Source organism: Symphalangus syndactylus, chromosome 9 (assembly GCF_028878055.3).
Source record: "Symphalangus syndactylus isolate Jambi chromosome 9, NHGRI_mSymSyn1-v2.1_pri, whole genome shotgun sequence".
Lineage (NCBI taxonomy): Eukaryota > Metazoa > Chordata > Mammalia > Primates > Hylobatidae > Symphalangus > Symphalangus syndactylus.
This window is the reverse complement of record NC_072431.2, coordinates 72,414,392-72,486,480: the sequence shown is the minus strand read 5'-3', so window position 1 is coordinate 72,486,480 and position 72,089 is coordinate 72,414,392. Positions and strand designations below refer to the sequence as shown.

Sequence of the window (72,089 nt, the reverse complement as noted above, 5' to 3'; positions counted from 1 at the left end):
AATAAAAAATAAATCAACAAAAAAAATTTAAAAGCTTTTTATTGGAACTTGTTCTCTTAGAACCAGCAATGGCTATGGGGAATGCAGATACCCTTCAGAGGAGTTTGCTCAGATGACACAGTCGCGCATGTGTTATCCTTGGGGCGACTTGCAGGGGTGCCCTAATGCCATGCACAAGAATCCAGGCCCAGCAGTTCTCGAAGTTGCCTTTTCCCACAGGGTTATACATTTTCTTCATCTTCCCTCCTCCTTCCTCTTTGTTTGGTAAAGAACAAAGTGTCAATTTTTCTGTTCCTTGTCCTTGCCTTGAAAGGGTGTCCTGGCACCTGCGTGTTCACATGTGCTCTGTCTGGCCTGCCTATTAAGAGGCTGGTGGGGGGCCAGACACAGTGGCTCATGCCTGTAATCCCAGCACTTTGGGAGGCCAAGGTGGGTGGATCGCCTGAGGTCAGGAGGTCGAGACCAGCCTGGCCAACGTGGTGAAACCCTGTCTCTACTAAAAATACAAAAATTCAGGCCAGGCGTGGTGGCTCATGCCTGTAATCCCAGCACTTTGGGAGGCCAAGGCAGGCAGATCACAAGGTCAGGAGATCGAGACCATCCTGGCCAACATGGTGAAACCCTGTCTCTACTAAAAATACAAAAATTAGCTAGGCGTGGTGGCGTGTGCCTGTAATCCCAGCTACTCGGGAGGCTGAGGCAGGAGAATCGCTTGAACCAGGGAGTTGGAGGTTGCAGTGAGCCGGGATCACACCACTGCACTCCAGGCTGGTGACAGAGTGAGACGCCATCTCAAAATAAATAAATAAATAAATAATAAAAATTTAAAAAGCCGGGCATGGTGGTTGGTGCCTGTAATCCCAGCTACTTGGGAGGCTGAGGCAGCAGAATCACTTGAATCCAGGAGGCAGAGGTGGAGATTGCAGTGAGCTGAGATCACACCACTGCACTCTGGCCCGGGTGACAGAGTGATACTCTGTCTCAAAAAAAAAAAAGGAGGCTGGTGGCTACTGGGGAACACACGCCAGGGGATACTGTGGTGGCTGCTTCATTCATTCCTTCATTCTTTTCATATCTTTGGAGCATCTATTCTGTGTCTGGCACTACTCCTTGTGGGGGGATAGAGAAGACGGTAACCTTGCGGAGAACAGAGGTGGGTCAGGGAAGTAGCAGCTGCTACTTGAGATTACAGGAGTGTGTGTGTCCCAAGGTTCCAGAGGGGAGGGAGCTTAGGCGGGGACACTGGGAAAGAGGGAGGAAGACCCTGATCTAATGACTGCCTACTACGTGTCAGTCTGGCAAGTGCTGTCTCACAGCATCCCTGCAAGTTTGGTCCTGTTTTCCTCACTTTGCAAACGGAGAAAATAAGGTACATGGCTGGGCGTGGTGGCTCACGACTGTACTCCCAGCACTTTGGGAGGCCGAGGTGGCTGGATCATGAGGTCAGGAGATTGAGACCATCCTGGCTAACATGGTGAAACCCCGTCTCTACTAAAAATACAAAAAATTAGCCAGGCGTGGTAGCAGGCGCCTATAGTCCCAGCTACTCGGGAGGCTGAGGCAGGAGAATGGCGTGAACCTGGGAGGTGGAGCTTGCAGTGAGCTGAGGTCACGCCGCTGCACTCTAGCCTGGGTGACAGAGCAAGGCTCCGTTTAAAAAAAAAAATGAATTAAAAAAAAGGTACGTGCACAGCTGGTAAGTGGTAGAGCCAGTTCTGAGGCTGGGTCAGCCTCATTCCAAATCCCATTTCTTTTATTTTTTTAATTTTAATTTTTATTTTTGAGATGGAGTCTTGCTCTGTCACCCAGGCTGGAGTGCAGCGGCACCATCTCGGCTCACTGTAACCTCCGCCTCCTGGGTTCACGCAATTCTCCTGCCTCAGCCTCCCAAGTAGCTGGGATTACAGGTGCGTGCCACCGCGCCCAGCTAATTTTTGTATTTTTAGTAGAGATGAGGTTTCACCATGTTGGCCAGGCTGGTCTCAAACTCCTGACCTCAGGTGATCCACCCGCCTCAGCCTCCTAAAGTGCTGGAATTACAGGTGTGAGCCACCGTACCTGGCCTTTTTTTTTTTTTCTAGAGACAGGGTCTCACTCTGTCACCCAGGCTGTAGTGCACTGGCATGATCATGGCTCACTGCAGCCTCAACCTTCTGGGCTGAAGCTATCCTCCTGCCTCAGCCTCCTGAGCAGCTGGGATTACAGGCATGCACCACCACACCTGGCTAATCTTTTTTTTTTTTGAGATGGAATCTCGCTCTGTCGCCCCGGCTGGAGTGCAGTGGCCCGATCTCAGTTCACTGCAAGCTCTGCCTCCCGGGTTCACACCATTCTCCTGCCTCAGCATCCCGAATAGCTGGAACAACAGGCGCCCGCCACCATGCCTGGCTCTTTTTTTTTTTTTTTTTGTATTTTTAGTACAGATGGGATTTCACCATGTTAGCCAGGATGGTTTCGATCTCCTGAGCTTGTGATCCGCCTGCTTTGGCCTCCCAAAGTGCTGGGATTACAGGCGTGAGCCATTGTGCCTGGCCTTGTTTTTTGTAGAGATGGGGGTCTTACTATGTTGCCCAGGCTGGACTCAAACTCCTGGCCTCAAACAATCCTCCCACCTCAGCCTCCCAAAGTGCTGGGATTACAGGCATGAGCCACCACACCCGGCCCGAATCCCATTTCTTTCCACCATCACAAGGAACAGAACTAGTCCTTCAGCAGCATCGTTCCTTGGGATGTGTCTGCAGAAGCTTGGGAGACAATGAGAGGCACCCGGTGAACAGGGAGGGAAGGGGATGGAAGTGTGTGCACTGGCTTTGCAGACTCCTCTCGGGGAACAGGGAAGAACACACTCATTCATTCCTTCATCCACACATTTAGTCAACCTTTTTTAGAGACAGGATTTCGTTCTGCCAGCCTGGCTGGAGTGCAGTGGCATAATCATAGTTCACTGCACCCTTGAGCTCCTGGGTTCAAGCGACTATCTCACCTTGGCCTCCTGAGTAGCTGGTAGCTGGGACTACAGGTACACGCCACTACACCTGGCTAAGTGTTTAATATACTGAAGAGACAGGGTCTCACTGTGTTGCCCAGGCTGGTATCAAACTTCTGGCTTCAAGCGATCCTCCCACCTTGGCCACCCAAAGTGCTGAGATTACAGGTGCAAGCCACTGTAGCCGGCCATATTTATTAAAATCCTTGCTGAGCCCTATGGGGTGCCAAGCACGGAGTCGAGGTGCTGGGGATATGCGTGTGTGAGGCTGACGTGCTCACCCTCATGGAGCTTCCATCTGAGAAGGCAGGCAGACACTCCCGCGTGCTAAGTGGTGTGACGGGGGCTCATTGTGACCCACAGAAGCTCAGAGAATTATGCAACACAGAACTGCAGGGTGGAGGGAGACTTCTGGGAAGAGGTAACTGCTTATGAAATACTGGGAAGGCCGGGAGCGGTGGCTGACACTGTAATCCCAACACTTTGGGAGGCCGAGGTGGGCAGATCATGAGGTCAAGAGATCGAAACCATCCCGGCCAATATGGCTAAACCCCGTCTCTACTAAAAATAGAGAAATTAGCTGCGTGTGGTGGTACGTGCCTGTAATCCCAGCTACTTGGGAGGCTGAGGCAGGAGAATCATTTGAACCTGGGAGGTAGAGGTTGCAGTGGGCCACAGAATGAGACTGTCTCAAAAAAAAAAAAAAAGAAAAAAAAGAAATGCTGGGAAGAGACTTCTGGAAAGTTACATACAGGAGGGTCTGCTGGTGGCAGAGCTGAGTGATCGCAATCACAGCTGACATGAGCCCAGTGCTGTCCAGTAACAATATGTGGGGTGGTGGGCAGCAGGGAAAAAGGCTGGAAGTGGGGCCAGGGCATTGGGGCCTGACAGGCCTTATAAGAAGTTCAGACTGGGTCCAGGGCAATGAGGGGAAACCAGTGAAGTGTGTGAAGTTGGGGGTGATGACCTGCGAAGCCCGAGGCTGCAACACAGGGGAGAGCTGTCCAAAGGTTTGCCCAGTTCAGGCTGGGCACGGTGGCTCACGCCTGTAATCCCAGCACTTTGGGAAGCCGAGATGGGTGGATCACCTGAGTTCAGGAGTTTGAGACCAGCCTGACCCACATGGTGAAACCTCGTCTCTACTAAAAACACAAAAAATTAGCTAGGCATGGTGGTGGGTGCCTGTAGTCCCAGCTACTTGGGAGGCTGAGGCACGAGAATCGCTTGAACTCGGGAGGCATAGGTTTCAGGGAGTCAAGATCACACCATTGCACTCCAGCATGGGCAACAGGACAAGACTCTGTCTCAAAAAAAAAAAAAAAAAAAAAATCAGCATGCCAGAAGGTCTGCTGGTGGCAGAGGTGAGTGATCGCAATTGCAGCTGACCTAAGCCCACTGCTGTTTGAAAACAGAGTGTGTGGGGTGGCAGGCGACAAGGAAGGAGGCCGGAAGCTAGACCAGGGCATCCGGGCCAGACAGGCCTTATGGGTCCTGGGCAGTGATGGGAAATTGTTGAAGGGTGTGAGGCTGGGGGTGATGACCTGTGAAGCCCCAGGCTGCAACACGAGGAGAGAGCTGTCCAAAGATTTGCCAAATTCGGGCAGAACGGTGCAAGAGTGAGCATGTGAGTTCTGTCTTTTTTTCCTCATGACTCAAGGTTTCCAAGAAGCGCACTGAGCAGTGAGCAATAAAGCTAGGAGTGACTAAGGGTGATCCAAGTGGGAGCTACCAGCGCCAGGTGCCAGGGCTAGGGTTTCCAGCCTTGGAGCCGACATACCTGAGCATACATCCCCCTCTTGTGGCCAAGAGCGGTATTGCCTCTGAAGAGAGAGGGACGGGGACCCCCTCCAGGCTCTCATTCTGAAAACCCCAAGATATAGGCCAGGGGCAGAATCCACCTTGTGGACCCCAGGAGATTTCCCACTTCGCTTTTAGAAAAATCTGATTAAGGCCGGGCGCAGTGGCTCAGGCCTGTAATCCCAGCACTATGGGAGGCCAAAGCGGGAGGATCATTTGATGTCAGGAGTTTGAGACCAGCCTGGCCAACATGGTGAAATCCTGCCTCTACTAAAAGTACAAAAATTAGCTGGGCGTAGTGGCGAGCACCTGTAATCCCAGCTACTTGGGAGGCTGAGGCAGGATAATTGCTCAAACCTGGGAGGCAGGGGTTGCAGTGATCTGAGATCGTGCCACTGCACTCCAGCCTGGAAAACAGAGCGAGACTCCCTCTCAAAAAAAAAAAAAAAAATCTGATTAATGGGGAAAATCTATGTGTGTACTTAGAAAAAAGTGCTAGAAGGACACTGAAATGTTACCAGTAATTCTTTCTTTTTTCTTGAGATGGAGTCTGTCTCTGTCGCCGAGGCTGGAGTGCAGTGGCGCAATCTCGGCTCACTGCAACTTCTGCCTCCTGGGTTCACGCCATTCTCCTGCCTCATCCTCCCGCGTAGCTGGGACTACAGGTGCCCCCCACCACGCCCGGCTAATTTTTTTTTATTTTTAATAGAGATGGGGCTCCACCATGTTAGCCAGGATGGTCTCGATCTCCTGACCTCGTGATCCGCCTGCCTCGGCCTCCCAAAGTGCTGGGATTAAAGGTGTGGGCCACCGCGCCCGGCCTTTTTATATGTATTTCAAAATGTTCTATTTCATGCCTGACTTTCGTTGATAAGACAAAAAATGTATTATGATTGGAAAAAAAAAGAAAAGAGGCCAGGCGCGGGGGCTCACACCTGTAATCTCAGCACTTTGGGAGGCTGAGGTGGGTGGATGACAAGGTCAGGAGTTCGAGACCGGCCTGGCCAGCATGGTGAAACCGTCTCTACTAAACATACAAAAGTTAGCCAGGCTTGTTGGCGCGTGCCTGTATTTCCAGCTACTTGAGAGCTGAGGCAGGAGAATCGCCTGAACCTGGGAGGCAGAGGTTGCAATAACCCGAGATCCCTCCACTGCTGACTCCGTATCAAAAAAAAAAAAAAAAAAAAAAAAAAAGGCCGGCATGGTGGCTCACGCCTGCAATCCCAGCATTTTGGGAGGCCGAGGTGGGCAGATCACCTGAGGTTGGGAGTTCGAGACCAGCCTGACCAACATGGAGAAACCCCGTCTCTACTAAAAATACAAAAATTAGCCAGGTGTGGTGGCACACGCCTGTAATCAACAGCTACTCAGGAGCCTGAGGCAGGAGAATCGCTTGAACCCTGGAGGCGGAGGTTGCAGTGAGCCAAGATCGTGCCACTGCACTCCAGCCTGGGCGACAGAGTAACACTATGTCTCAAAAACAAAAACTAACAAACAAAAAACCCTGTTCCTTGAGTGGTGGGAGAGACTGATTTGAGTAATAATGTAACTCAGGTCTCCAGCACAGCCGACTCCATGTGAATTATTCTCGATGGCAATTCCCCTGTCTTGGTAAATCGGCTCTGCCTAGGCAGCAGGCAAGGTGAACCTGTTGGGTGGTTCCACTCTTCCTTGGGCCCCTCAGCTTCCTTGGACTTTGGGGGTAGGTTTGCATACCTGCCCACCTCCGAACATCCTTCCTCCTATTCTAACTGCCTAAGGGGTTGAGCTTGCCTGCAGCCTAGACAGAGTTAGTTTGTCAAGACGGGGAAATGCAATAAAGAGCAATTCACAGGGCCAGGTGTGGCGGCTCACGCCTGTAATCCCAGCACTTTGGGAGGCCGAGGCAGGAGGATCACCTGAGGTCGGGAGTTCGAGACCAGCTTGACCAACATGGAGAAAACCCCGTCTCTACTAAAAATACAAAATTAGCCAGGTGTGGTGGCCGGCGCCTATAATCCCAGCTACTCGGGAGGCTGAGGCAGGAGAATCGCTTGAACCCGGGAGGCGGAGGTTGCAGTGAGCCGAGATCATGCCATGGCACTCCAGCCGGGGCAATAAGAGTGAAACTTCGTCTCAAAAACAAAAAGTGAAAAATGAACCCTTTTGTGGAAAAGTGTGAATAGTCTGCTCCCATTTCTATTAGCAAACACACCTGTGTGCACACGGAGCTTTTGGTCCAGTCTGGAGGGGGAGGGCGGGGCCTTCCCGGGAGTGAAGGGGGCGGGGCCGATCGGGATTCTCCAGTGAAAGCCGTTGCCTAACTCGCGCACCTGGGACCGGTTCCCACCTGGGACCACAGGCTCAAGATGGCCAGGTAGATGCAGCTGGCGCGCGCCTCGCCGACGGGAACCGAAGGAGCCGGTAGGTTTTCACAATTGCAGCAGATAGACTAAAAGAAGGCGGGATTGAGCCCAGAAGCCACGGCGAGCCCGAGCAGAGGAGAAGAGGCAGCCGGGCAGCCTGAGCGGAGCAATCAGATCGGCGGGGACGGCCTGCAGCTCCCGCGCGCAGGGAAAGGGTGAGTGAGAGACTCCGGGCCTCCGCAGTCCCCCCACAGACTTCCACAGCCCCCCGACCCTCGCGGGCCTCCAGACTAGCGGGCAGCGGCCGAGAGATTCCCCAGCGGCGTTGCAGGTTGCAGGAGCCCATGTGGAGTCCATGGGCTTCCCTGCCCTGTGCAGCGGCAGCTGCAGCCGCCGCCGCCAGCTGAGGGCCAGGGAGGAAGCAGGGAGGCCGGACGCTTTCGTAAGTCCGAAAGGACAAACAACCCCACCGCCACCGCGGGACCCAGACGTGAGCCAACTGCGCGCCCGCCCTGCCCTGACTGAGCTTTCCTGTGGACCAGCCCTTCCCTATCCGTCCTAGCCAGCGCCTGAATCCCGGGGCACTTAGGACAGTCCGCTGGCGATTCTGACTCCTAAGGACTGGAGCACGTGGGCCAGGAGCCTGGGGATTGGTGGCTGTTCTGCCCCTTTCGCCACCGTTGGCGCCTGAACACTCCTCCTTGGTCAGGGGTCCAGCCTGCGGATACCACCTCAGGCCACCTGCAGGCCAGGGGACTCTCCTGCCCGCCCAACCTGGGCAGCCAACTCCAACACCAGCAGGGACCGCCTGGGTTCCAGAGGGTTGCCCCCACAACTGCAACTACCCTGCCCACATCATTCCACTGCTGTGGCACCTGAGATCAACCACACCCCCAGCCAGTGGCTGCGACTACCAGCATTCGAGTAGGACACCTAGAGGCCCACAAATCACTCCCCACAACCCGCTAATAACAGAGCCAGCATATACTGCTCTGGGGCTAAAGAATAGGTAAGCTCAGGCCACCACTGGGTCCCAAAGACTGGCCCACCTGGCCTCCTAGTCCCCAGCAACCACAGCCTCCACTAATAACCACACCCTAAGCCACCCAAGAAATCATACAGAGCCTACAGTACTACCCCAAATCAAAGCAAAAGTGCCCACCTAACCAACACCATGTCTACGTTTTCAGGAAGAAGTCCCCCCACTATGAAGTGAATTCACAAACTTGGAAGAAGCCACTTTCACAAGATGCACAGATCTCAACGGGAGGACACAGAAAACATGAAAAAGCAAGAAAATGAGACGCCTCCAAAGGAACCCAGTAATTCTCCAGCAGCAGATCCCAATCCAAAAGAAACAGATACTTTGGATAGAGAATTGAACATATGGATTATACGGTCCATGGGCAAGATGCAAGCATCATTTGAAAAAGAACAGAGAAAAAAGATGGAAGCAGTTGCAGGTCTGCAGGAACAAATTATCAACTCCAGTGATATTCTTAAAAGCAACCTAACAACACTTCTGAAACTGAAGAAATCACTGGATGAAATACAAAGTAAACTCAAAAGCTTCAATGACAGACCAGAACAAGTAGAAGAAAAACTCAAAACTTGAAATCTGAAGCATGTTTCTTAAAGATTTAAAGGGTTATACTCTGGCCATTAATATGAAGGAAATCTGCTAGGTTAATTTTTATACTGGGGTCTTGGATAATCATTAAAGTGTAATGAGAATAATTTTTTGAGATGATCAATTTTGCGAGATTGATTTTTGTTTTTGTTTTGGAGATGGAGTCTTGCTCTGTCGCCCAGGCTGAAGTGCAGTAGAACGATTTTGGCTCACTGCAACCTCAGTGAGAATCAAGAGATTCTCCTGCCTCAGCCTCCCAAATATCTGGGACTATAGGCGTGCACCACCACACCTGGCTAATTTTTGTATTTTTAGTAGAGATGAGGTTTCACCCTGTTAGCCAGGCTGGTCTCAAACTCCTGACCTCAGGCAATCCGCCTGCTTTGGCCTCCCAAAGTGCTGGGATTACAGGTGTGAGCCACCGAGCCCCTGAGAGATGGATTCATGTTAGGCAGCCATCAAGGAAAGATGATTTGATTCAGTTGACATTAACAGTACACACAGTAATCCTAAAAGGTGAATGTAGTTCAAGCTAAATTGCCAGGGAATTGTCATGGTCTAGAAAAGCCACTCTCGGCCAGGCGAGGTGGCTCATGCCTGTAATCCCAGCACTTTGGGAGGCTGAGGGTGGATCACCAGAGGTCAGGAGTTCAAGACCAGCCTGACCAACGTAGTGAAACCCTGTCTCTACTAAAAATACAAAAAAATTAGACAGATGTAGTGGTGCATGCCTGTAGTCCCAGCCACTCAGGAGGCTGAGGCAGGAGAATCACTTGAACCCAGGAGGCAGAGGTTGCAGTGAGCTGAGATCACGCCACTGCACTCCAGGCTGGGCAACAGAGCAAGACTCTGTCTCAATTTAAAAAAAAAGCCACTCTCTCCAACAGATGCTCACACAGCTACGTGTCAGTCCTCCTCACTGTGAAGGTGACACTCTAGCACTTTTATTCCTCTCCCTTAGGTGTCTTAACTTTTTCTCCCACTCTCAGCTGAAAAGAGATACATCTTCCATTTGATATACTTAGTGTATTTTCCCGTTTGCTATGTTGAAAAATTACAGATATAAAAATTGTAGGCCTGGTGCAGTGGTTCACCCCTGTAATCCCAGCACTTTGGGAGGCCAAGGCGGGTGGATCACAAGGTCAGGAGTTTGAGACCAGCCTGGCCAACATGGTGAAACCCCATCTCTACTACAAATACATAGCCGTGTATGGTGGCATGCACCTGTAGTCCCAGCTATTTGGGAGGCTGAGGCGGAGAAAGCAGTGAGCCGAGATCATGCCATTGCACTCCAGCGTGGGTGACAGAGCAAGACTCTCAAAAAAAATTGTGCAGGCACAGCAGCTGATGCCTATAATCCCAACACTTTGGGGGTTGAGGTGGGAGGGTTGCTTAAGGCCAGGAGTTCAAGACCAGCCTCGGCAACAAAGTGAGAGACTCCAACTCTACCAAAAAGAGGATAAAAATTAGGTAGGTATGGTGGGCGTGAGCCTCTAGTCCCAGCTACTCAGACACAGATGGGAAGATCGCTTGAGCCTGGGAGGTTGGGGCTGTAGTGAGCCATGATCCTGCTACTGCACTGAGCTTGAATGACAGATAACTCCTAAGATGATTAAAACAAACAAATGTACAATAAACCATAAACTCACCATGTCTGGTTATTAAGTCTTGAACATTTTTACCAGTTTGATGTGTATGAAATATTTTAGGCTAGGCACGGTGGCTCCTGCCTTTAATCCCAGCACTTTGGGAGGCTGAGGCGGGCAGATCACTTGACATCAGGAGTTTGAGACCAGCCTGGCCAACATGGTGAAACCCTGTCTCTACTGAAAATACAGAAATGAGCCGGGCATGGTGGCACACACCTGTAATCTCAGCTACTTGAGAGGCTGAGGCAGGAGAATCGCTTGAACCTGGGAGGTGAAGGCTGCAGTGAGCTGAGATCAAGCCACTGCACTCCAGCCTGGGCAATGACACTTTGTCTTAAAAAAAAAACCTTTTTTTCTTGGCTGGATGCGGTGGCTCACGCCTATAATCCCAGCACTTTGGGAGGCCAAGGCGGGCAGATCACGAAGTCAGGAGATCGAGACCATCCTGGCTAACATGGTGAAACCCCATCTCTACTAAAAAATACAAAAAAATTAGCTGGGCATGGTGGCGGGCGCCTGTAGTCCCAGCTACTCAGGAGGTTGAGGCAGGAGAATGGAATGAACCTGGGAGGCAGAGCTTGCAGTGAGCCGAGATTGAGCCGCTGCACTCCAGCCTGAGCGACAGAGCAAGACTCCATCTCAAAAATAAAAAAAAAAAAGAGAAAAAGGAAAAAAATTTTTTAGAAGCTGTGTATGTACTCTACCTTCCAACTGAATATGTTGTCCATATCAAGATCATCTAAATAAATATAAACTTTTGGATATGATTAATGCTAACAATCTTCCAAAATATCCTGGGTGAGCTGTACACCCATGCTGCTAACAGTATACTCACAAAAGCCAAAAGTTGGAAGCACCCAAATATCCAACAGATGAATGGATAAACAAAATGTGGTCTGGCCATATGATGGAATATTATTCTACCTTCTTAAGGAAGAAAAAAAATTTTTTTTTTTTTTTTGAGACAGAGCCTTGCCCTGTCACCCAAGCTGGACTGCAGTGGTGAGATCTTGGCTCACTGCAACCTCCACCTCTCAGGTTCAACTGATTCTTGTGCCTCAGCTTCCTGAGTAGCTGGGATTACAGGTGTGCCCCACCATGCCTGGCTAATTTTTGTATTTTTATTATTTTTTATTTATTTTTTTGAGACGGAGTTTCATTCTTTTTGCCCAGGCTGGAATGCAATGGCATGATCTCAGCTCACCTCTGCCTCCTGGGTTCAAGCGATTCTCCTGCCTCAGCCTCCTGAGTAGCTGGGAATACAGACATGTGCCACCATGCCTGGCTAATTTGGTATTTTTAGTAGAGATGGGGTTTTCCCATGTTGGCCAGGCTGATCTCGAATTCCTGACCTCAGGTGATCCATCCGCCTCAGCCTCCCAAAGTGCTGGGATTACAGGCATGAGCCACCATGCCCAGGTGTATTCCATCTTAAAAAGGAAGGAAATTCTGACGAGTGCTGCAACACAGGTGAACCTTGAGATCATTAAGTTATGGGAAATAAGGCAGTAACAAAAAGACAAATACTATATGTTTCCCCTTGTATAAGGGACTTAGAGGAGGCAAAATCAGAGACAAAAAATAGAATGGTGGTTGCCAGGGGCTGGGGGGAAGGAGGAAAGGGGAGTTGTTCAGTGGTTACAGAGTTTAAGTTAGGGATCATAGAAAGTTCTGGAGAGGGATGATGGTGATGGTTGCACAACAATGTGAGTGTATTTAATGCTACTGAACCATATACTTCCAAATGGTTAGAATGGGCTGGTTCCAGTGGCTCATGTCTGTAATCCCAGTACTTTGGAAGGCAGAGGTGGGTGGACAGATTCAGCTCGCAAGTTTGAGACCAGGCTGGGGAGCATGGTGAAACCCTGTCTCTACAATAAAACTATGACCAGCCATGGTGGTGCGATCCTGTAGTCTCAGCCACTTGGGAGGCTAAGGTGGGAGGATGGCTTGAGCCAAGGAGGTGGAAAGTGAGCCCAGATGGCACCACTCCAGCCTGGGCAAAAGAGGCAGACCTTGTCTCAAATAAAAAAAGTTAGATTGGTAAATTTTGTTATGGATAGTTTATCACAAGACAGCAGTATTGTTAAATTTGAAAAAATCCTGAGTGACTAAAACTTTTAGGTTCATAATATAAAAACAACACACCTTTCTTTCTTTCCTTTCCTTCTTTTTTTTTTTTTTCTTTTTTAATGGAGTTTCACTCTTGTTGCCCAGGCTGGAGTGGAATGGAGATCTTGGCTCACCGCAACTTCCGCCTCCCAGGTTAAAGTGATTCTCCTGCCTCAGCCTGCTGAGTAGCTGGGATTATAGGCATGTGCCGCCACACCCAGCTAATCTTTTGTATTTTTAGTAGAGATGGGGGTTTCTCCATGTTAGTTGTCAGATTGGTCTCAAACTCCCGGCCTGAGGTGATCCACCCACCTCGACCTCCCAAAGTGCTGGGATTACAGGTGTGAGCCACCAAGCCCCTCCCTCCCTTCTTTCTTTCCTCCCTCCCTCCCTTCCTTCCTTCCTTCCTTCCTCTCACTCTATGGCCCCTCCCTCCCTCTCTTCCTTCCTTCCTTCCTTTCCTTCCTCTCACTCTATTGCCCCCCCTCCCTCCCTTCCTTCCTCTCATTCTATTGCCCCTCTGTCCCTCCCTTCCTTCCTTCCTCCCTCCCTCCCTTCTTTCCTCTCAGTCTACTGCCCTCCCTCCCTCCCTTCCTTCTTTCCTCTCTCTCACTCTAACGCCCAGTCTAGACAGCAGTGGAAAGAACATGGGTACCCTACAGCCTCTACATCCTGGGCTCAAGCAGTTGTCCCACGTGAGCCTCCAGAGTGGCTGGGATAACAGGTGGGTGCCACCATCCCCAGATAGTTAAATTTTTTTTTTTTTTTTTTTTTTTTTTTTTTTTTTTTTAGCGTTAAGGTCTCACTATGTTGCCCAGCCTGGTCTCAAAGTCCTAGGCGCAAGCAACCCTTCTGCCTCAGACTCCCAAAGTGCTGGGATTACTGGCATGAGCCGCTGCACCTGGACCACACAATCTCAAGAAAGTAGCTTCATCTTAACCGCATGCTAGTACAGGCATGGCACACATTGGTCTGTTCAGTATGGAATACAAAATGGTTGTGTACAGTGACAACTAGAACGACATGACCAGTCATCTCATTCCATTCTTTTTTTTTTTTTTTTTTTTTTTTGAGATGGAGTCTCGCTGTTGTTGCCCAGGCTGGAGTGCAACATGCGATCTCAGCTCACCTCCACCTCCCGGGTTCAAGCGAATCTCCTGTCTCAGCCTCCCGACTAGCTGGGATTACAGGCATGCACCACCATGCCTGGCTAATTATGTGTTTTTAGTACAGATGGAGTTTCACCATGTTGGTCAGGCTGGTCTCGAACTCCCAGCCTCAGGTGATCTGCCTGCCTCAGCCTCCCAAAGTGCTGGGATTATAGACGTGAGCCCCTGCACCTGGCCAAGGAGTTCTTTTAGGTCACACAGAAGATCAAAGTCAGCCTGGGGACTCATGGCTAGCTGTCTCACAATGTCACATGGAGCTGTTTCTCCATTCAATTACATGAGTAACACACACTGCTTTTTTTTTTTTTTTTTTTTTTTTGAGATAGGGTCTTATTTGTTGCCCAGGCTAGAGTGCAGCAATGCTATCATAGCTCACTGTAGCCTCGATCTGTAGGGCTCAAGTGATCCTCCCACCTCAGCCTCCTGAGTAGCTGGGACTACAGGTGTGCGCCACCACATCCCGCTAATTTTTGTATTGTACAGATGGGATTTTCCTATGTTGCCCAGGCTGGTCTTGAATGCCTGAGCTCAAGTGATCTCCCTACCTCGGCCTCCCAAAATGCTGGCAGGCGTTAGCCACTGTGCCTGGCCTAAGACTTCTACAGGTTTTTGCAGGGTTTTTTGTTCGTTTTGAGATGGAGTCTCTCACTCTGTCGCCCAGGCTGGAGTGCAGTGGTGCGATCTCAGCTCACTGCAAGCTCTGCCTCCAAGGTTCACACCATTCTCCTGCCTCAGCCTCCTGAGTAGCTGGGACTACAGGTGCCCACCACCATGCCCGGCTAATTTATTTTTATTTTTAGTAGAGACGGGGTTTCACCATGTTAGCCAGGATGGTCTCGATCTCCTGACCTTGTGATCCACCCGCCTCGGCCTCCCAAAGTTCTGGGATTACAGGTGTGAGCCACCACACCCGGCTTTTTTTTTTTTTTTTTTTTTTTTTTTAAGACAGAGTTTCACTCTTGTTGTCCAGGCTGGAGTGCAATGGTGCAATCTTGGCTCACTGCAACCTCTGCCTCGCGGATTCAAGTGATTCTCCTGCCTCAGCCTTCCGAGTAGCTGAAATTACAGGCATGCGCCGCCATGCCCAGCTTATTTTTGTATTTTTAGTAGAGATGGGGTTTCACCATGTTAGTCCAGCTGGTCTCAAACTCCTGACCTCAGGTGATCCAGCAGCCTCGGTCTCCAAAGTGCTGGGATTGCAGACATGAGCCGCTGCACCTGGGCTTTTTTTTTTTTTAAACGCATTTAGCTTTAGGCCATCTGAGCTTTATTTCTGTGGATGATGTGAAGTATACATGTAGATGTGGTCGCCACTACCATTCCCCTAACATACACATTAATAGCCAATGGTTCCAGGACCATATAGTAAAAAGCCCAGGCCTTGAGCAATGGCTTACGCCTGTAATCCCAGAAGTCTGGGAGGCTGAGGCGGGAGGACTGTCTGATCCAAGGAGTTGGAGACCAGCCTTGGTACTAGGCAATATACCGAGATCCTGTCTCTAATTGACAAATTTAGGCCAGGCGCGGTGGCTTATCTGTGTAATCCCAGCAATTTGGGAGGCTGAGGCGGGCGGATCACTTGAGGTCAGGAGTTAAGAGACCAGCCTAGCCAATATGGTGAAAACCCATCTCTACAAAAAATACAAAAAGTAGCCAGGGCTGGTGGTGTGGGCCTGTAATCCCAGCTACTCAGGAGGCTGAGGCAGGAGAATCGCTTGAACCCGGGAGGTGGAGGCTGCAGTGGGCCAAGATCATGCCACTGCACTCTAGCCTGGGTGACAGAGCGAGACTGTCTCAAAAAAAAAAACAAAAACAAAAACAACAAATTTAGTCGGGCATGGTGGTGCACGCCTGTAGTACCAGGTACTCAGGAGGCTGAGGCAGGAGGACTGCTTGAGCCCAGGGAAGTCGAGCCTACAGTCAGCTATGCCCACTGCACTCCAGCCTGGACGACAGGGCGAGACCCTGCCTCAAACAAACAAAAGTCCAGACCCACAGACGCATTCATTAGGGGGATCCCGGGGGGCAAAGGAAAGACTCACGAGACCTAGGCTGTGGTTCCAACGATGCCACTCAGTACCTTGGGCCTTCGGGGCTCATTAACACCTGGCTCGCCTCCACTACCTCCTCCGGGCAGTGGTTGGAATCAAGGTCTGAAAGTACGGAGTTCACGGAAAGGCCAGGGGCGCTAGCCGGGATGGGCGCGGTGGGCCCGGCTTCCCGCCTCCAGGAGCAAGGCACAGACCAGAGGGGTAGGGACCTGCGCTCGCCCAGGCCTCGAGGCCCGCTACCCGCTCCCTCTGCCGCTCCTGGCCGGGCCTCACCTTGGAAGGCCCCATGAAGAGGATCTTGGCCTTCAGCATCGTTGTCCGCTGCGCGTGTCTGACCAGAGCCCACTGGAGCCGGCGCGTCAGGACGCAGCGCTACTTAGCCGCTTTTGTTTCCATGGCGACGGCGGGCGGCCCGCAGGGGCCGATTGGACTCGGCCACTTCCGGCGCGCGGGGCGGAAAGTGGGCGAGTCTGCGATTGGGAGGGAGTCGGAGAGAAGCCACAAAGCCCGGGCTGCAGACGCGGTTCTGCAGGGTTGGCCTCCATTTCTTTTAGAGACAAGGTCTCACTCTGTCGTCCAGGCTGGAGTGCAGTGGCGCGATCTCGGCTCACTACAGCCCCAACTTCTGGGCTCAAACGATCCTTCTGCCTCAGCCTCCCTAGTAGCTGGCACTACAGGCACGTGCCATTACGCCCGACTAATTTTTTTTTTTTTTTTTTTTTTTTTGAGACAGAGTCTCGCTCTGTTGCCCGGGCTGGAGTGCAGTGGCGCAATCTCGGCTCACTGCAAGCTCCGCCTCCCGGGTTCACGCCATTCTCCTGCCTCAGCCTCCGAGTAGCTGGGACTACAGGCGCCCGCCACCGCGCCCGGCTAATTTTTTGTATTTTTTTAGTAGAGACGGGGTTTCACCGTGGTCTCGATCTCCTGACCTCGTGATCCGCCCGCCTCGGCCTCCCAAAGTGCTGGGATTACAAGCGTGAGCCACCGCGCCCGGCCCCGACTAATTTTTTAAATTTTTTTATTTGTAAGACTGGGTTTTGCTATGTTGCCCAGGCAGTTTTCAAACTCCTGGGATGAAACGATCTTCTCACCTCCACCTCCCAAAATTCTGGGACTGCAGGCGTGCTCCACCAGTCTAGGTAGAGACCCGGAAAGCAAGACTCCAGGAGGGAGCAAAATAGCCGTTTCCAAATCTTTGTTCCTCCCAATAATCCCGAGAGTTCAGACAGGCCATACAGGTGGCAAGCTGGACTTGGAACCAGGCCTTGACTCCTTTATCACTGTGACATGATATCACTGTGGCTGTCCACTTGGGAGCCGATTTATCACAGCCGTGGCCCAGCTTAGAAAAAGTCGGGTAAAAGTCTGGTTTCTGTAAAAGGATTCACCACTCACTATCATTCCTATGATCTAGGAGAAACCAAACAGCTGATGACTGGAATCGTTTAGTCAGTGCAGTTGTGTAGAAACATTGCTGCTAAATTCAATCAGTTAGGTCAGTCTGAAAATACAGAGTCAAGTCAGAATTTTGAATAAGTCCATGATATTAAATGCCGAGAGTGCTGGTACAGAATATGCTAGCCCACAAAAGGGCTGGCATGAAAAAAATTCCTCTTTAACCCCCTGTCAAATCTTTAGTAATGTAGTTACATAGTCTTTGTATTGAAAAGAACTGCTTGGCCTGCTGCAGTGGCCCACACCTGTAATCCCAATACTTTGGGAGGCTGAGGCGGATGGATCACTTGAGGTCAGGATTTCAAGGCCAGCCTGGTCAACATGGTGAAACCCCATTGCTACTAAAAATACAAAAATTAGTCAGGTGCGGTGGTGCGCACCTGTAATCCCAGCTACTCAGGAGGCTGAGGCAGGAGAATCGCTTGAACCTGGGAGGCAGAGATTGCAGTGAGCTGAGATGGCATCAGTGCACTCCAGCTTGGGTGACAGAGCAAGACTCCATCTCTAAATAAATAAAAAATAAATAAATAAAAATAACTTCTGAGTGAACAGTAAGGAGAAGTTCTCAATTTCAAGATGTCATTGTTGACTGATTAAATTAATATCTTTTGTTTTTGTTTGTTTAGAGAGAGTCTCACTGTCGCCCAGGTTGGAGTGCAGTGAAGCAAATCTTGACTCACTGCAACCTCTGCCTCCCGGGTTCAAGTGATTCTCATGCTTCAGCTTCCCCAGTAGCTGGGATCAGTCTCCTGAGTAGCTGGGATCACAGCTGTGCCTGGCTAATTTTTGTATTATTATTTTTTTTTTGTAGAGATGGGGTTTCACCATGTTTACCAGGCTGGTCTCTAACTCCTGGTCTTAAATGATCTGCCTGCCTTGACCTCCCAAAGTACTGGGATTACAGGCATGAGCAACTGCACCTGGGCTAAATGGAGTAATTTTTTTATTTTTATTTATTTATTTATTTATTTATTTATTTAGACTGGGTTTCACTCTGTCACCTAGGCTGGAGTCAGTTCACTGCAGCCTTGACCTTCTGGGCTCAAGCGATCCTTCCACCTCAGCCCCCCCAAGTAATGGGAGCACAGGCACACACCATCATCCCTGGATAATTTTTGTATTTTTAGTAGAGATGGGGTTTTGCCATGTTGGCAGGGCTGGTCTTGAACTCCTGGGCTCAGGTGATCTGCCCACCTCTGCCTCCCAAAGTGCTGGAATTACAGGAGTGGGCCGCCTCACCCGGACTTTTAAATTTTTTCCTCCAAGACAGTCTCGCTCCTGTTGCCCAGGCTGAGTGCAGCAGCGCAATCTCGGCTCACTGCAACCTCTGCCTCCCAGATTCAAGCAATTCTCCCGAGTAGCTGGGATTATAGGCACGCACCACCATACCCGGCTAATTTTTGCCTCTTTTTAGTAAAGATGGGGTTTCCCCATGTTGGCCAGGCTGGTCTCCAACTCCTGGCTTCAGGTGATCTGCCCACCTCAGCTTCCCAAAGTTTTGGCATTATAGGCATGAGTCACTGCACCCGGCCTGTTAATGTTATTTTCAAGCAAACTTTCAAAAGTTTATTCCAAGGCCTTGCTCTCATAGCAGCAAAGCCTGTCTGTTGCACAGTGGGGCTCTTGGTAGCATCTTCCTTTTGGTGGATGTTGTGTAGACCTGAAGCAGTAAGGCAGGTTAACCTTGAGGGCAGCAGACCTGGCTGGCCTGACTGTTGGGTCTCCTTCCTAGGACATGGTGAGCATGTCCTAGGATGGGGCAATGCCTTTCAAAGCTGCTCTCACGGATCACTTAGCCCTCATCCAGCCCTCCAGGGAGCAGGTGCAGAGACTCATAACAGAGCAACCTCCACACCTGACCCCCGGCATAAGGTAAGAGGAGCCCATGCTTCAGGTTTATTTCAGCACCAGTGTTGGGGGGCACATCTTCCTGACAGCATCTAACTATTGCTTTAGAGCACCCTCTGGGTGGTTTATTTATTTTCATTTTTATTTTTTAATTTTGTTATTTTTAATTGTATTTATTTATTTGAGGCAGAGTTTCACTCTGTTTCCCAGGCTTTAGTGCAATGGTACAATCTCGGCTCACTGCAACTTCCACCTCCCGGGTTCAAGTGAGTCTCCTGCCTCAGCCTCCCAAGTAGTTGGGATTTCAGGTGCCCACCACTGTACCAGGGTAGTTTTTGTATTTTTAGTAGAGATGGGGTTTCGCCATGTTGGTCAGGCTAGTCTCAAACTCCTGACCTCAGGTGATCTGCCTGCCTAGGCCTCCCAAAGTGCTGGGATCACAGGTGTGAGCCACTGCACCTGGCAAAATTTTATTTATTTATTTTTTTGAGATGAAGTCTCGCTCTGTCGCCCAGGCTGGAGTGTAGTGGCATGATCTCAGCTCACTGCAACTTCTGCCTCCCAGGTTCATTCAATTCTCCTTCCTCAGCGTCCGGAGTAGCTGGGATTACAGGCGCCCCCCACCACACCTGGCTAATTTTTGTATTTTTAGTAGAGACAGGTTTCGCCATGTTGGCCAGGCTGGTCTCAAACTCTTGACCTCATGTGATCCACCTGCCTCAGCCTCCCAAAGTGCTGGTGGGATTACAGGCATGAGCCACTGCACCCAGACTATTATTATTTTTTAGAGTTAGAGTCTCATTCTGTTGCCCAGGTTGGAGTACAGTGGTATAATCATGGCTCACTGCAGCCTCAAACTCCTGGGGTCAAGTGGCCCTCTCACCTTAGCCTTCTTAGTAGTGGGGACTACAGGTGCATGCCACCATGCCGAGCTAATTAAAAAAATTTTATTTTAAGAGACAGACACGGTCTTGCTTTGTCACCCAGGCTGGAGTGCAGTGGCATGGAGTCACTGCAGCATCAACCTTCTGAGCTCAAGGGATCCCCTTGCCTCAGCTTCCTAAGTAGTTGGGGCTACAGAAGTAGGCCACCATGCCTAATAAAAAAAAAAAAAATATATATATATATATATACACACACACACATAGGGTCTCACTATGTTGCCCAGACTGGTCTTGAACGTGTGGGCTCAATTGATCAATTTTCCCACCTCTGCCTCCCAAACTGTTGGAATCATAGGTTTGAGCTACTATACCCAGGCTTTAAAATTTTTTTTGTAGAGATGGGGTCTTGCTATGTTGCCCAGGCTGTTCTCAAGCTCTGGGCCTGAAGTGATTTTCCACCTCGGCCTCCCAAAGTGCTGGAATTAAAAGCGTGGCCTGTGTGGTTCTTTTGGCCCTTACACATGGTCTTGTCTGGCTGGTTGTCTGGTCCTGTTTCTGCCTTTCTCTTTCTCCAGGGAAAACCTAAGCTTTCCTTGTTTGTCCTCATCTTGTGTTTTTCTGGGTCCATGGGCAGAGTAGAGTTCTGGAATTTTTTCCTAAAGAAGCCAAGCCCTACCCACTGATTTCTAAGTGCATTTAGAAAAACACATATAAGGCTGGGTGTGGTGGCTTGCACTTGTAATCCCAGCACTTTGGGAGGCTGAGGTGGGTGGATCACGAGGTCAGGAGTTCAAGACCAGCCTGACCAACATGGTGACACCATGTCTCTACTAAAAATACAAAAATTAGGCTAGGCACAGTGGCTCATGCCTGTAATCCCACCACTTTGGGAGGCCGAGGTGGGCAGATCACCTGAGGTCAGGAGTTTGAGACCAGTATTATTAAGTATTCTGGTAATGTCTGTTGGAAGGCAACTGAAAGTCACGTCAGAGTTAAATATTGACATGAATTGATGTCTTTTGCCCTTTGATACCCTTTGCTCAGCAAAATAGATTTAGGTCATCATCTGTTCTAGCTTTAGTATCTATAACATCACCTGTCTGTACATAAATGTCTGCATTTATTGAAACATTAATTCCTACGTAGCCCCTGTGACATACTTTGCTATATGTTATATTTCAACTTTATGGGAGCTTCTATGCATTTGAAGCAATTTAGACTCAAGGAGGAGACTTTTGGCTGGACATGGTGCTCATGCCTGTAATCCCAGCACTTTGGGAGTGTGAAGTGGAAGGATCACTTGAGGTCAGGAGTTCGAGACCAGCTTGGCCAACATGGGGAAACCCCAACTCTGCTAAAAAAAAAAAAAAATACAAAAATTAGCTGGATGTGGTGGCGCATGCCTATAGTCCCAGCTACTTGGGAGGCTAAGGCAGGAGAATCACTTGAAGCTGGGCGGTGGAGGCTGCAGTTGAGTAGACATCACGCCACTGCACTTCCAGCCTTGGTGACAGAGTGAGACTCAGTCTTAAAAAAAAAAAAAAAGGCGGAGACTTTAGAAGGGAGACTTTTGTTAATGGATTACTGAACTACAGCTGCCCTTAGGGAAGCCTCCTGTCCCTTCTCTGGTCCATAGCGGTGCCACAGCTGTTATATTATCTCAGATTTCCAGTTATATCAAGGAGTGACTGGTAGTGATTTCTTTTTGAGACAAAAATTGAAGAATTTTAAAGAATGAACCATGGGTTGGGTGCAGTGGCTCATGCCTGTAACCCTAGCACTTTGGGAGGTCGAGGACAGATCACGAAGTCAAGAGATTGAGACCATCCTGGCCAACATGGTGAAACCCTGTCTCTATTAAAAACACAAAAATGAGCCGAACATGATGGCAGGCATCTGTAATCCCAGCTACTCGGGAAGCTGAGGCAGGAGAATCGCTTGAACCTGGGAGGCAGAGGTTGCAGTGAGCAGAGATCGTGCCACTGCACTTTAGCCTGGCAACAGAGCGAGACTCTATTCCCCTCCTCCCCTGCCAAAAAAAAGAATGAACAATAAGAATAACTGGAATTCAAAGTTGAAGCATTTTCTTCCTGTGTTCACCAAGGCATACTCATGGTTTTTGGGAATCAGCTCATCAAGGTGACAGATGACAAACGTCAAACTCCAATGATTGCAATATAATAAGGACTGAGCCAGGATAAACAAAGATGATGAAAGATGAAGTCAATTTTCTTTTTTCTTTCTTTTATTTTTTGAGACAGAGTCTTGCTCTGTCCCCAAGGCTGGAGTGCAGTGGCGTGACTGCGGCTCATTGAAGCCTCCACCTCTCGGGTGCCAGTAATTCTCCCGCCTCAGCCTCCCGCGTAGCTGGGACTACAGGAAGGCGCCACCACACCTGGCTAATTTTTGTATTTTTAGTAGAGATGGGGTTTCACCATACACATTTGGTAGTAATGGGGTTTCACCATGTTGGCCAGGCTGGTCTCAAATTCCTGACCTCAAGCGATCTGCCTGTCTTGGCTTCCCAAAGTGCTGGGATTACAGGCATGAGCCACTGTGCCCAGCCCCAGCCAGAATAATTTTCAACTTAACATTTGCTTATCTATATTTAAAACAAGAGGTTTCCCTGAAATACAACCTTTCAATCTATTTTTCCAGTTCTCCTCAAAATTGTGAGTGTACAAACACAATCAGAAATTCTGCACATCCCCAAATAACCAGACTGTTAGACTTATTTTATTTTTTTAAATTATTTTTTATTTTTTTATTTTTTTGAGATGGGGTTTTGCTTGTTGCCCAGGCTGGAGTGCAGTGGCACGATCTCAGCTCACCACAACCCCCGCCTCCTGGTTTCAAGTGATTCTGCTGCCTCGGTCTCCCTAGTAGCTGGGACTACAGGCATGTGCCACCATGCCCGGCTAATTTTTTATATTTTTAGAAGAGGTGGGGTTTCACTGTGTTAGCCAGGATGGTCTCGAATTCCTGACCTCAGGTGATGTGCCCGCCTTGGCCTCTCAAAGTGCTGGGATTACAGGCAGGAGCCACCACACCAGGATTGACTGTTAGACTTTTTAAGCCTAATGCCAGATTTACATCAGGATCATCCTTACCTATCTTGGTGAGGCTGGCTCATGCTTAAAATGACACCTGGCACTTGAAGAGGGATTTTGCTTCCAAAGCACTTTCATTGACCTTGACTCACCATTGTCTTATAGCAAAGACTGGAGGCAGGAAAGTTTAAAATGATGTCTCTCTTTTGTAGATGGGTCTTATTAATAATGACAAAAAATAGTCCAGCTTTTTGGAAATGAAAAGTAGAAGGGCGGTTGCCAGGGGTAGAGAGCAGGAGTGAAAAAAAGAGTTGTTCAATGGGTTTAGAGTTTCAGTTTTGCAGGATAAAAAATGTCCAGGAATTTTTGCGTAATACCATGCTTATAGTTAATGCTACTATACACTTAAAAATGGGGAAGATAAGTTTTGTTACGTGTTTTTTTTTATTATTTTACTTTAAGTTCTGGGATACATGTGCAGAACGTGCGGGTTTGTTAGATAGATATACATGTGGCATGCTGGTTTCCTACACCTATCAACCCATCGTCTAGGTTTTAAGCCCCCCATGCATTAGGTGTTGTCCTAATGCTCTTGCCCCCCAATCCCCTGACAGGCTCCACTGTGTGATGTTCCCCTCCCAGTGTCCATGTGTTCTCATTGTTCAACTCCCACTTATGAGTGAGAACATGTGGTGTTGGTTTTCCGTTCCTGTGTTAGTTTGCTGAGGATGATGGCTTCCAGCTTCATCCACGTCCCCGCAAAGGACAGGAACTCATTCGTTTTTATGGCTGCATTGTACTCTGTGGTGTATATGTGCCACATTTTCTTTATCCAGTTTATTATTGATGGGCATTTGGGTTGGTCCCAAGTCTTTGCTATTGTAAATAGTGCCGCATTAAACATACATGTGCATGTGTCTTTATAGTAGAATGATTTATAATCCTCTGGATATATACCCAGTAATGGGATTGCTGGGTCAAATGGTATTTCTGGTTCTAGATCCTTGAGGAATCACAAAGCCATATGTGTTTTTTAGTATAATAAAAAAAAAAAACCAAATTGGGGTTTGGGGAGGTTAAACAAATTGATCAAGGTCACACCATCGACCAGTAGATAGATACACGGTAGGATTAATGTCTTTGGGAGGCCAGTTCATGTTCTTTCTGTTATATAGTCTGTGCAATGTATAAAAAGAAATTTTCCTTCCCTTCCTGTCTGTAGCATATAAATTTGGAGGAGTCTAGACTGTCTTCACGATAACAGATACTTAGGTAGATTCCAAATATTTCTTTTTTAAATCTTTAATGTACGATATTGACTTTTCTAATCAATCGTTAAAATAACTCTCAAGGATTTGCTGGATTATTTGTGAAATGCAGCAGGGAGCACTGCAACTTATCAGTCAATACACAGGTGCATAAAATGAAAGGTAGAAGAGGGGCGAGCCATTCCCAACTCCTGGCCACCATCCAGGTCTGTGATTTAACTTTCAAATGACAAATCAATGACATGTGAGCATTCTGTAGCTCCCAAATCACTCCATCACAGCAGAAGACACAAACGCTCCAACCCACCGGCACGAAGAACACTCACCCAGCAGATCCAGACACGCAGGTGAGATCTGTGGGTTAGAAGACCCCAGGGAGCTGTGCAGCTACAAGGGAGGCAAGAGTTTAGAGGAGCATGCTTCTGAGCTGTTCAGCTGGTCCTGATCATTCTTGGAGATATGCCTCTTAGTTGGTTCCCCTGATTGATTGATTGATTGATTGAGACAGAGACTTGTTCTGTTGCCCAGACTGGAGTGCAATGGCATGCCACCACAACTCACTGCCTCCTGGGTTCAAGCAATCCTCCCACATCAGCCTCCTGAGTAGCTGAGACTACAAGCACTCACCACCACACCTGGCTAATTTGATTATATTTTTGTAGAGATGGGGTCTCGCTATGTTGTCCAGTCTGGTCCCAAACTCCCAGCTGGGCTCAAGGAATCCTCCTGCCTCAGCCTTCCAAAGCACTGGGTTTATAGATGTGAACCACCACAAGGCCCTATTTTTTTTTTTTTTTTAACTATTTCAGTGAACTTCTCTCAGTTAAGATGTGTATTGAACACATACTACCACAGAGTGAGATTACAAATCTTAAAATACTCATTGTATTACTCTGCTAGGACAGCCATAACGAAATACCACCGACTGGGTGGTTTACACAACAGAAATGTATTTCTCCCAGCTCTGAAGGCTGGAAGTCTGATAACAAGGTGCAAGTAGGGTTGCTTTTTCCCAAGGCCTATTTCTTCAGCTTGCAGACTGTCCTCAGATGGACTTTGCTCTGTGTGCATGTCCCTGGTGTCTCTTCCTTTTTTGTTTTTGAGACGGAGTTTCACTCTCATTGCCCAGGCTGGAGTGCAATCTTGGCTCACCTCAACCATCACCTCCTGGGTTCAAGTGATTCTCATGCCTCAGACTCCCGAGTAGCTGGGATTACAGGCATGTACCACCATGCCTGGCTACTTTTGTATTTTTAGTATAGACAGGGTTTCTCCATGTTGGTCAGGCTGCTCTCGAATTCCCGACCTCAGGTGATCCACCCACCTCAGCCTCCCAAAATGCTGGAATTACTGGCGTGAGCCACTGCACCCAGCCTCTTCTTCTTATGAGGACACCACACCCTTATAAGATTAGAGCTCCACCCTTATGACCTCTTGTAAACTTACTTACCTCCTTGAAAAGCTTATGTTGGCGGGGAGCCAGTGTCTCATGCCTGTAATCCCAGCATTTTGGGAGGCTGAGTGGGCAGATCACTTCAGGTCAGGAGTTCAACACCAGCCTAGCCAACATGGCAAACCCCATCTCTACAAAAAAACACAAAAATTAGCCCGGCACAGCGGTGTGTGCCTGTAGTCCCAGCTACTTGGGAGGGTGAGGCAGGAGGATGGCATGAGCCTGGGAGATGGAGACTGAAGTCAGCTGAGATGGTGTCACTGCACCCCAGCCTGAGTGACTGGTGTGAAATATTGTCTCAAAAAAAGAAAAAAGAAAAAAAACCCTTATCTCCAAATACAATCACCTTGCAGGTTAAGCTCCAACATCTGAATCTTGGGGTGGGGGACACAAATCACTCCATAACACTTACTTGTGTGCTTTCTCCCAAGGCCTCTTTTCTTGGCTTTCAGGTTGTGTTCTCAGATGGCCTTTTCTGTCTGTCCACGTCCCTGGTACCTGGTGTCTCTTCTTCTTCTTCTTCTTTTTTTTTTTTTTGAGATGGACTCTCACTTTGTCACCCAGGCTGGAGTGCAGTGGTGGAATCTCAGTTCACTGAAACCTCTGCCTCCTGGGATCAAGTGATTCTTGTGCCTCAGCCTCCTGAGTAGCTGGGATTACAGGTATGTGCCACTATGCCCAGCCAATTTTTGTATGTTTAGTGGAGACAGGGTTTCACCATGTTTGCCAGGCTGGTCTCGAACTCCTGCCCTCAGGTGATCTGCCCGCCTCCGCCTCCCAAAGTGCTGGGATTACAGGCGTGAGCCACCAGGCCCAGCCTTCTTTTTCTTCTTATAAGGACACTAGGCCTATTGGATTAGAGCTCTACCCTCATGACCTCATGTAAATGTAATTACCTCCTTGAAGACCTTATCTTCAAATACAGTTGCATTGCAGGTTAAGGCTTCAACATCTGAGTTTTGGTGCAGGGGTACACAATTCACTCTATAACACTAATTTTTCTGCTGTATTTCCCATACCTTTAGTGGTATACACCTTACAATAGTCAAAGTCATGTACATTGCCTTGAGGCAAATAAGATTGTTTCAAGAAAAATGTAAATAGCCTCCAAGATCAAACCTGTCATTTTGGCTGGGTGTGGTGGCTCATACCTGTAATCCCAGCACTTTGGGAGGCCAAGGTGGGCTGATCATGAGGTCAGGAGATTGAGACCATCCTGGCTAACATGGTGAAACCCCATCTCTACTAAAAATACAAAAAATTAGCTGGGTGTGGTAGCATGCACCTATAATCCCAACTACTCAGGAGGCTGAGGCAGGAAAATCGCTTGAACCTGGGAGGCAGAGGTTGCAGTGAGCTGAGATCACACAATTGCACTCCAGCCTGGGTGACAGAGTAAGACTCCGTCACAAAAAAAAAAAAAAAGAAAAAAAAAAAAAAAAAACTGTCATTTTGTAAAAAAAAACTCTTTTGGGGAGGAGGGCATATTTTTTATTTATTTTTTTTGGAGACAGAGTCTCGCTTTGTCGCCCAGGCTAGAGTGCAATGGCACAACCTCAGCTCACTGCAACCTCTGCCTCCTGGGTTCAAGCAGTTTTCCTGCCTCAGCCTCCCAAGTAGCTGGGATTACTGTTGGGAGCCACTGTGCTCGGCTAATTTTTATATTTTTAGTAGAGACGGGGGTTCACCATGTTGGTCAGGCTGGTCTTGAACTCCTGACCTCAAGTGATCTGCCCGCCTCGGCCTCCCAAAGTGCTGGGACTGCAGGCATGAGCCACCTCACCTGGCCTATATATATATTTTTTAATTGAAAAATAGTAATTGTACATATTCATAGGGCACCTAGTAATTTTAAAAAATGTTTATATGTTTAAGGGATATAAGTGCAGGTTTCTTACATGTGTATATTACATAGTGATGAAGTCTGGACTTTTAATGCAGCCACTGGCAAAATAGTAATTTGGGTACTGTTAGTAATAGTACCTAGGCCAAGCTCAGTGGCTCACGCCTGTAATCTCAGCACTTTGGGAGGCTGAGGTGGGCGGATCACGAGGTCAGGAGATGGAGTCCATCCTGGCCAACATGGTGAAACCCCGTCTCTACTAAAAATACAAAAATTAGCTGGGCACGGTGGCACGTGCCTGTAATCCCAGCTACTCAGGAGGCTGAGGCAAGAGAATCACTTGAACCAGGGAGTCGGAGGTTGCAGTGAGTCGAGATCTGCACTCCAGCCTGGTGACAGAGCAAGATTCCGTCTCAAAAAAAAAAAAAAAAGGTACCCAAATAATACTAATAAGTTATTTTTTCATTTTGCTTACTCCCCTCCACGCACCCTCCCACCATTTTAAGTCTCCAGTGTCTATTATTCCACATTTATAAAACAAACCTCTTAATTTGTGTGTTGGGAAGGGAGAGGGTGAAGACCTCTTGTGTCCGTGTGTATAAGGACACAAATCTGTCTTATTGAGAACAAAAAAGACACCTAAACATAAAACGAACAGACTTTTCACACTTTCAAGCACGTTTCTCAGGACTTCCCTATATGATCAAGGTGGGCAGATTGCTTGAATCCAGGAGTTCGAAACCAGCCTGGGCCACACAGCAAGATCTCATCTCTTAAAAAAAAAAAAAAAAAAAAAAAAGAAGAAGAAGAAGAGAGAGAATTCCCCTATATGATGTTGTTTTGTCCAAATGAGGGAGTGCAGTAAGAAAGTGGAAGGTCTGGGATTCCCAAAACAAAGAATCTAACATCAGAGAGAGATGAACACTTTCACCAGGGTGATGGTGAAAGAGGAGCTCAGAAGACAGCTAGCTGTGTCACAAGCCCGGCGATCGGCTGATGCCGATGGGAGCAGCTCAGGAGGGAGACTGTGTGCCTCAGGCACACAGATGTATGAAGGAGGAAAGTACCAAGGAGTGACATCACTTGTGCAGACATCCTGAGCTATCACATTAAATATATGGAAAAGCATAGAGGCTCATGTTGAGAAATATTTCACCAGAATGCTTTGGCAGAAAACAAAGAACCCCATAGAGCTTCATAGCTGCACCTGAGACAGAGGTTCCCAAATGGTCCCAAAATGGGGGAAGAAAACTACAAAGCCAAACATTAATGCATATCCAATTAAATGTTTACAGATTTCTTTCTTTTCTTTTCTTTTTTTTTTGAGACTGAGTCTCGCTCTGTCACCCAGGCTGGAGTGCAGTGGCGCAATCTCGGCTCACTGCAAGCTCTGCCTCCCGGGTTCACGCCATTCTCCTGCCTCAGCCTCTCCAAGTAGCTGGGACTACAGGTGCCCGCCACCACGCCCGGCTAATTTTTTGTATTTTTAGTAGAGACAGGGTTTCACCGTGGTCTCGATCTCCTAACCTCCTGATCCGCCCGCCTCGGCCTCCCAAAGTGCTGGGATTACAAGCATGAGCCACCGCACCCGGCCTCTTTTTTTTTTTTGAGACGGAGTTTTGCTCTTGCTATTGCCCAGGGTGGAGTGCAGTGGTGCAATCTTTGCTCACCGCAACCTCCACCTCCCGGGTTGAAGCGATTCTCCTGCCTCAGCCTGCTGAGTAGCTGGGATTACAGGCATGTGCCACCATGCCCGGCTAATTTTGTATTTTTAGTACAGATGGGGTTTCTCCATGTTGGTCAGGCTGGTCTCAAATTCTCGACCTCAGGTGATCTGCCCGCCTTAGCCACACAAAGTGCTGGGATTACAGCTGTGAGCAACCGTGCCCGGTTCTTATTTACAGATCTTAAGGTGACAAACTAACCAACTATAACCCACTGACATACATACATAACACATGTGTGTGTGCGTGCGTGTGTGTGTGTGTGTGTCTGTTTATTGCAGGATATGGATACATTTTTATATATTGTAGGATGAAGCTTCCAAAAATAAGTTTGGCTGGGTGCAAGAGGAAATAGTTAATGGTTACCAAAAAAAAAAAAAAAAAAATAGAAAGAATGAATAAGGCCTAGTATTTGATAGCACAATAGGGTGACTATAGTCAGTAATAACTTAAGTGTATACTTAATAATAGCTTAAAGAATGTGGCCGGGTGCAGGGGCTCATGCCTTTAATCCCAGCACTTTGGGAGGCTGAAGCAGGTGGGTCACCTGAGGTCAGGAGTTCGAGACCAGCCTGGTCAACATTGCGAAATCAAATCACTACTAAAATTACAAAAACATTAGCTGTGCATGGTGGTGGGCACCTGTAATCCCAGCTAGTCAAAAGGCTGAGGCATGAGAATCACTTGAACCCAGGAAGCAGAGGCTGCAGTGAGCTGAGATCGCACCACTGCACTGCAGCCTGGGTGACAGAGCAAGACTCTGTCTCAAAAAATAAAATAAAATAAAATAAAATGCTTACTGCTTATAGTCCTCACAATAAACCTGAAAGGCATGTATTATTTTCATCATTCCACACACAGAAAATCAAGGTCTCAAGTTCAAGTTAGAAGTAGGAGTGATTTTATTTTATTGTGTTTTTTATTTTTATTTTTATTTATTTTTATTTTTTTTTGAGACGGAGTCTTGCTCTGTCGCCCAGGCTAGAGTGCAGTGGTGCGATCTCGCCTCACTGCAAGCTCCACCTCCCAGGTTCATGCCATTCTCCTGCCTCAGCCTCCTGAGCAGCTGGGACCACAGGTGCCCGCCACCACGCCCGGCTAATTTTTTTGTATTTTTAGTAGAGACGGGGTTTCGCTGTGTTAGCCAGGATGGTCTCGATCTCCTGACCTCGTGATCCACCCGCCTCGGCCTCCCAAAGTGCTGGGATTACAGGCTTGAGCCACTGCACCAGGCCCGAAGTAGGAGTGATTTTAAATCGGGACTCACAAGTTTTAAACTCCAAAGCCCACACTCTTAGCACTTGCCACCTTCAAGGGAAGAGAAATCTGGGCTGTAGCTGCCACTGAGGATTGCACTGGGTCTGCCAATCTGACATGAACACTTCTATTGCCTTGGTGGCCATCATGGCATCTGTATGCCAAGAGCTTTGTATGAATTAATCTTCAAAATGAAGTTGCGAAGTTGGTTGTTGTTATTATCCCCTTTTAGACAAGTGACAGAGAAGTTGAATTACTTACACAAGGTCACAGCTAGGAAGTTTTTTTTTTTTTTTTTTGAGACAGAGTTTCTCTCTTGTTGCCCAGGCTGGAGTGTAATGGCTTGATCTCGGCTTACTGCAACCTCCGCCTCCCGGGTTCAAGCGATTCTCTGGCCTCAGCCTCCCAAGTAGCTGAGATTACAGGCATGGGCCACCATGCCCGGCTAATTTTGTATTTTTAGTAGAGATGGGGTTTCTCCATATTGGTTAGGCTGGTCTTGAACTCCCGACCTCAGGTGATCCGCCTGTCTCACCCTCCCAAAGTGCTGGGATTTCAGGGGTGAGCCACCACGCCCGGCCAAGCTAGGAAATTTTAAAGTGAATTTCAACACAAGAGAGATGGCCTAGAGAAGAGGTTGGCAATTTATTTTTCTTTTCTTTTCTTTTTTTTTTTTTAAAGACAAGGTCTCTCTGTTGCCCAAGCTGGAGTGCAATGGCACAACCCTAGCTCACTGCAGCCTCAAACTTTTGGGTTCAAGAGTTCCTCCCACCTCAGTCTCCTGAGTAGCTGGGACTACATGCGTGCCCCACCACATCTGGCTAATTTTTATTTTTTTGTAGTGACAGGGTCTTGCTATGTTGCCCATGCTGGCCAGGCTGGCCTCAAACTTCTGACCTGAGGTGATCCACCCACTTCGGCCTCCCATAGTGCTGGGATTACAGGCATGGGCCACCGCATCTGGCTTTGTCATTATTTTCAAAGGTGAAACCACAATCACTTTTGCACCAACCTATAGCCAGGCCATGAGAGTGCTGTAAACCTGACTATGGAATCACAAATATCCAAAATCAATAGGCTTTCAGCAGGACAGTGACCTATCATCTTAGGAAGACCCCACCTGTGAGTTATCAAGAGGTGAGTCTAAGGATTCCTGAGATTGGAGCTGGAAAGACCAGTTGAGAGGCATCAGTACAATAGAAAGAGTTAATGAAATTGTCAAGTGTCCATCATGAGAGGAATGGAAGAAATACAGAATATACATGCATCAAAATATTATTCAACCTTAAGAGGGAAGGGAATCTCCTGGGCATGGTGTCTCATGCCTATAATCCCAGCACTTTGGGAGGTCGAGATGGGAGAATTGTTTGAGTCCAGGAGTTCTAGATCAGTCTCTACAAATATATATTTTTTAAATTAGCTAGGTGTGATGATGTACGCCTGTAGTCCCAACTACTCAGGAGGCTGAGATGGGAGAATTGCTTGAGCCAGGGAGGTTGAGGCTGCAGTGAGCCATGTGCCCCTGCACTCCAGGCCTGGGAGCATAGCAAGAGTCTGTCTCAAGAGAGAAAAAAAATGAGAATCTGGGCATTGTGGCATGCACCTGTGGTCCCAGCTACTTGGGAGGCTGAGGCTGGAGGGTTGCTTAAGTCCAGAAGTTCAAGGCTGCAATGAGCTATGATCGTGCCACTGCACCCCAGCCTGGGCAAAACTGTGAGACCCTGACCTTAAAAAAAAAAAAAAAGGCAAGGGAGGGAATCTTGTCACATTCCACAATATAGATGAATCTCTTGGACATTATACTAAATGAAATAAGCCCATCACAAAAAGACAAAGACTGTATGAGTCCACCTAGATGAAGTACTTAGAGTACTCAAATGTATAGAGCCAGAAAGTAGAATGATACTTGCCAAGGGCTGGGGCAAGGAGAAAAAAAGAGAGTTGGCTGTTTAATGGGTAGAGTGTTTTAGAGTTGCAAGATGAAAAATTCCTGGAGATCTGTGTCACAACAATGTGAATATACTTAACACTAGAAATGGTTAAGATGGTACATTTTATGTTATTATTATTTTTTTTCTTCCACTGTTAAAAATAAAACAAGCCTGGGCACGGTGGCACACGACTGTAATCTCAGCACTTTGGGAGGCCGAGGTGGGCGGATCACAAGGTTAGGAGACCGAGACCATCCTGGCTAACACGGTGAAACCCCATCTCTACTAAAAATACAAAAAAAATTAGCTGGGCTTGGTGGCTGGTGCCTGTAGTCCCAGCTACTTGGGAGGCTGAGGCAAGAGAATGGTGTGAACCTGGGAGGCGGAGCTTGCAGTGAGCCGAGATCGTGCCACTGCACTCCAGCCTGGATGACAGAGTGAGACTCCATTTGAAAATAAAAAAAAATAAAAAATAAATAAAAAATAAAAGAGTTCACTTTGGGAGGCCAAGGCAGCAGATCACCTGAGGTCAGGAGTTCGAGATGAGCCTGGCCAACATGGCAAAACTCGGTCTCTACTAAAAATACAACAAGCCGGGCATGTTGGTGTGTGCCTGTAGTCCCAGCTACTTGGGAGGCTGAGACAGGAGAATCGCTTGAACCTGGGAGGCGGAGGTTACAGTAAGCTGAGATCACACCAATGCACTCCAGCCTGGGTGACAGAGTGAGAGTCCAGCTCAAAATAAAAAAAATATAAAAAAATAAAGAGTTAGTGGGCTTGGAAACTAAGGCAGCAGCAGTGGGGAAGGTGATGGGAGGCAGATGTGGGAGGCTGCAGAGGCAGAAAGCAAGGGTGTTTTGTGGCACACAGGCCTGCACACTCACTCAGACATTGCACTTGGCCTCTTGCTGGCCTCACTTGCTCCCCATCCCTTGTTCCTGCCATGTGGCTGCCACACAGCGTCATGAAGCTCTGATCACTTGTCCCGGTGAATAGTGTCTTAAACGCTCTGTCCTGGGCGGTCAGCCAAGGGGCTGGACTCCTCTCACCCGAGTCCACTCGGTGTGGTGTCTGCTGCCACATGTCGAGCCACCCTGTTCATTAATCACACCTTCTGAAAAGTCTCTTAATTACATTATGTTCACAATTCATAAAACATAATTAAAATATGTAAATCCATTATATTAATTTTTTTTCTGAGACAGAGTCTCATTCTGTCACCCAGGCTGGAGTGCAGTGGCTCACTGCAATCTTCACCTCCTGGGTTCAAGTGATTCCCCTGCCTCACCCTCCTGAGTAGCTGGGACTACAGGCCACCACGCCTGGCCAACTTCTTTTGTACTTTAGTAGAAACAGGGTTTCACCATGTTGGCCAGGATAGTCTTGATCTCCTGACCTCGTGATCCACCCGCCTTTGCCTCCCAAAGTGCTGAGATTACAGGCATGAGCCACTGCGCCCAGCCAGCTATTTGGTTTTCTGTTTCTGCATTAATTCACTTAGGATAATAGCTTCCAGCTGCATTCATATTGCTGCAAAAAACAAGCAAACAAACAAAAAACCAAACATGATTTCATTCTTTTTATGGCTATGTAGTATTCTATGGTGTATATGTACCACATTTTCTTTATCCAACCCACTACTGATGGGCACCTGGGTTGATTCCATGTCTTTGTTATTGTGAACACTGCTGTGATAAGCATATGAGTGGAAGTGTCCTTAACATTCTAATTGTCCCCTTGGGCCTAAGTTTTCTATCCTATCAAATAAAGTAATCATACTGAGTTTATAAGAATCCTCCACGAACTGGCATTTACTTGCTTTTTTGTCTGTAGACATATCAAAAAGGGGGTAATGCAATGAAGACACAGAAGAGGGGATGAGCCCACCTCCTTCTGGGTATTGGGAAGACTTTATGGAAGCTGTAGCACTGTAGACAGGGGCTAATGAAGGATTTTAGCAGAAAACCAAGACAAAGATGAATGTTTCTGCATGAAGAGAGGTGACCTGACATCTAGATTCCTATCCAGATATGCAAGTCCATGATTCTGGGTTTCTATGGATACTTTGGAAGCAAGTAAACCAAAATCCTTAAACCAATGCTCCCAGAACTGACTGTGGCTAAGAAGTCAGTGGGTGACAATTACATCATTTCTATCACTCAACATCTCCAGCCTCAGTCACACCTGAGTCCCACGCTCAGCATTGAGAGGGAAAGGCAGGTTGCTTCTTAAGCATCAATGAGTTTAACTTGCAGTACAGGGACCTGGAATCTGAAAAGCCTCCTGACTATGGAATTTAGTTCACTTGACATTTGGTAAGTGTTTAACAAATTACTATGATATAATAATTACTTGCCTGTAGAATTTCACTTTCTGGAAACTTATAAAAATGAGTGTTCACCTGTGTAAAATGGGGTAGGAGGAGTCATCCTGTCTGCAGGCTGGGCAGTGGATCTTTTATACTCCAGAGCAGGGTTCTTAAAATGTAATCCCTGAGCCAGCAGTCTTGTCACCTGGGAAAATGCAAATTCTCGGCTCCAGCCTAGACCTACTGAGTCAGGCTCTCTGAAGCTGAGGCCCAGCCATCTGTCTTAACAAGCCCTCCGAGTGACTCTGATGCTTGCTCAGGTTTGGGATTCACTGCTCTAGAGTTCTCTTTACTATGTACATTGGTGAATTATACTTGATGCACTCAGAAATGAAAGGGAGAGAGGGAGGGAAAGAGTGAAATGGAGAGATGAGGTGGAGAAGGAGAACTGCAACCACCTTTGCAAAACTATGACTGAGACAGTGGAAGAGATCTAACTTAACCGACTCCATCTTGCTTCTAACCTCCAAGCTGTCCTTGTCCATTTCTCGGTGTAGGCTGAACTAACTTTGGGAGAAACTTAGCTTATAGTTTAAAACAAAGATGACAACAATCCTTTCCCAAAGCAGACCTCCTTGCCTGGGGAGTAGAATGCCTTTGTAGGACTAACATTAGCCACAAAATTAGAAATTATGGTTTAGGAGTCATGCAGCTGGAAGCTACAAGATTCTGACCCTCCCTAAACTGCTCCTAAGACCACTGATTGAGATATATTTTGCAGACCCTTTACTTGATGGATCAGCTGGCACCACCCAGATCGATTAACTGGCTCACCTGATTTGTGGCCCCCAGGAACTGACTCAACACAAAAAGACAGCTTTGACTCCCTTTGATTTCACCCCTGACCAATCAGCACTCCTGGCTCACTGGCTTCCCCCATCCGCTAATAGTCCTTAAAAACTCTAATCCCCGGAGTTTTTGGGGAGACTGATTTGAGTAATAACAAAACTCTGGTCTCCTGCACAGCCGACTCTGCATGAATTACTCTTTCTCCTTTGCAATTCCTGTCTTTATAAATCAGCTCTGTCTAGGCAGCAAGGCAAGGTGAACCCATTGGATAGTTACAGAACCTCCTTTCATAAGGGGTTATGGGTTATTTTGTTGAGGGGCATGAAATGATTAATTACTCTTTAAATGTTGTAAGAGATGGGAAATATAGGTAATTCTGTTGAGGAGCATTAAATGATTACCAAGATGAAAATGCATGGGTATTTAGGAGAATGAATGGAAGTTGGGAACGGAGATTGACTTATAAATGGTTCTTTTAGGAAGCTGAATGAACCAGGGAGACAGGCATTATTTTGTAAAATGATTAGGCCCGGTCTGGCTACATTCTTCCTTTCCTTTCCTGAAATAGATAATGAGATAGTAGAGAAGAGAAGGATAAAGCAGTTGTCCTTCTTGGTGGGCCCATCTGATCTTTATGAGGATAAGGGAAATGTCTTTTCCAAGGCCTGTAGATTTCGAAGCGTTTTTAAAAATATTCATTATACCAGGTAGCCATATTTGGGGGTGAAATTTTCTATGCTCCATCAATTCGATCTTTGTCAATTAAATATTTGAAAAGAAAAATTTTTAAGAGATTCTATCACAACAGGTCTTTGCGGGTCTTGCCTCAGAAGCTGAGCCTGTTTCTTTGCAAACCCCTTACTGGCTTTGCCCACAGCTGTGGTTCATGCTCTTGTTTCTACTGTATTTTGTTTCTTTGCTCCCAATGCAGTGAACCTGCCTCCCTGTCCAGTGACACCACCTTCATTGAGGTCACCATCATTCTCTCACCTGGATTATTTCTAAAACCCTCTAACAGTTTTCCACTCCAACTCAGCCTCTCTGTGTTTCTGCCAGTGATCTTTCCACATGCAAATGTGATGGTGTCATTGCCTGCTTAAAGCCCTGCAGAGCTTCCCACTCTTCCCACGATTGAGCCCAAGCTCCTCACTGGCTGTGCAAAGACCTCCTGGCTCTGCTTGCTCTGGGAACATGTCTCTCCAAGTCTTGTGCTCCATCCACTGTGAGTCATTAGCATTTCTACAAATGCACTGTAATTTCTTCAGCCTCTGGATCTTGTGTATTCCACCCTCCTATCTTCAGCCAGATCAAAGTGCCATGATGGGGGGAAATGCGTTCTAAGCAAACTCATGTTTATTCTCCAGCTCCCAAATCTGCATGTAGACATGAGACTAACTTATTTATTTACTGTGTTAAGAGACAGGATCTCACTATATTGTCCAGGGTGGACTCAAACTCCCAGGCTCAAGTGATCCTCCTGCCTCAGCCTCTCAAGAAGTTGGAACCACAGGTTCATGACACCATGCCCTGCTAATCAACTTATTTATCTGAGCAATGAAATATGTAAAACAACTGCCTCTACCTTATGACTGCATATGAATTTCAGATGCATGTGACTATCCAAGTCCACACAGGCCACAAACACATGGCAACAGCTAGTTATCCAAGGGTAAAGTTCACTACCGGGAAACTGTTCACTAACAACATGGAAACCACAGTTACAGTTGAAATAAATGCTAACGTTGAGTCCCAAGTTGTGGCACTCTAGAACAGTTAACTTGGAATATATTTTATTCATTACCCAAGTTTAGCTTCATTTACCTTTTTTTTTTTTTTCCTGTTTTTACCTTTAAATTTAGCTCAACCTTACTGAAACTGCCTTTGCAAAAATTGTATCAGTTAGAAAATTATGGTAGTGAAGGAGATCTGGCCTGGCCAACCCTCACCTTGCCTTTGGCCTTCAGCCTGCTCTTAATCATTAAGATTTAGGCCAAGCTAACTTTGGGAGACATTGAGTTTATAGTTTAAATGATAATAGCCCTTGCCCAAAGGGCCTTCATAAAGCCAGTGAGAGACCACCAGGCTAGGAAGATGAGTGGAGCCTGATTTCTGCTAAGGTGTAGACATAAATGATTGCCAGCCATTATTCCAGAGGTCACAAGATATGCAACCACCCCAATTACTCCTGCAGATAACATCACTATTGCAGAACCTAAGATGGGCCTTTTGAAATATCTTCTCAGGTTTTTTACATTTCTGACTACAGATGGCTCCACCTGGACTCACCAACCCCAACCACTCCAGTGTCCCCTCCCATAAGTGACTCTGTGTGCAGGAAGACCATTTTCTACAGCCCTATAATGATGCCTCCAACCAATCAACAGCAAGCACCCATTGCCTAGCCACCCCCACCCCTTCCCCCAAACTACCTTTGGAAAACCCTAGCCCCCAAATGCTCAGAGAGATGGATCTGAGTAATAACTCAATTTTCCACATAGAGTAGCCTGCCTTGCATCAATTAAACTCTTTCTTTATCGCAAGGCTGTTGTTGGAGGCGTTTGAACCAGAGCAACTCCATCTTGAATAGAACCTGGGTAACATGAGGCTGAGACCTACTGGGCTGCATTCCTAGATGATTAAGGCATTCTAAGTCACAGGAAGAGATAGGAGGTCGGCACAAGATACAGGTCATAAAGACCTTGCTGATAAAACAGATTGCAGTAAACAAGCCGGCCAAAACCCACCAAAACCAAGATGGCCACAAGAGTGACCTCTGGGTGTCTTCACTGCTACACTCCCACCAGTGCCATGACAGCTTACAAATGCCATGGCAACATCAGGAAGTTACCCATATGATCTAAAAGGGGAGGCATGAATAATCCACCCCTTGTTTAGCATATGATCAAGAAATAACCATAAAAATGGGTAACCAGCAGCCCTCCTGTCTGCTCTCTCTATGGAATAGCCATTCTTTTATTCCTTTACTTTCCTAATAAACTTGCTTTCACTTTATGGACTTGCCCTGAATTCTTTCTTGTGTGAGAACCAAGAATGCTCTCTTGGTGTCTGGATTGGTACCCCTTTGCTGTAACATTTTGGCTCAAGAACCACGCAGCCTCTTCCTAAACCCCATCTTCAAAGGCATCAGCTTAAAAAAAATGAGAGTAAGGTGTGTTTTCTTACATCTGATTTCCTAAAACCTAAATGGCAAGTCAGGAAACAGTGAGGATCTTAAGATGTCCTCGACCATTTGACCTGCAAAGGAGCCCAGAGAGGACTGACGAGGCGGTTGTGAGGCCCTTCCTGGGAAGTGAGAAGCAGCCACTCGCCAGCTTCTCTTTGGAGCCCCAGCTTCTCTTCAGATGGCAGGCAGCTCAGAGCTCACTCTCCATCTGTCTGTGTCCAGAGCTTTCCTGGGTCTTGTCACTGGGTCTCTGACTTTGCAAACTCATAGCCCTAGGCACGTAGGCCCAGGACATCAACCCTGGTGAAATGCATTCAGATATTGAGGGGAAGCATGTCTTAGCTTCAAGGAAACACGGGGAGTTCTTTATGCTCATGCTTGAAATGTTCACACAATTAAAATGCTTATGAAGAGATACATACAGCTTGCATTGAAACATTAGAGATGGTTTTACCCTGGTCCTTTTCTTTTTTCTTTTTTAAATTTACATATATTATTTATTTGTTTATTTTTATAGAGACAGGGTCTCCCTATGTTGCTCAGGCTGGTCTCGAACTCCTGGGCTCAAGGGATCCTCCTGCCTCAGCCTCCCAAAGTGTTAGGATTACAGGCGTGAGTCACCACACCTGGCCCTACCCTGGTTCTTTTCTTTTCTCTTCTCTTTTCTTTCTTTCTCTCTCTTTCTTGTCTTTCTTTCTTTCTTTCCTTTCTCTCTTTCTCTTTCTCGCTCTTTCTCTCCTTTCTTTCTTTCTCTCTATTTTTCTCTCTCTCCTTTCTCTCTCTTTCTTTCTTTTTCATTTTTTATAGGGTCTTTCTCTGTTGCCCAGGATGGAGTTCAGTGCTACAATCATAGCTCACTGCACCCTCAAACTCCTGGGCTCAAGTGATCCTCCCTCCTCAGCCTCCCAAGTAACAGGACTAAAAATGGGCATCACCATGCTGGGCAAATTTTTATTTCTTGTAGAGATGTGTTGGTTATGTTGCTCATGCTATCTCAAACTCCGGGCCTCAAGCCGTCCTCCCTCCTTGACTTCCCAAAGTGCTGGGATTATAGATGTGAGCCACCATGCCCAGCCATGGCTCTTCATTAAAAAAATAGAAGCCATGCAGATATGCCTCTCAGATCTCTTTCCAAGAATGAATTTGCCGTTCAACTACAAAGAGTACAGTTAGACATCAGCCTCCGGCTGCAACAGTTGAGCTGAGGCCACAGTCTTCCCAGACAGTGCCCAGTCAGTGACTGAGCTTGGAAAGGCACCAGGGCCTCGCCAGTGCCACTTAACATGGGACACCTCTCTGGGATGTCTCTCTGTACTAGAAGTCCCCATTCAGCTTGCTCAGATATTCTCATAGTACCACCACTATCTCAGACTCTTGCCACCCCATCTCCCTTCCTTCCCCTTCTCCTTTCACAGGTACCAGGCCTGTACAATGATCTCAGGGCATTCCCAGCCCTGACAAAGACTCTTTGCTTGGCCAAACTTCAATTAGGCCTTTGAATCTTCTGTTAGGCTTGTCTGTGCACTTTCTTATACAATCCAGTTTTAGCAAGAACCTTGCTAAGTCAGTTTAGCAAGAACCCCCCTGACATAGTTTGGATATTTGTCTCCTCCAAATCTCATGTTGAAATGTGATACCCAGTGTGGAAGATGGGGCCTAATGGCAGGTGTTTTGGTGATGGGGATTGGATCCCTGATGAACGTCTTGGTGCTGTCCCAGCAGTAATAAGCAAGTTCTCACTCTACCAGTTTATGTGAGTTCTGATTGTTAAAAAGAGCCTGACACCTCCCCCGCTCTCTCTTCCTTTCTCTCCCACCATGTAGTGCTAGGGTTGGTTCTCCTTCACCTTCTGCCATGAATGGAAACTTCCTGAGGCCTTCACCAGAAGCAGATGCTGGCACCATGCTTCTTGTGCACCCTGCAGTGAGCTATGATGATTGCACCACTGCATTCCAGCCTGGGAAACTCCAGCCTACAGAACTGTGAGCCACATAAACCTCTTTTCTTTATAAATTACCTAGCCTCAATATTCCTTTGTAGCAACACAAACAGACTTAGACACCTTCCATCCTTGATATCTGACAATCCCTGATATGTGACCAGGTTTCTCATCCTCCACCATCCCTCAGGTGTGTCTGATCTCCCTGGCCTGTCTTCAGCAAAAATCCTGTTAGACCAATTTAGCCAAAACTCCCCTTACCCCTGATGTTTTCTCTTAGTGAGTTTCCATTTACTAACTCACACCTTGCTCCGTGGCTATAAACGTCCACTTGTCCCTGCTGGATTTGGAATTGAGCCCAGTCTCTCTCTTCCACTGCAAGTCCCTTTTGCAGTGGTCTTCACTGCAGGGGACACCATGGTGCCAATTGTTCAGTATTGAATGAGAGCCAGGAAACAGGTGGGGGTCCAGCCCTATTGTGATGGTCGTGAATAGCCTTTCTTATTATGCTTTAACAAGTATCATTGAATAATTTTTCTTAACAGCCCATACCATAATGGTCTGAAGACTTCACTGCCCCCTTCTCCTATTACCTTTCACAGGTAAAGGTCTTGCATTTCTTTTTTTTTTTTTTTTTTTTTTTGAGACGAAGTCTCTCTGTGTCACCCTGGCTGGAGTGCTATGGTGTGATTTGGGCTCACTGCAACTTCCACCTCCCAGGTTCAAGCCATTCTCGTGACTCAGCCACCCAAGTAGCTGGGATTACAGATGTGTGCCACCACACCTGGCTAATTTTTGTATTTTTAGTAGAGATGGGGTTTCTCCATGTTGGCCAGGCTGGTCTCGAACTGCCAACTCGGGTCATCCACCCGCCTTGGCCTCCTAAAGTTCTGAGATTATAGGCATGAACCACCATGCCCAGCCCAAAGCTCTTGCATTTCTAACTACATCTTGGTATCTGCTTCCTGCAGTACTTGAACTGATACAGTACCATTCTACAGATTAGGATACTGAGATCCAGAGACTAAAGAACATGCCATAGGTTGCCATCTGAGATAATAAAGAACAGATAGAATTTATGTCTTGAGAGATGAATATGATGGTCTAATGCACAACACCTCCCTCCCTGCTAGAGGATGAATTTTTTAAGATTCCAGATAAGGACGGTGGATACTGGACATGGTGTAGTTTGGGCTGAAAAGACATGAAAACCAGAAATATTCAGGCCAGTGCCAGATATCCCCAAGCAGGCAGAAGGCCCAGTCTGTCACCCTGGGATGAGAGAGTCAGCACAGGTATTAGATCACTAGGACTCATCAATCAGGCAAGGAATGGTTTGAAAATCTTTATCCGTAGCAACAGTCTACAAATGAGAAGTAGGAAATAGCAAAATAAGAAAACAGGGCTAGCTGTATGTATGCTTCTAAGTGGGAATACTGGCCAGGGTCTTTCTCATCTCAGGCTGCTTTTGAGAGACATCCTGCCTGAGCCAGTTCCTAACCCATGACAAAACAAAGGCAAACCTGGCAGATGAGACCTAAGAAAAGCCAACTTCCCTCTACCTAAGTTCCTTCCAGGTAGAGGAGCAGGATTCAAAAGCACAATGTGGATTACCATTGCTGGACAGACATTTCTCGGTCATTTTCCAAATTGAAGGTACTCTCAGAGAAGTGTATCATTTATAGGCTCCTGGACCATGCAGAGCAGAAAACAGATAATAAGTAGAATAAGAAAAAAGAATAAAGCCAGTCTCTCCCACTGTATCTTCAATGTTTCCCAACCTTTCGGGATACGGTGTGCCCTTCTAATATGGTTTGGCTTTGTCCCAACCCAAACTTCCTCTTGCCTTCATCTGTGCCCTTGGGAGGCCATTGTAGGGACCAAAGCCTTCACTGTCTTCAGAGCCATCTGGAAGAACATTGCAACCTCCACCCCCTGCCCAACCTCCATCCCAGCTTAGGCAATGGGGCTGCCAGTATTACCCTTCCCTGCAGGACAGTGGAGAATGGTGGCTCCTGGCTTGTTCCCCTATCCCTTCCCCGTCCCAGGATACAGGGTCCCTCATGCTGACTCTACATCCAGAAACCAGGGCCACTCTGTCTGGCCAATCAACAGAAAGTGACACCCTGTGCAGAGCTTCACATTGCTACTTTGGGGACACTTCCTGGCTCTCCTCCAGGGCCAACAGCAACATCTGTACATAGCTGGGCTCCAGGACACCTTACCCACCCCTCTCTGAGATGCTGTTGGCATAGAGGCAGTGCTGGCATGAACCACCAAATGATAGAGGATCAGCCAGGTCCTCATTTGACGAGGGCCACCCTGATTGGGGAGCACTTGCACCAAGATCCCTCGGCCAGCCTGTACAGCTGTACCTATGACCCTGGCATCAGATGCCTGGCATCCAGTCCCATTAGCTGTGGTCCCAAGAATGACCCTGCATTTTAACAAGACTCAAAACCATTGCAGACGCTGGGCGAGGTGACTCATGCCTGTAATCCCAGAACTTTGGGAGGCTGAGGCGGGTGGATCATCCGAGGTCAGGAGTTCAAGACCAGCCTGGTTAACATGGTGAAGCCCTGCCTCTACTAAAAATACAAAAATTAGCCAGGCCTGGTGGCAGAGGCCTGTAATCCTAGCTACTCGGGAGGCTGAGGCAGGATAATTGCTTGAACCTGGGAGGCAGAGGTTGCAGTGAGCTGAGATCATGCCACTTCACTCCAGCCTGGGTGGCAGAGTGAGACTCTGTCTCAAAAACAATAATTCATAACATAACATAATTCCCACATGTTGTGGGAGGGGCCTAGCGTAAGGTAATTGAGTCATTGGGGCAGTTTCCCCCATACTGTTCTCAGTAGTGAGTAAGTCTCATGAGATCTGATAGTTTCATAAGGGGTTTCCCCTTTTGCTTGGGTGTCATTTTCTCTTACCTGCTGCCATGCAAGATGTGCCTTTTGCCTACCACCATGATTGTGAAGCCTCCCCAGCCACATGAAACTGTGAGTCCATTAAACTTATTTTTCTTTATAAATTACCCAGTCTCGGTTATGTCTTTATCAGCAGCATGAAAATGGACTAATACACCTTTCTATCATCAAATGAATCCAAAAGACCTTCTTCCCCAAAAAGTAGCAATTATGCTTTTCAATCCATTTTTGGAGGAAGTGAATAACAACTACTATAAAAAGGTACAATCAATGAGTCAATTCCTTAAAATAGAAATGTATGTTATTAATCTCAACATTTTCAAATATTAGAAAAGTAATAATACATAGATGTGTAAGATGTCTCACCTATTTGGTTCATAAGACAAGGCTTTTCTAAATGTGATCTTTACACACATGGTGTGAAGCCTGATCCTGACAATCCCCATTTTACAGAAGGGTTCTGACATCCCCAAATTTCAAAGTTCTTTTCACTCTGCTAGACTGGTGTGATGTTTTTAACTCTTTTCTGATCTCATGTGTAGAAAGAAATAAAATTTTAATTGCCTTAAATTATATTCTCTGAATTCCTTTTTCTTTTCTCTTTTTTTTTTTGAGACAGGGTCTTAACTCTGTCACCTAGGCTGGAGTGCAGTGGTGCCTCAAGGTATCTTCCTACCTTGGCCTCCTGAGTAGCTGGGACTACAGGTGCATGCACACCAGCACATCCAGCTAATTTTTTTGTTTTTTGTAGAGATGTGGTCCTATTATGTTGCCCAGGTGGTCTCAAACTCCTGGCCTCAATCAGTCCTCCTACTTTGACCTCCCAAAGTGCCAGGATTGCAGGTGAAAGACACCGTGCCTGACCAACATTGTCTAAATTCTAAATCAGAAAGCGGTCAATTTCCAAAGAGGAAAATATCTGAAAGCCTCCCCATCAACCTCTCCTACTACCCAAGCCTTGTTGGCCGCCTGCTGCTGACTGCTTTCCTTCATCTGTGTCTCCACGCAGCTCAGACTTCTGTGTAAGCCCCAGTGTGAGCTCCCAAAGGTTAGCAAGGGTGGCCTGTTTCTCTCCGTACCCTCAGTGTCTAGCACAGAATAAGAACTCAATACATGCTTCCTTACTGCGGAATAAATAAGTCTGAGGAATAAAGTCAGGAGAGACTTTCCATGGAAGGGGACAAATATGTGGAGTTTCAAGGGGACAAATATGCAGAGTAAATTTTAGACGTTAATTAAAGGAACCAAGGCAGAGTCTCCTGCATTTTGCTAAGACAGAAACCGGAGACCAAGCAAAAGAATCCAGTCCCTGGCTCTGTGAGTCGGTCAGTAATTGAAAGACGAGAACCCCATCTCATCATGATCAAAACCGCAGTGAATTTTGTTCTGCATACAACAGCAGCACTAATTTTTAAAACATGATTTGCAAACCCCCTGCAACACTAGGCTATGCCTACCAAATGCCAAGCAATAAATAACAAAATGGGGGAGAAACATCAAACAAATGGGTGTTTGAGCACCACAGAGAAAAAGTAATTAGATCCAGGTATCCATCTGTATGTTGAGACACTCCAACCCGTTCCGTGCTTTCATTCTGAGCAGAGAATACTGATTAACTGCCAGGTTCTCAAGCTCTTTAAAGTCTGTTTTTAAACTCAAAGATCTGACATTTTCAAACATAAATATGGGTTTTACACATCATGGCCTGGTGTGTTTGTCACGTACCAATTCCAGACACATCAGCAATCCCCCACAAAAGGCAAAAATGGAAGGGATGGCTTTCTAGCCAAATGATTCTGCATTCATGTGCTTGCCTTTGGACTGGATATACTCTTTACTAGAGGGTTTGGGGAAGGTGAAGCCACATGATCCCGTTTAAGAGGACACAGAGGCAGGGCTGCCACTTGGACCCTAAAAAACATGGCAGCTGGGTTCATTTCTCTTTACATTGTCTTCTTGTTCCCCTGGGAACTGAGTCCTAGGCCAGAGACTCTGGGCCCAGCAAGACAGAAGCTATACTTCTCTCAAGACGAATTGTCATGAAGAAAGATGTTCAGTTGTTAATGCCACAAACAGATTTTCATGGGTATTACAATTCAAAGATGTTAAGATTTCTTTTTTTCTCTTTCTCTCTCCTTCCTTCCTTCTCTCCCTCCCTCTTTTCCTTCCTTCCTTCCCTTTTTCCTTCCTTCCTTCCTTTCTTCCTTTCTTTTTTCAGATAGAGTCTTGCTTTGTCACCCAGGCTGCAGTGCAGTGGTGCGATCTTGGTTCCCTGCAACCTCTGCCTCCTAGGTTCAAGTGACTCTCCTGCCTCAGCCTCCCAAGTAGCTGGGACTACAGGCTTGCACCACCATGCCTGGCTAATTTTTGTATTTTTAGTAGAGATAGGGTTTCACCATGTTGGCCAGGCTGGTCTCAAACTCCTGACCTCAGGCGATCCACTCATCTGGGCCTCCCAAAGTGCTGGGATTGCAGGCATGAGTCACCATGCCCGGCCAATGTGCCATTAATTTTAATGGCAAAAACCACAATTCCTTTGCACCAACCTAATAGAATGTGTCTGCCTTGGAGCTGTTACTACCCCGACCATAGTAGATACAGCAGCACAGGGAGATTTTTCCAATGAGGAAGAGAATAGTGGGGCTTCTCCTGTAATTTCTCCAGCTCATGTCCAGGAGCATAGCATGTCCTCACTCCCAGGTACCATGTCTATTTGGTGTCTTCCTTTTGCAAATTCTGGCTATTGGCTAAAATCCATCCTTATGAAAAAAAAATATGTGACCCAGAATCTTTTCCCCAATCTTTGCCCCAAATTAGTGCAGAGGAGGGTCTGTAAAACAAGGCTAGGCCACGTGAGGTGTTGGTACAAGGAGATGGGGGTTCTGGTATTAGGGAGACGGCCTAGACAGTCAAATTCTTGTGGAAGAACAAGGATGAGCTTGTCTGCCAGTGTGGGATGACCCTGGTGGGTCACAATGGACTCAGAGCTGCTGATGTTTAACTGAAATAAACAGAGATGGAGGCCAAATAAAACAAAGGGGGCTTTCTCCAAGAAGTGCCAACCTTCTCTAAAACACTGCCCCAGTGATCCCACAAAGACATTTATGTAGGAGGACAGGAAACAGATCCTCATGATAATCAGTAAGAAGAAACCCAAAGCCCTCACTTACCGGAGGAAATGGCTTCCAATGCTGGTTCCTTAAAGAATGAACAAGAACATCCTTGAATCCTGTGACCAGCTATCTATGGGCACACTTTGGAGGGCATGATGAGAAAAAGAACTCTTATGAGCCTCACGCCCTAGCTGGAGATAAGAGAAATGCACTCCCCAGAAAAGTGAATTTACAATTGCAGGCACATTCTGTTACAGGCCAAATAATTGTGAGCTTCTTTTTTTTTTTTTTTTTTTTTTTTTGAGACAGAGTCTCCTGTTGCCCAGGCTGGAATGCAGCGGTGCAATCTCAGCTCACTGCAATCTCTGCCTCCTGGGTTCAAGCGATTCTCCTGCCTCAGCCTCCCAAGTAGCTGGGATTACAGGCACCTGCCACTACACTGGGCTTTTTTTTTTTTTTTTTTCAGTAGAGACACGGTTTCACCATGTTGGCCAGGCTGGTCTTGAACTCCTGACCTCAAGTGATCCACTCACCTCAGCCTCCCAAGCTTTTTTTGTTTTTGTTTTTATTTTTGAGACAGAGTCTTGCTTTGTCACCCAGGCCAGAGTACAGTGGCATGATCACAACTCACTGCAGGCTTGAACTCCTGGGCTTAAGCCGTCTTTCTGCCTTAGACTCCCAGGTAGCCAGGACTACAGGCATGTCCCATCACGCCCGGCTAATTTTTAAATATTTTTGTTAGAGATGTGGGGTCTCACGAAGTTGCGCATGCGGGAGTGCAATGGTACAATCAGAGCTCACTGAGGCCTTAAACTCCTAGGCTCAAGCCATCTTCCTACCTCAGCCTCCCAAGTAGCTGGGACCACAGGCATGTGCCGTCAAGCTGGGCTAATTTTTAAATATTTTTGGTAGAAATGATGATCTTACTATGTTGCCTATGCTGGAGTGCAATGGTATAATCATAGTTCATTGCAGCCTTGAACTCCTGGGCTGAAGCAATCCTGCCTCAGCCTCCCAATGTGAGATGCTTTTTAAAAAGCCAGAGGAGTTTGGACCTTCTGAAGGGTGACAGTCACCTTTCTCCAAGAGGAGGAGTGAGGAGCAAATAAGGGAATATCTTTGCAGTGCTCAGCACAGTGTCTGGGTATAGTAAGTGCTCAAAAGTCTTGCTATTATTATTCCAAAGAAGGTATTCTCATCTTTCTAGTGGTTTTCCAAATGTGTTTCTGGTGGTTTTAACAGAGAAACTTTTTTTTCTTAAAGAAACCTCATATGGTAAAAGAGGCAGGTCTGGTGGATTTGAGGGTTCAAAGCCCAGAATCCTTTTTTCTTAGGCCTCTCCCTCATCTGTGCTAAAAGAAAAACTTTGGCCAAATTAAATGCAACAGAGTTTAGTTGAGCAAAGAACGATTCATGAATCAGGCAGCATCCCAAGCTGGAATAGGCTGAGAGAGGCTCCAATGCAGCCACGTGGTGGGAGATTTTGGACAGAAAAGGGAAAGTGATGTACAGAAAACAGAAGTGAGGTACAGAAACAGCTGGATTGGTTACAGCTTGGTGTTTGCCTTTTTTAAACACTGTTTGAACCATTGGCTGCATTTGATTGGCCAAAACTCATTGATTGGCCCAAGAGTAAGTTACAGTCTGTTTACACCTCCGTTTAGGTGATAACTCACTATGTACAGAGAAACCTTTAGGCCAAACTTATATAATATGTAAGGAAACAGCTTTAGGCTAAACTTGACTTAATGTCTGCAAACCAAAAACAATATTCTAAGCACCCCCTAGCTGACTAAACAGACCCCTTCTGGGCCAAGGGGACTGCAGAGAAACCTGAAAAGCTGAACTCCCAGCCATGAGGGGGAGATTGGACACAAATCATTATTCCCCCTCCCTTTGGAGTTCAGATACAACTGTCCAGCATTAATGTTAAAATAGAGATCATAAGACTGATAAAATGGACTCTTTGTAGCAATAAGATGTCAAATTCCAACCTGATTCTGGTATAGCATTGCATGTCAGATAGCAGAACCTGAAGGAAATAAAACTATTTTACCCCAACATATATTTCTTTGACATATTTTGAAATAGTCATGCAAAGCTGTCTTTGGTTGGGGAAATTTGCAGTAAAAGCTGTCCTCTTGCACTGAGTTGGTTCCTGGGTGGGAGCCACAGGACTGGTTGGTGAGTCCAGGTGGAACCATCAGTCATCAGAAGTGCAAAACCTGAAAAGTCATCTAAAAAGGCCAATCTTAGTTTCTGCAATAGTGATGTTATCTGCAGGAATAATTGGAGAAGTTGCAGTATCTTGTGATCTCTGGAATAATGGCTGGTAATCATCTAACTGTACTTACAGCTTAGAGAATTTAGGCCCTTTTCGTCCTCCTAACTTAGTGGCCTTTCATTAGTTTTACAAGTACAGTTTAATTTTGGGGAAGTGCTATTTTATAAACTATAAACTAAATTTACCCCAAAGTTAGCTTGGCCCATGCCCAGGAATGAGCAAAGATGGCCAACCTGTGAGACTAGAAGCAAGATGAAGTCAACCATGTCGGGTTTTGCTTATTGTCATAATTTTGCAAAGATGGTTTCATACCTTCACATCCTCAGCATACTCCTTGTGTCTCCCTCATGCTGCCCCCAGTTCCCACCCACTCTATCATTAGTCTGCTCTTGTCCCCCAGTATCTTCCTCTACCCCTCAAAGTGCTGGGTTCCTCATTCTATCCTCCAGCCTCCATCCTCTCCATTTACCCTGCCCCAGCCTGTGATACTGTGATATAATAAAAAATAGATATTTGGTCTTTGTCTCTGGTTCTTGGCACGGATCTTCTAAAACCTTTAGAATTTGCTGAATGATGAGAGTGGCAGGAGCATTTTTTGTTATTCTTAGCAAGCCCTTTAATCACATCTGAGTTTATGCTAATGAGGGGACTGTCAGATGATGGGAAGTGGTTTTCAGAGAAACCACCTATGTGATTAGAAGATTGGAACTTTTAGTCCCACTCTCCCATGTTCCCCCAAATCATCAATAACTTGCTATTGGAAGTGGAGAGTGGCTGGAGATTGAGTTCAATCACCAATGGCCAATTACTTCAGCAATCATGCCCACAAAATGAAGCTGTTACAGGACCACCAGGTTTGTATGCCCACTGCACAGTAACAGACCAATACACTGAGACAGAAGGGTTTGCAGCAGAGAAAGAGTTTAATGATCACAGGGAAGCCAAATGAGGAAATGGGAGGAACCCTCAAATCCATCTCTCCAAGGAGTTCTGGGCTGTGAATTATAAGGAAACCATGGCAGGCAAGGGGCTGGAAAATTGGGGTCATTTGTTGGTTGAGGAAAGGGGGATGAAATCATCAGGAAGTGGAAACTGCATTCTTTGGTGAGTCAGCTCCTTGTGGGATCCTTCAGACCAGCTGATGTCAGTAGTTTCATTGGTACGCAAGACCTGAAAGAGTATCTCAAAGGGAAAATGTAGTGCTTCGCAATGCTTAAGTTGTTATCTACAGAGCAGTTAACAGGAGCTATAATCCTGTGACAGTGTCTGTGTGATTCTGGGGCAAGAGTCACCAAGCAACTATGAGGAAGCAGGTCATCATTAGGCGACCTAATGATGAATGCCAAAGGTGCTACAAGCTCGGTTTATTTTCACTTATACCCCTGTCTTCTTTCCTGATTAATGTTATAAAGTGTATAGGGATGGTTTCAGAACTTCCATAAAAAACCCCAATAAACAGAATTCCGAGGGCTTCTGGATTGGTGAACTCACTGTGGTGCTGGGAGGGTGGTGTGCCCAGAGAGGGTATGGAAGCTCTGCAAACCTTCCCCGTACCTTGCTCTATGCACCTCTGCATCTGCCTGTTTATTGATAACCTTTATAATGAATCATGAAATGTAAATAATTTCCCAAGGTTTGTGAGCCTTTATAGCAAAGTATCAAAACTAAAGAGAGGGCTGTAGGAGCCCCGATTTGTAGCCAGATCAGACAGGAGATCCAGTACTTACCATTGGCATCTGAAGTAGAAGTAATCTTGTGGGACTGAGCCCTTAACCTATGGGATCTGCGCTAACTAAAGGTAGTCTGTGTCAGAATTAAATTAACTACAGGATACCAGTTGTTGTCTGGAGAGTTGAAAGCTTAGTTGGAATGGGAGGGAAAATCTACACATTTGTCAGATGTATGTGCAGAGGCTGGGCGTGATGGTTCATGCCTGTAATCTCAGCACTTTTGGAGGTCGAGGCGGGCAGATCACCTGAGGCCCTGCGGCCAGGAGTTCGAGACCAGCCTGCCCAACATAATGAAACCACATCTCTACTAAGAATAAAAAAATTAGCCAGCCATGCTGGAGCATGCTTGTAATCCCAGCTACTCAAGAAGCTGAGGTAGGAGAATCACTTGAATCTGGGAGGTGGAGGTTGCAGGAAGCCGAGATCATGCCACTAAACTCCGGCCTGGGCAACACAGTGAGACTTATCTCAAAAACAAACAAAAAAATCTGTGCAGAGAAAAAGGTTTCTTTGGAAGCTTTGTCTCTGCTTACTCTCTGCTTTCTGCTCTTTAGTGACTTCCTTACTAGATCAGCAGCCAGGCTGTGTTCTCAGGTGACCTTTTTCTCTCCCTTCCTTCATCAGAGGGTCCCCTCTCTGATCCTGGCTCACTAAGCTTCAACCATGGGGAGGGGGAAAGAAGACAAGAAGAATAGTTCTTAAAATCTTATTCTGAAGGCAAAATGAATGCTGACTACCTAAAATGTTACTGAAATTTTCTAAAGCTTAAGCAAGAAGAAAAAAAACTTCACCAAACGTGGTGACTCATACCTGTAATCCTGGTACTTTGGGAGGCTGAGGAGAGCGGATCGCCTGAGGTCAGGAGTTTGAGACCAGCCTGGCCAACATGGCGAAGCCCTGTCTCTACTAAAAAATACAAAAATTAGTCGGGTGTGGTGGCTGGTGCCTGTAATCCCAGCTACTCAGGAGGCTGAGGTGGAGAATCACTTCAACCCGGGAGGCGAAGGTTGCAGTGAGCTGAGATCACACCACTGTACTCCATCCCAGGAAGCAGAGCAAGACTCCATCTAAAAAAAAAAAATCTTTATATCTAAGGAATGTGAGCCCCTTTAAATTATCAAGCCTAGAGCCACATTTAAAATTTAACAGCAGCCGGGCCCAGTGGCTCATGCCTGTAATCCCAGCACTTTGGGAGGTTGAGGTGGGTGGATCGTGACGTCAGGAGTTTGAGACCAGCCTGGCCAATATAGTTGAAACCCTGTCTCTAATAAAAATACAAAAAAAATTAGCTGGGCATTGTGGTGGGCACCTGTAATCCCAGCTACCTGGGAGGCTGAGGCAGGAGAATTACTTGGACCCGGGAGGTGGGGGTTGCAGTGAGCTGAGATCGCACCACTGCACTCCAGCCCAGGTGACAGTGCGAGACTCTGTCTCCAAATAAATAAATAAATATATATATATAACAGCAATCACTGTCACATTACACTCCCCCTTGAGCCAAATAATTACTTCTTAAAGCCACTTGCTCTGTGGTCTCTAACTTATCCCTAATAGCCACACAATGTCATAAACTGGACACCATAAAACTTACCCTATAGTTCAGGCCGGGCGCGGTGGCTCACGCTTGTAATCCCAGCACTTTGGGAGGCCGAGGCGGGCGGATCACGAGGTCAGGAGATCGAGACCACGGTGAAACCCCGTCTCTACTAAAAATACAAAAAAATTAGCCACGCATGGTGGCAGGCACCTGTAGTCCCAGCTACTCGGAGAGGCTGAGGCAGGAGAATGGCGTGAACCCGGGAGGCGGAGCTTGCAGTGAGCCGAGATTGCGCCACTGCACTCCAGCCTGGGCGACAGAGCGAGACTGTCTCAAAAAAAAAAAAAAAAAACTTACCCTATAGTTCAACAATATATAGCCCATCAAGAATAAATGTTATTTCTGTAAATCAATGAGGATTCCTGTTAAACAGCTTCTGTAATCACTTCCTCTTCTGAACTGTCCTTTTATCTCTAAAGACTTGAGTCTCTTTTGTTCACTGGAACACTCCTCTAGGCAAATTGGAAGTGTGTCCCAGGCTGCAGTCCTTAACCTTGGCCCAAATAAACTCTCTATATTCGTTTTCCATTAGCATCTTCCTGTAAGTGGATATAATGTTAAAAAACATTTTATCCAACAGTTTAAAATAAATACTTTTTTTTTTTGTAAATTTAGTAAATACTTTGAATTTGTTATTTGGCAAATTGACCATATAGTGACTCACCTGACAGCAAACTGATTTATGGAAAACTGACCTAGAACTGGAACTCAGACCCCAGATTTCTATTCCAATTTACCTTCTTTGAAGTAATATTTCTCAGTATTTCATAGTAAACCAAGTATGTCTTTCACAGGAAGGTTACATTTGGTTTCTCTTCTCTCTTTACTTTTGGCAACGTTTTTATCCGAAAAATTTTGAAGAAAATTTTCACTCTCCCAATTTTTTTTGCAAACTTGCTTTCTTTTTAAAAATGCAGTGTATTTAAGACGTTAATGGCCTCATTTTTATTTGCTTATATTCTTGTTAACAATGAAATCTACTTAATGTGAGTTGAAACTAAAAGCCTGTCAGGGTAATTCACAAACATTTAAAAACTCTGTAGCAATTCTAGGAGGATTCCCTGTGAATGTTCTTAAGGACTTTCAATGGATATATTAAGTAGGCCTTGGTATTAACAGAAACAGCAAACAAATTACAATTGGACTTTCGATAACAATTGAGAGAAATGAATATTCATACACTTCAGCATGAAATTGAATCTAGTTGTCTGGGTGCCTCTTGCACATTCAAAGAGAGCATTTTTATTGAAGAACCATCATGCTAAGCATCACTTGAGACTAGTATGGAGTCACCTGACTTCAGCACATTTCTTTCAGAAACGCACAAGAAGATAACATCAATCAAATTTAAAATAATGCAGCAGGGCATGGTGGCTCCTGCCTATAATCCCAGCACTTTGGGAGGCCAAGACAGGCAGGTCACCTGAGGTCAGGAGTTGGAAACTAGCCTGGCCAACATGGTGAAACCCATCTGTACCAAAAATACAAAAAAATTAGCCAGGTGTGGTGGTTGCACCTGTAATCCCAGCTACTCAGAGGCTGAGGCAGGAGAACCTCTTGAACTGGGAGGCCGAGGTTGCAGTGAGCCAAGATTGCGCCACTGCACTCCAGCCCAGGCTACAGAATGAGACTCTGTCTTAAAAAAATAAAAAAAATAAAATAATGCAATCCCCATTTGCCATTTATATTACCAGCAATGTCTATTTGGAGTGTGTAGCACATTTTCATGTGGGCAGTGTAATTTACAGGAATATACATTTTATTGTAATTCCAGCCCAGGAGACATCTCAAAATCCATTTTCAGGCCTATGAGATTGTCCTGATGATCCATGAGAGATGTCTGCATGATCCCCCATTTCTACAGTGGATTACAACTTCAAGAACAGTGCCCATTGCTGTAAGGATAAATCCCTCTTCAGGTTTAATCTCTTTGAGAATTCAGTTTGTAGTAAAAGAAAAACAGTGCTATGTATTTATACATAAAAAATAGGACTTAAAGTGGAGCTTTAATATGTGATCCCATTTAATCCTAACAATCTTTGGCAGTAAATATAGTCTCCACTCACAGATGAGGGACCTGAAAGCTCAGAGAGAAAAATTGTTGTTTCTAAGTCCACACAGCTAATTAAAGCGAGACAGGCATTACATTTGTCTCTAGGATCTAAGACAATAATCAGTAAGTTAAAGCAACAAACGTGCATCACTCATCATATACAGAGACTCTTCCTGATTGGAATTTCTGTGGGGAAATGGGAGCTACACTGACACTGACTTGACACCTCATATATTACCTGAATCATTTCAAAAACTCCCTAACATGTCACCTTCCCTAAACCATCCTATTCACCCCTTGGTGCCACATTAATCTCTATGAAATGCTCATGTCACATCCCTGCTTAAAATCCCTTAAAAGAATCCCAATCATCCTTAAGAATAAAGTTCAGTTGTCCCAACAGAACGTCCAAAGCCATTTGCAATCTATCCCCAGCCATTTGCAATCTATCTCACCCTTCCTACTCCTAAACCCTCTGGAGTTCTGCCGGGTCTGGTTTCCTCTACCTAAGATGGTCTTTCACCCAAGGCCAACTCACAGTTCTGTGAAGCTTTCCCAGATATCCCACTCATGGTCTCAGGCAGAATGCATCCTCCCCTTCCTGAGTGACCATCTGTTAGAGCATAGCCACACTGCTTTATAACCAGGTCTGTTGTCCATCTCTCCAGCAGCACCCTGGGATTCCAACCAAATAAATCAATAATTCAATTCATTTTTAGCATGTATGAGTATGCTCCCTTCCTGCAAACCCATAACCCACTTCTTTCTTCGTATGCTAGAACAGAGCTCAATAAACTACACTCCATGTGCCAAATCTGGCCTGATGCCTGTTTTTGTAAATAACTTCATATTGGAACACAGCCATACTAACCTATTTACATATTGTCTATGACTGCTTTGCATCAGAAGCTCAGAATTGGATAACTGCAAAAGAAACTATACAGCCTGAAAAAATTGAATGTATTTATGATCTAGATCTTTATAGTAAAAATTTACCAATCCCTGTGCTGGAAATAAGGTCAAGAATTAAAGTCAACGTGCAGCACTCTTGAATGGAGGAAAATAAAGACAGAATGGGGTACTGGGGACTTGAGTTCTCATGTATGTTCTGGGACAGGCTTACTCTTTTATATTGGATGAATTGTTTCCTCTATCTGGATCTCAGTTTTCCCATCAGTAAGATAAGAAAGTTAGATGAGACCAGTGGTTTTTAAACTTCTTTTTTTTTTTTTTTAGCCCAGAACTTTTTCCCCAAAGTAGACTATGGCAAGCTCTATGCATAAAGCAGATAAAGAAAGAGCTATTCTGATAAGGGATGGATGAGAGGCGTATTAGTCTACTCTCATACTGCTAATAAAAACGTATCAGAGACTGGACAATTTATAAAGGAAAAAGGTTTAATGGACTCACAGTTCCACATGGCTGGGGAGGCCTCACAATCATTGCTGAAGGAGAATTAGGAGCAAAGTCACATCTTTCATGGCAGCAGGCAAGAGAGTGTAAACAGGGAAACTCCTTTTTATAAAAGCATCAGATCTCATGAGACTTATTCACTATCATGAGAACAGCACAGGAAAAACCCGCCCCCATGGCTCAATTACCTCCTGCTGGGTCCCTCCCATGACGTGGGAATTATGGGAGCTACAATTCAAGATGAGATTTGGGTGAGGACACAGCCAAACCATATCAAGAGGCAAGAGCCCTGCCCCACCATCTCTCACCCTTTTCCTTGCTGCACAAGGGATCTTGGAGGAGTCCCTTAGATTCCCCAACAGTTTCAAGTATAAAGGCCACTGATCTAACCCCTCCCTCTAGTCCCTTCCACAGCATGATCCACCATTCTGTCTAAAGCACCATGTAAACTTCCAAGATTCAGAACCATCCACAGTCAGATCCATGTTTTAGAATTTTTTTTCATAACCAAATCACAGCTGAGACTGATCGACCTGGAAAAAATTAAATATTACCAGACATTTCCCCCACGTGTTCACATGAGAGCCTAAAGTATACCAGAAGGTTGCTGGAATGAACTGGCACTTCCTGTGATCCATCCTGGGTGTTTTAAAACACAAACACAGAGTGTCAGCTTCTCAGAGATGTACAACATGAGGGACTGTCACTCCAGTGACAGAGTACTCCTGGGAACAGTGCTGCTTCAAAAGGCATCAGGCAAGTAATGACATTGTGAGTTATTTGTTGCCAGAGCAGCGAATATTTTGAGTGACTCAGGAGTGCACTGGGGCAGCATCAAAGAAGATTTGGGTCCCTAGGTGGGAGGCTTCCAAAACAAGACAGCTGGTCAGAGGTCCTCAGTGTTTTGTACTCCGGGCCAGGAGTCATGGCATTTGGACAGTCTTCCCTTTGACACCCTGTGTGCCTGTGACAAATTCCCTGGGTTCTCTGGGACCTAGATTCCTTATCTGTAAAATGATTAGGTTGTACTAGATAATGAATGAGCGCTTACTGTGTGTCAAGCTGTGTGCCTAAGGTCTCTGCAGACAATAAGTCAGTTGATACACACTCTACACATAGAGTCTCCATTTTATGAAAAATGTATATGCTAAGTCTCAGAGACACTGAGTTACTTACCTAGAATCACACAGCTAGATAATAGGATGGTAAGGCTTTAAACTAACTATAGAAACACTCTTTCAAAATGATTAAGGTATGGCTCTTAAGTCAAATAGCTTCTGTTTAAATCCTGGTTCTGCCGCTGACAGGGTATGACACTAGGCAATTTGTTTCAATGCTTTAAGTTCAATTTATCTATAAAATGGGTACGATGGCACTGCCTCTACTTACTTCATAGAGTTGTTTGGATGGTTAGATGAGACAGTTTTCCTAAAACACCTGGTAGATTCTGAGTCATAATTAAGGGGGTAGCTATTATTGTCAACTGGCTAAATCCAAAACCCCTGTTATTAGCCACTCTGTAAAAGTCAGGCTTTCCCTCGACCTTTACTTTGTTAGAATTCCTGTCAATGTCAATGATGACCTATGTCAGGCCAAAGCCAGTGGTTTTTGTTTTTGTTTTTTTGTTTTGTTTTGTTTTTGTCTTCATCACATCACTTTATCCGTCAGTAGCATTTAACATTCCCTTGAAATATTTTCTTCTCTAGACTTTGGGACACCACGTTTTCCTGGTTTACTCTTATTTGTTCCTTTGCTAGGTTCTCTTCCTTCCCTAGACTCCTAAAAGTAGGTAAACCCAAGGTTCTATTCTCATGCCCTTCTCTTCCCCATCAATACTCTTTTCTTACATCATATGTTTGGTCCTACAACTTCCAATGAACTAACAGCTCTCAAATTTCTTTCCCCTCCTTGAACTTGCCTTTGAGCTTCAGGTGTCCTAATGTAAAAACATGAATGCCTCAAAGGTTTTTCAAATGTAACACATCCCCAGACAGAATGACTGGCTTCCTCTCTATGCATATTGCTCTCTTCTTTCCAACTCTTGTCCATAAAGAGCACCACCGTTTACCCTGTTACTCAGGCCACAAACTTAGGTGTCATCTTCCATTTCACACCCCATTTCAAATTAATCAAGAAGTTATTTCTGCTCTGTACTTTTTTCTTTTTTCAGACAGGGTCTCACTCTGTTGTCTAGGCTGGAGTGCAATGGTGTGATCGTAGCTCACTGCAGCCTTTAACTCTCAAGCTCAAGTGATCCTCCTCAGTAGCTGGGACTACAGGTGTGTGTCATCACGCCTGCCTAATTATTTATTTATTTTTTTTTGAGACGGAGTCTCGCTCTGTCGCCGAGGGTGGAGTGCAGTGGCCCAATCTCGGCTCACTGCAAGCTCCGCCCACTGGGTTCACGCCATTCTCCTGCCTCAGCCTCCTGAGTAGCTGGGACTACAGGCGTCTGCCACTACACCTGGCTAATTTTTTGTGTACTTAGTAGAGACAGGGTTTCATTGTGTTAGCCAGGATGGTTTCGATCTCCTGACCTCGTGATCCACCCGCCTCGGCCTCCCAAGGTGCTGGGATTACAGGCATAAGCCACTGCGCCTGGCCTACACCTGCCTAATTATTTTATATTTTTGCAGAGATAGGGTCTTGCACTGTTGCCCAGGCTGCTCAAACTCCTGGGCTCAAGCAATCTTCCCACCTAGGCCTCCCAAAGTGCTGGGATTTACAGGCATGAGCCACGACACCCAGCCTGTAAAATGTGTATTGACTACAATATGTATTGACTCTGACATTATTCAATATGCTCACTGCTACAAGCCTAGTCCAAGTCACTATCCCCTACTGCCTGGGTGACTCTAGCAGTCTACTCCCAACCCAGCTATGCCTACTTTTGAGTATTTAAATACAATTTTGTTTGCTTCCAAAAAGTGCACTGGATTTTAACCGGAAGTTTCTTTAAGGTCTCAAGAACTCTTGAATCAATAGAGTCAAGCTGCCACTTTATTTTTCTGTATTAAGAATGGAACAAGTCATGAATGAGGTGACTTTGTCATATTTTTTTTCAAGCTAGAGGAGAATTTGGGTTCAGCTGCAATTCCATCTACCTCTTCCTCACTTTGCCTTAACTGCCTCACTCTAATAAACCAAGTTACATGTTGAGCTTTCCTAGACTTGTTGGCATTTGGCTGGTCATAAATGATGGAATCATGATAGGCCATGATAGAGGCTCTGGCCCAGAAAAAATATGAGTGAATTGAGTTTGTCTTACCTCATTGGACATGCTGTTTTGTTGGCTTAGCTTCCACTTGGGTCCATTTCTTTGCCTTGGCTTAGTCTTTGCTTAAGTCCAATTCACTTGTTTCAGCTAGAGAGATGAAAACGGTTTTGTGAAAGGAAAACAAATCTCAGGACCCCCAAATCACTAAGCCAAGGGAAAGTCAAGGTGGGAACTACATCAGGCAAACCTGACTCCCATTTTAATTCCTAAATAAGATAACTAAAAGAATAGAAGAGCTACATACCTCCCTCACAATTTGCCCACAAGGAAATTCCTTGGGACCCTCAAGATATTTACCCTAAAACATCTCTGTTGAATCTCATCCTGGCAATGTAAACTAATAGCTTATCTTCACAGGAGCAGGACAGAAAGTCATCCCTCTGCTCAGCTGAGACAAGTGCATATCTGATTGCTTCCTCTGTCCTATTGTTTATGTAAAAATGCAGATTCACTGAGCCAGACTAAATGGTGTGCATTCAGTGAAAGGCTGATCAAGGATTCAAAAGAATGCAACCTTTTGTCTCTCATCTACCTATGACCTGGAAGCCCCCAATTCGAGTTGTCTCACCTTACCATACTGAACCAATATACATCTTACACATATTTATTGATGTCTCATGTCTCCCTATAATGTATACAAGCAAACTGTACCCCAACAACCTTGGGCACATGTCATCAGGACCTCCAGGCTATGTCATGGATGTGTCCTTAACTTTGGCAAAATAAACTTTCTAAATTGGTTGAGACCTGTCTCAGATATTTTGGGTTCAGTTTCATTTCAAAAGAACCACTGTAAATCCTAAACATATCTGTTAAATGAGCATCAACACAAAGAATCACTACCCCCTGAAAGCCCAGAATCATCGTGTTCCCAGGCTTTCTGATAGGACCCCTGGTTCTTCATATTCTCCTAGTTTAGAATTGAGTTTGTTGGCTGGGCACAGTGGTTCATGCCTGTAATCCCAGTATTTTGGGAGGCTGAGGCGGGTAGATCACTTGAGGCCAGGAGTTCAAGACCAGCCTGGCCAACATAGTGAAACCCCATCTCTACTAAAAAATGCAAAAATTAGCTGGGGGTGGTGGCACGTGCCTGTAGTCCCAACTACTCTGGAGGCTGAGGCAGGAGAATTTCTTGAAATGGGAGGCAAAGGTTGCAGTAAGTTGAGATCGCACTGTTGCACTCCAGCTTGGGCGACAGAGCAAGACTCTGTCTCAAAAAAAAAAAAAAGAAAAGAATACAGCCAGACAAAATTTCCCTTGGCTTAGTGATTTGGAGGTCCTGAGATTTGTTTTCCTTTCACAAAACCATTTTCATCTCTCTAATTGAAACAAGAGTGTGCATATTGCGGAATCAAGCCATATCAAGCTGAAAGAAGACTAAATATCAAACCACATCAAAGATCTCATTTTGAGGCCCAGATCTCTAGTTGGTCTGTGAATTATTTTTTAATACATTTCATGAAAACATAGCCAAATCCATGCAATGACTGTTGTAAAAGCTAACTGGTTTAAGTTTGTTTACTTTTTTCTACAATTGCATTAATTCAGTTATATATCACTGATCACATTGAGATCCCTTACTCTATTTCTGAGATCAATGAAAATAAAAGGTAAATATTTATTTATATTAAAGTATAATTTTCAAAAATGTTAAGTCACAATTCATGCAAATATAAAAGTAAACACTTGTCAATGATTTTTTTCTATTCACTAATTGCTGAGGGCACCAGTAAGATGTTACAACTGGTTCAAAGGGCATTTATGGAACCTTGTATTTATAGGCAACTTAATGAAGGACTGTTAGGATAAAACTTCTGGGCTAGATACAAAACCCTTTAATGTCCAGTAGAGCAATAAACTGTAAACTCTAGAGTTATATATTCCATTGGACAGAAATTATTTACATCTCTACTGGACAAAAATCTATAAAAGTTATGTAACTCACTAAAGCCGGGAGATTTAATCAATTTTAAACAGTGAGTTAACAAGATAAAGCTCTCTAAACTTGAATGTGCCTGTGTTTCTGAAAGACAGTAAAAAAGCCTGTCATCCCCCTTTTGCCTATTTCAAAATTTTGGATATTTCACCAGTTTCTTTACCACACTTCTGGAATCATAAATAACCTGCCATAAAGTCTGGTATCAGTATGTTTGTCCTGATTATGTAGATACGTGTAAAAAATGTTTATTAACCATGGATGCCTCATTAATTTTGCTCTGAAAATTGACAGTCCTATAATATTGAGCAAGTTCTGTGTGGACATTTTCATAAAAAATCTTGGACTGGACTTTTGAAAGCCTGTATTATTTGCTCTTCTATCCTAAGACTAGGAAACCAAGCACAAGACCTTCTCCACCAGATTTTACTTGGTGGTGTATGTACCTATATTGAGGAATGAATTCTCCTTTTCTTAAGGTCCCCCCAATTTGCAAAGGTCTCTGGCCTAGAAGGAGGTGAGCTTCTCTACCAACTGTGACACTGGAATGGTGCAATCCAGACACCAAGCTAGTTTCCTTAGGAGGAATTTGTAGGCATTAGCTCCACATAAGTGGTCAGTAATTGTATTTGTCAGGGTTCTCCAGAAAAACGGAACCAATAGTATATATTATGAGGAATTGGCTCACATGATTAAGGAGGCTGAGAAAGCCCACCATTTGCCATCTGCAAGCTAGAAACCAAGGAAAACATGGTGGTCTAATTCAAGATGAGCTCAAAGCCCTGAGAACTAGGGGAGCTGATGGTATAAATCCCAGCAGGCAGAAGAATACCAATGTCCAAGTTCAAGCAGGTAGGCAGGAGCATAAGGGGCAAATTCCTTCTTCCTCCACATTTTATTCTATTTAGGCTGTCAAAAGACTGCATGGTATCTATCCACACTGGGGAGGGACATCTAGTTTAATGTGTCCACAGATCCAAATGCTAATCTCTTCAGGAAATACCTTCCCAGACACATCTAGAAATAATGTTTAATCTGGGTACTGCCTGGGACAGTTATGTTGACACAAAAAATTAACCTGCACAGTAGTTTTCTTTAATAGTGGGCTTGTCATACTTCAGTATTAAATGAGAAATCTTCTCAAGTATGACATTTCAGGTATGGCCTTAATTGAATAATGGACTTGTCCAATTATATTTTGGTTAAAAAAAGAGGACAGCTTCTTATGAACATGAAAAACTATATTGCCATAAAAAATAAGGAGATAGTAATAATTATTTATTTCTGAATTCTGGAGGATCCGGTGAGAATCAGGTACCATTAAAAGCTTCACTACAGTTTAAAAGCAGAAGCTACTAAATTGAGGGTTAGAGAAGAAAGGGAGAAGGCTTCTCAGATTTTCTATGTCCATAAAAATATACAGCATTAAAAAAGATTAACAATATTCCAAGTGATATAGTTTGGATAGTTGTCCCCTTCAAATCTCATGTTGAAATTAGATTCCCAGTGTTGAAGGTGGTGTTTCGGTCCTGAGGGTAGACCTCTCATAAATGGGTTAGTTCCACCCTCAAGGTAATGACTGAGTTCTCACTCTATTAGCTCCCTCAAGAGCCGAATTCAACAAAGAGCCTGGCACCTCTTCCCCTCTCTCTTGCTTCCTTCCTCTCACCATGTGATGCCAGCTCCCCTCCATCTCCTGCCTTCATTGGATACTTCCTGGAGTCCTTGCCAGAAGCACATGCTGGCACCATGCTTCTTGTATAGCCTGTAGAACTGTGGGTCAAATAAACCTCTTTTCTTTATAAACTACCCAGCCTCAGAAATCTCTTTATTGCAATACAAATGGACTAAGACACCAACAAATAACCAGAATTAACTTTCCCTCATCAATCAATTCAGTCCTACATAATTAGTTCTCATTCTGCTGGGTTTGGGGGAGCCATCTAATTTCATGACATAGACTAAAAAGAATTATTGAAATGCTGACTGTCTACTGATGCAATTTGAAAGTTGTTGAAGCTCTGTCAGCTCAGAAGCCTGTACCCAAAGACTTTATTCTTAGATACAGCAATCGTTTAGGGTAGTTGGTACTGATAGGATTATAGAGAACATTACCCTAAAATATGGGACTTTGGTATACTGAGTATTGTACACTGAAGGAAAGATCGCTCTGACCTTCTCCCACTTTTCTCCCCTGAGGCCATGGAAAGAATTCTCTGACCTACCTCCCCTGAAAGTAAGTCCTAAGAACTTTATTCCTGAGGAGTCTTACTCTATTCTCAGGAAGAATAGCATGTCATAAAGTGACACAGAAAAGAATCTGAACAACCAGGCCTTGCTAAGTTCCCTTCCCCCTGCCACCAAGTTTATTACCATTAAATCATACACCTTTTTGTCTAGTCATGTTTCTCCATAGTTATCTGCTTCTTCCATCATCCTTAACATAAAAAATATGGTTTTCACTGGGTCCATAGGTCTTTATTTCTGAAGGCTCCCAGGTCACGTAAGACATATTAAATAAATTTGTCATGCTTTTCTCTTATTAATCTGTCTTTTGCTATAGGAGTGTCAGCCACGAACACTGATATTGGTGAGAAAAAGATAATACTTTTCCTATCCTATAGTGCTATCCTTTTCCAAGAGGATCTGAGGCTGACCTTCCTGTTGAAGATGAATTCTAGCCTGTAGGACTTTACAGGTAAACATCAGAAGAAACCAGAAAGCTATTTTATTTGAAACTGAATGTCTGTGGTTCATTTGTAAAATAATCAATAATATCAGAATGGGGAAGAAAATTTTCTATTGGAGTAGAGTGCATGACTACTTCATCAGGGTTTGATCACTGTTCCCCCTGAGGGTAAGAACTCACTATCCTAACCTGTGGATAGTATGGTAATAACCAGTCTCCAGAGGCATTTCTTGAACGTGTACAATTTCTAAAATATTTAAATTAGTAACATTTCAACTACAGAAGCCTAACCCAGGAAAAGCTGAACATCTCTTTGGCTTTGACAATTTTTCCCATGAAACTTTTATAATAATACTCAGTTAATTTGGAGATAAGAAAAACAAAAGAAAAAAACTAGTTTCTGGCATGTGTTTTTATAAGGTGAAGCAGCAAATCTTTATGATATTCAGGGGGCCTCTTGAAATCTAAAATAGTGTTTTAGGTGTACAAAATATTCTGAAAAAGTTGTTTTATTTTTCTTAATTTGGGATCCAAACGTGGGCAAAATCAAGAGTTATCAAAGCAGATTTGGTCACTTGATTAACAGAGAATCTTGAATGCCTGAGGAAATCTATTTGGTTGTGTATTTCATCAAAGTGACAATAAAATATTATAAAACGTTTTAAAGGCAACATGACTGTAAGAAACCTGGGATTGTTACAGTGAAGATCTTTTGTTCTTTGTTGTTATTTTTAAATAATCAAAAATGTGATAAAGTCAAGATAAAGACCAGAAAATTATTTTAGTGAGACACAGACCCTACTACCTAGGTGAGAAGAGCTGTAAACACAATTCATAATTTTAACACAGAGAAAGCCAAATTCAAGTTATGAATTAAAATAACTGTTAGCAAAAAAAGGTTTCATGAGTTTTCTTTCTTTTTTGGACATAATCGTGTGAAAAAGTCCATCAAATCCAGCAAACTTTGCCAAACTGTTAACACATTTTGTACCTTCTTTTCAGACTCTGGTGTTATGAACCCAAATGAATAAATTTCATTGCCTTCAAATCCTCTGTATCCTGTTGTACATACTCACTAAGCCATTGTATTCTGGAACAAACACATTTCAGGACAAATCAACTCTATTTTTCTTGAAAAAACCTAATCCCAGTATCTTGCATATGTCATTGTATTTCCTTATCACTATAGCTCCTCATATGTCTTTGAAAACCAATATTATTTTATTGGAGTATGACTTACATATAGTTAAATTCACCCTTTTTAGTGGAAAGTCCTGGAGGTTTGGCACATGCATTCAATCATGTAACCACCACCACAACGAAGGCATACAACATTCTTTAGACTACAACTTCAAAATCCCTAATTCAGCAGTCCCCAACTTTTTTGGCACCAGGAACCAATTTGTGGAAGATAATTTTTCCACAAACCAGGAGTTGGGGGATGGTTTCAGATGATTCAAGTGCATTACATTTATTGTGCACTTTATTTCTATTATTATTACATTGTTATATATAATGAAGTAATTATACAACTTACCATAATGTAGAATCAGTGGGAGCCCTGAGCTTGTTTTCCTGCAACTAGACAGTCCCATCTAGGAGTGATGGGTGACAGTGACAGATCATCAGGAATTAGATTCTCGTAAGGAGTGTGCAACCTAGATCCCTAGCATGGGCAGTTCACGGTTCTTTGAGAATCTAATACCACCGCTGATCTGACAGGAGGCAGAGCTCAGGCAGTAATGTGAGTGATGGGGCGCCGCTATAAATACAGATGAACCTCTACTTTCTTGCTTGCCGTTCACCTTCTGCTGTGCAGCCGGCCCAGTTCCTAATAAGCCATGGACCAATACCAGTCCATAGCCTTAGGGTTGGGGGCCCCTCCCCTAATTCCGTTTTTTGTTTTTTTTTTTTGAGACGGAGTTTCACTCTTGTTGCCCAGGCTGGAGTGCAATGGCTTGATCTTGGCTCACTGCAACCTCCGCCTCCCAGGTTCAAGCGATTCTCCTGCCTCAGCCTATTGAGTAGCTGGGATTACAGGCACCTGTCACAACGCCTGGCTAATTTTTCATATTTTTAGTAAAGATGGGGTTTCACCACGTTGGCCAGGCTGGTTTTGAACCCCTGACCTCAGGTGATCTCCCCGCCTCAGCCTCTCAAAGTGCTGGGATGACAGGCGTGAGCCACCGTGCCTGGCCAATTTCCCTTTTTTAATCAACTGTTCACCCCACTCCCAGCCCTTGCAACAACTGATCTGTTTTCTCTTCTGTATTGGTCTGTTCTTGTGTTACTATAAAAGAGTACCTGAGACTGGGTAATTTATAAACGGGGGTTATTTGGCTCACAGTTCTGCAGGCTGCAGGCTGTACAGAAAGCATGTTCTGGCATCTACTTCTGGTGAGGGCCTCAGGAAGCTACAACCATGGCAGAAGGGAAGGGAAGTGGTAGACCACTTGGTGAGAGCAAGAGCAAGAGAGAGAGGGAAAGTGCCACACACTTTCACACAACCAGATCTCACAAGAACTCACTCACTATCATGAGGACAGCACCAAGACATCCATGAGGGATCCACCCCCATGACCAAAGCACCTCTCACCAGGTCCCACCTCCAACAATGGAGATTACATTTCATCGTTAAGATTTGGAGGGGATACACATCCAAACTATATCATTCTGTCCCTGGCCCCTCACATCTCATGTCCTCCTTTCATTATAAAATTTAATCATCCCGGCTGGGGGTGGTGACTCACACCTGTAATCCCAGCACTTTGGGAGGCCCAGGCAGATGGATCACGAGGTCAGGAGATTGAGATCATCCTGGCTAACACGGTGAAACCCCGTCTCTACTAAAAATACAAAATATTTGCTGGGCGTGGTGGTGGGCACCTGTAGTCACAGCTACTTGGGAGGCTGAGGAAGGAGAATGGTGTGAACCCAGGAGGTGGAGCTTGCAGTGAGCCGAGATCATGCCACCGCACTCCAGCCTAGGTGACAGAGACTCCGTCTCAAAAAAAAAACCATAAAATAAAAAAATTAAATCATCCCTTCTCAATAGTTCCCCAAAGTCTTAACTTGTTCCAGCCACAACTCAAAAGTCTCAAGTCCCAAGTCCAAAGTCTCACCATCAGAGACTCAAGGCAAGTTCCTTCCCCTTGTAAGCCTGTATTTACTCCTAAGTTATAATGAGTTATTTACACCTAAGACACAAATAATAGTGCATGCATTGAGTAAAACATTACCATTCCAAAAGAAAGAAACTGGCCAAAAGGAAAGGGGCAATAAGCCCCAGGCAAGTCTGAAACCCAGTGGGGCAGTCGTTAAATCTTAAAGTTCCAAAATAATCTCCTTTGACTGCACATCTTGCATCCAAGGCAGTGGTGCAAGTTGGGTCCCAAGGCCTTGGGCAGCTCTGCCCCTGTGGCTTTGCAGAGTATAGCCCCTGTGGCTGCTCGCATGGGTTGAAGCTGAGTACCTGCAGCTTTTCCAGTTGCAAGGTGCAAGCTGCTGGTGGGTCTATTATTCCCACAGCTCCACTAGGCAGTGCCCCAGTAAGAATTCTATATGGGGCTCCAACACCACATTTTCCCTTAGCACTGACCTAATAGAGGTTCTCTGTGAGGACTCCATATCTGCAGCAGGCTTCTACCTCAGCACCTAGGCTTTTCCATAAACCGTCTGAAATCTAGGTGGAAGCTGCCAAGCCTTCTTCACTCTTACGTTCTATGTGCCCACAGGCTTAATACTATGTGGAAGTCACCATGGCTTATAGCTTATGCCCTTTGGAGCAGCAGCCTGAGTTCTACCTGGGACCGTGAGCCACACCTATAGCTGGAGCAGCTGAGATGCAGGGGCAATGGCCTGAGGCTGAGCAGGACAGCAGCATCCCAGGCCTGGCCCCTAAAAGAGACTGGCCTGGCTGTTTGACAGCAGCATCCCTGAGGCCTGGCCCCTCAAAAACTTCCGAAATGCCCATGGGGCCTTTTTCCCATTGGATATTAGTACTTGGCTCCGTTTTAGTCATGCAAATCTCTCTAGCAAGTGGTTGCTCCACAGCCTGCTTGGATTCTTTCTCTACCTCATGGCCAACTTGCAACTTTTCCAAACTTTTATGTTCTGCTTCCCTTCTAAATGTAAGTTGGAACTTTAAATCATTTCTTTGCTCCCGTATCTGATAATAGGCTGTTATAAGCCACGTCACCTGTTGAATGTTTTTATTCTCAGAAATTTCCTCTGCCAGATACCTTTTAAGTCATCATTCTTAAATTCAAACTTCCACAGATCCATAGGATATGAACACAATGCAGCCAAGTTCTTTGCTAGAGCATAATAGAGCTGACCTGTACTCCAGTTCCCAATAACTTCTTCCTTTCCATCTCAGACCTCATCAGCCTAGCCTTCACTGTACATATTTCTATTAGTATCTTGGTCATGACCATTTAACCAGTCTCTAAGAAGTTGCAAACTTTCCCTCATCTTCCTGTCTTCTTTTGAGCCTCCAAACTCTTCCAACCTATGCCTGTTACCTAGTTTCAAAGCCACTTCCACATTTTTGGGTATCTTATAGCAACACTCTGCTCCCACTACCAACTTTCTGTTTGTTCGTTTTTGCATTCTACAAAGAAATACCTGAGGCTGGATAATTTATAAAGAAAAGGGTTCAATTGCCTCATGGTTCTGCAGGCTGTGGAAGTGTGGTGCTGGCCTCAGCTTGGCTTCTGGTAAGGCCTCAGGGAGCTTTTACTCATGGTGGAAGGCAAAACAGGAGCAGGCATGTCACATGGTGAGAGTGGGAGCAAAAGAGTGAGTGAGGAGGTGCCATGCCCTTTTAAACAACCAGATCTTGTGAGAACTCACTTATTACCAGGGGATGATGCAAAACCATTCATGAGGAATCCACCCCCTTGATCCAATCATCTTCCACCAGGCCCCACTTCCAACACTGGGAATCACATTTCAACATGAGATTTGCAGGAGATAGATATTATGTCCCTCTAGTATTGACTATTCCAGAATGTCATCTAAAAATAATTGTACAATATACAGCCTTTAAAGTCTGGCTCCTATCACTTGGCATAATGCATATGAGATTCTTCCATCTAGTTGAGTCTCAATAGATTGTTTCTTTCTTTTGCTGAGTAGTAGTATTCCATTGTATGGATGTACACAGTTTTTTATCCATTTGCACGTTGAAGAACATTTGGATTGTTTCAATTTTTGAGCAATTATGAATAAAGACTCTATAGACATTTGTGGATAGGCTTTTGCACAAATATATTTCTATTTCGCTTGGGCATATCTAGAAATGAGGTTGTTGTGTCTTATGGCAAGTGAATTTTACTGCCAAACTATCTCCAGTGAGATCATACTATTTTGCATTGTCACTAGCAACATATCGAAGGTTCCAGTTGCTTCACATCCTCCCAGGTACTTGGTATTGTTAGATTTTTGTTAGTGGTGGTGGTGGGTTTTAGCTATTCCAATAAGTATATTTGATATCTTATTATGGTTTTAATTTACATTTCCTTAATGAATAATGTGATGAGCATATTTTCATATGCTTATTTGCATTCCTCCCCCCTTTTTTAGAGACAGGGTCTTGCTCTATCACCTATGCTAGACAGCAGTGGCACAATCATAGTTCACTGTAATCTTGAACTCCTAAGCTCAAGCAGTCCTCCCACCTCAGCCTCCCAAAGTGCTAGAAATACAGACATGAGTCACCACACCAGGCCCTTGCACTCCATATACCTTCTTTAGTAAAATTTCCTTTCAAATCTTGTAACTATTTTGTAACTGAGCTGTTTTCCTTTGTTGAGTTTCAGGAGTTCTTTATATATTCTAGATGTGAGACCTTTATCTGATACATGTTTTACAAGCATTTTTTGCCAATCTGTGGCTTATCTTTTCATTCTTTTAATAGCGTCTTCTGAAAGCAGGAGTCTTTAATTCTGGTAAAGTATCATTTATCTTTTTTTTTCTCTTTTAGGTATTGTGGTTTTAGTGTTGTATCTAAGAAATTATTGCCTCACTCAAGATGACAAAATTATCCTATGTTTTCTTCTAGAAGTTTTGTAGTTTGGTCTTTACATTTAGTTTTATTTTTTTTCTTTTTTCTTTTTCTGAGATGGAGTTTCACTCTTGTTGCCCAGGTTGGATGCAATGGCGCAATCTCGGCTCACTGCAACGTCTGCCTCCCGGGTTCGAGTAATTCTCCTGCCTCAGCCTCCAGAGTAGCTGGGATTATAAGGCAAGTGCCACCACACCCAGCTAATTTTGTATTTTTAGTAGAGATGGGGTTTCTCCATGTTGGTTAGGCTGGTCTTGAACTCCTGACCTCAGGTGATCTGCCCGCCTCGGCCTCCCAAAGTGCTGAGATTATAGGCATAAGCCACCGTGCCTGGCCACATTTAATTTTTTAATCTATTTTTGTATATAATAGAAGGTATGAATTACGATTCATTCTTTTGTATGTAGATATTCAATTGTTCTAGCATTTATTGGAAGTACTATAATTCATTATTGTCCTTGCATCTTTCTTCAAAATCAAAGGTCATATATGTCAGAGTCTATACCTGGACATGATATTGTATTCCATTGATCTACATGTCTATTCTTTTGCCAATATCACACTATTTTGATTAATGTAGACTTAAGGTGTTGAAATTAGGTAAGGCAAGTCCTCCTATTTGGTTCCTTTCAAAAAATGTTTTAACTCTTTTATATTTATTTCCTTTTTCTATATCAATTTTAGAATCAGTGTGACAATTTCTACAAAAAAACCCATAGGGATTTGATTGGCGTTACATTGAATTTATACATCAGTTTGAGAAGAATTAACATATTGACAATATCGAGTCCTCCAACCTATGAATATATCTCCATTTATTTAGAACTTATTTTACTGATTTATTATTTATTTATTTATTTATTTATTTGGAGACGGAGTCTGTCTGTCGCCCAGGCTGGAGTGCAGTGGCACCATCTCTGCTCACTGCAACCTCTGCCTCCAGGTTCAAGCAATTCTCCTGCCTCATCCTCCTGAGCAGCTGGGATTACAGGGGCATGCCACCACACCCGGCTGGTTTCACCATGTTGGTCAGGCTGGTCTCAAACCCGACTTAAGTGATCTACTCGCCCTGGCCTCCCAAAGTTCTGGGATTACAGGCGTGAGCCACTGTGTCCGGCCTACTGATCATTTTTGTGTAGTTGTCAGCATACAGGTATTGCAAATAATTTGGTAGATTTATACCTAAATAGTTCATGGTTTTGGTGCCATTGTCAATGGTACTGGGTTTTTAAGTTTTTATTTACAAATGTTCATTGCATATATATATATATATATATATATATATAAAAAATACAGTTGATTTTTATACATTGACTTTATGTATTACATTATTTCTAAACTTACTGGTTCTAGCACTCTCTTTGTATATTCTTTGGGATCTTCTAGGTAGATAACCATGTTGTCTGAGAGTAGGGACACGTTTCTCTCTAATCCACATGGCTTTTATTGCTTTTTGTTGCTTTTTTGCCTTACTGGGCTGACCAGGACACCCAGGATAATGTTGAATAGGAGTGGCAGAACATCCACCGCAAAACTAATCATAACTTTTAGCCAGAATAAATTACTTCTATTTCACAGAGAAAACTGGGAAGAAAGTAGTTGAAAACTCATTGTCATACACAAACACTTTAGTAGACTATCAAAATTCATGAATACACATAACAGAATTTTCTTTTTTTTAAATTTTATTGACCAGGTGCGGTGGCTCACACCTGTAATCCCAGGACTTTGGGAGGCCGAGGTGGGTGGATCATGAGGCCAGGAGATCGAGACCATCCTAACACGGTGAAACCCCGTCTCTACTAAAAATACAAAAAATTAGCCGTGCGTTGTGGTGGGTGCCTGTAGTCCCAGCTACTTGGGAGGCTGAGGCAGGAGAATTGCGTGAACCTGGGAGGCGGAGCTTGCAGTGAGCCGAGATCAAGCCACTGCACTCCAGGGTGGGCAACAGAGCAAGACTCCGTCTCAAAAAATATATATATTTTACTTTAAGTTCTGGGATAATTTGCAGAAGGTGCAGGCTTGCTACATAGGTATGCATACCATGGTGGCTTGCTGCACCCACCAAGCCGTCATCTAGGTTTTAAGCCCCAGATGCATTAGGTATTTGTCGTAATGCTTCCCCATCCCTTGCCCCCCATGCCCTGACAGGCCCCGGTGTGTCATGTTCCCCTCCCTGTGTCCAAGTGCTCTCCATGTTCAACTCCCACTTATGAGTGAGAACATGCTGTGTTTGGTTTTCTATACCTGTGTTAGTTTGCTGAGAATGAT

At 45.2% G+C, this 72,089-nt stretch overlaps 2 long non-coding RNA genes across 2 annotated transcripts; one reads left to right on the top strand and one right to left on the bottom strand.

Annotated features, from left to right (window-relative positions):
* The first annotated feature begins 7,224 nt into the window (after positions 1 to 7,224).
* Positions 7,225 to 8,865, top strand: LOC134731339 (uncharacterized). The gene is made up of 2 exons (XR_010113537.1): positions 7,225 to 7,343; positions 8,319 to 8,865. It is a non-coding gene; the product is annotated as an uncharacterized lncRNA (long non-coding RNA).
* A 41,095-nt stretch (positions 8,866 to 49,960) lies between these two features.
* LOC129489881 (uncharacterized) lies at positions 49,961 to 52,662 on the bottom strand. The gene is made up of 2 exons (XR_008660106.2): positions 52,378 to 52,662; positions 49,961 to 50,226 (listed from the first exon to the last, which is right to left on the bottom strand). It is a non-coding gene; the product is annotated as an uncharacterized lncRNA (long non-coding RNA).
* Between the last annotated feature and the right edge of the window lie 19,427 nt (positions 52,663 to 72,089).